Source organism: Parasteatoda tepidariorum, chromosome 2 (genome assembly GCF_043381705.1).
Source record: "Parasteatoda tepidariorum isolate YZ-2023 chromosome 2, CAS_Ptep_4.0, whole genome shotgun sequence".
In the NCBI taxonomy this organism is placed as follows: Eukaryota; Metazoa; Arthropoda; class Arachnida; order Araneae; family Theridiidae; genus Parasteatoda; species Parasteatoda tepidariorum.
The window spans coordinates 81,936,846-82,008,934 of record NC_092205.1 but is presented as its reverse complement, the minus strand read 5'-3'; the positions used below and the strand labels follow the sequence as shown (position 1 = coordinate 82,008,934).

Sequence of the window (72,089 nt, the reverse complement as noted above, 5' to 3'; positions counted from 1 at the left end):
GTGTTTACTGGTATTATTTCAAGTCTTTTTAAGAAGAAGAAGACGAAGAAAAAGAAAGGAGGCTTTTGTTTATATCAGTTATTCACAAAAATAATGATAATACGGATAAAGTGAAATCTGTTATGAAAAAATACAACTATTTGAATTGGTCGTTAGGGCAAAACAAAATTTTCCGAACAAACTAATACTTTAGAATTACGTTAGAAAAGTAAAATTCTTGGAAATATAAACTGACTGTTTGGCATGTAAATCATTAATGGAATTTAAAAGAAGCAAAAACTGAAAATAAAATACATTCAATTTATATATAATAATAAAAAATAATTTCTGTATGCTTTTAAGGCAATTTTAGAACAGTACCCGAAGGAGAATAGTGTATTTAATCAGTTTATTATCTTAAAATCGTTCATTTTTCAAGTTTCAAAGAACATAATGTTACCTGAATCCACCAACTACATGAATCAGGAGGGAGATTTCTAGTTGGATATCCAGGAGTTTGTATCACAGTTTCTTCAGTAATATTTCCACCGCATGGAGGACGTTCTACAATTTGGAAGAATTAAAAAATAAAAAAAAAGTTATAGTAACAGTAAATAATAAATGTTATTTATCAACTTTGGCTTAATTTTTATGACCAACATTGATTATAAAACCAATACAAATTAATATTTACTTCATGAAAATTTAATAAAGCTAAAAGAACTATGTATAGTTACAAAAGTAGAACTTTCTTAATTGAAAATAGTTTCAAGTAAGTTTTCTCATGTTTTCAAATTAATATATACCTTTTGTTAAAAATTCTGTTGTTTCAACAAAATCTTACCATAATATTCTAAAGGTTCATCGGCATTCTCGCAAAATTGTCCAGAGGAATTTGGTGGACAAACGCAGGTACAATTAGCTCCATCTCCTCTATAAGGAGAAAGAAAACCACCATTCTGACATGCACTCTCATTTCTGTTAGGGCAACCATCTAAAATAATTGCATTGAAAGTTAATGCCAAACAAGAATTGAGAATAAATATAAATCATGCAGCTGTTTAAGAGGACCGTAAAAATTCCTGTTAATCAATAAATAATGAGATTAATCCGTTTGAAAACAAAAATCGTAATTGTGGAATTTGGTAACTAAAACTTTGTGGATGGAACACCGATGCTTTATTTACAATTTTTTTCCCTGACGCTCTAATTACAAAAGAAATGTATATTTTTTACTAGTAAATGATAGTCTAAAAGTTAATAAAAAAATGCGTAAATTTATCGGAATTATATTTGTGTTAAAATATAAAATCCAAAATTGTAGTTTGAAAAAAAAATTTTTTCATTCATATTCAAGAGTTCATTGATAATAGAAAATTTATAATTAATTTAAATGAAAGAACTTTCAATGATGGATAACTGTTTCTCTTAGATCTAAAGAACTTCAAATAAGTGCAAATTTTCTTAAAATTGCTGTGCGGACAATTTTACCTTTAATGAAGAAAAAGACACTGTTTCATGATGTATTTCATAACCATAAATTATCAAAATATTTTTTCACTTATTTTGACCTAAGCATATGCATCAAAATGTAAAAAATTTAAAAAGTATGTTTAATAAAAATTCTGCGTCTAATGGCAGAGGAGATATGAGCTTAATAAGACGTTGTTGCACTCTAGTTTAAATAGTTTTTTGATTAGGTTTTAATTACGATTAGATTTGAATTTCAGTTAGATTTTACGGAAATTTAACTGATATTAAAAATCCACATTTTTGTTGTCTAGTGATTGTATAGTATTCTTAAAAGTTACTGTTTTAAGATTAGTTTTTTTTCTTCAAATATGTAAAATCTTTGTGCATTGTCTGCAAAATGTCCTACATTATACATAAGTTTTTTGTATTCAATTTTAAAATATGTAATTTTTATTTTTTAATATGTTGTAAAAAAGGAAAACATGATATTAATAAGATTAACTAAATAAGCCAATTAAAATAAATTTGTATTTTATAAACATTTGATTTACTGAATAAAGAAAATTTTTATTTTTTTTCAGTCTTCAACTCAGAAATATTTTTGCTTTTTTTAAAGAAGAATAAAAGAAAGTGAAGAAAAAATAATGCGTTTTTCTTTCTCCATAAATTCCTACCACAGACTTTACCTAAGAGCATTGATCATTGTATACAATACCTAGTTTAAGTTTATTATAATTCTCAAATTTTATATTAGCACTGCATACAATGTCTAAGCCAAGCATTGTATACAATGCCAGTTATGTATGTAGTTGCTTGTAGTTTGGTAGTTATGCTTTTAAGAGTGTTATTAATTTTTCAGATAGGTTCTTAAATATTTTTGAGGAATTCTTTTTCTTCCTTTATATTTCTCCACAACTATTGTAAAATCTTTCTCAATGATCGTACGAGTTCGCAGTTTTACATTAGTACGGAAATTAATTCGAAAATCTGATTCTATCATATTTATTTTTCTAAATGCTTAGAAATTAATTCGAACATTTTGCTGTATTTAAGTATTTCTCTTAATCATATTTAACTTACTAAAAATGTAACCTGATTATGATTGAAAAAACCTGTATTTAGTTTATAGTAAAATATGTATTTAACATATTTGGCTTCAGAGATTTTAATGAATGTATCCAGTTCAGCTCCTCTACTAATGGACTCAGATTAGTTCAATCATTGATTTTTAGTAACCTATTTGCTCTGTAATAAGTAGACATGAATTTATAATAATTCATGTTGTATTGTGGAATTTAAAACTAGGTAAATGCAACGCTTCATATTTGCAAATTGAAGACCCTTTATGATAATTGATAAAAATTGAGTATTTTAAGGTTTGAAAAAGCAAATGAAAAACAATTTTTTTGAAGTTTTGTAAATGTCAAATGTTAAAAAATGTGTTCTTAGGTAATTTAGTTTTTGTACAAAATGTGGTAAAACTTACCGAGTTCTTGACTTAAAGGGAGCACCAAAAACCGCGTAATTTTTACCAAAACTCTTTGTTAATGATTTTGTTAACGAATTTTGACGCATATTATAAGACAAAAAATTTGTTGTTTGATATAATGAGTTAAAATTCGATAAATGTATTAGAATTTGATAATTTCATCATGATACCTAAGAGCATGGCATGAAAATTATTTATTATTTTAAATTTACATAATAGTTTTGTATTTTAACTAAACGCGTGGTGAGAAATATAATTTTTAAAACTGGAATTAGCGGTTAACGGGTGCCATATTATAAGAAAAATTACCAAAGAAACAGTTTAAATACCGTATATTTTGGTTTCATTTACCAGAATTAAATTTTTTCTTACGAGAAATGTCTTAACGGGAATTTCTTTCCCTTGTGTATTGTGATACTTTTAAAATAATACTTACTACTGCATGAATACATTTTATTGATCAATTTGGCATCTCTGAAACTTATTTCCTCTCCAGATCCAATGAGTGTCTGAAAATGAGGATTCAAGGCCGCAATTGTGTTCTTTTGGAAATACTTTCCAGTAAAAGCCTAAAAGAAATTGTCAACAACAATGATCATCAAACTTATTTTTGCAAAAAAAATTTGAATATAATTACTGGGCGAACTTCATTGAATACAATTCTAGACTTTCCAATGTTTCCGAAATATAATACTTTGAAAAAGAGAAACTGCAAGGCGTCATTTGAGTTTTAAATGGTCAAAAAAGGCAGTTTTTTACGACAATTTAAGCCACTTATGAACCTGTGCAACTTTTCTTTTCAAAATGGCATTTTTTTACCTATTATCTATACTAGAAACTATTATACTGAAAAAATTTCCGAATCAAATTACGGTATAAAATATCGGCTCCTTGGTCCGTAGAATCCATTTTTACCGTCAAAAAAAATATGCCGTCATTTTTAAAGTAATATTTATTTAATTAGATTGAGCCAGAAATTATTTTAAAAATTTATTTTTGGTAACATTGTTTAAAACACATTATATTTTTATATTTCAATATTTTTTATCAAAGTAATTATCATTCAGTAAAAAAATTAAACACAGTTAAATTTTTTATTATTGATTTATAATTATTGATATCTATATGATTATGATACTGATATATGATTTTGATATTGATATTTATGATTATTTGCATTATTGATATAATGGGTATGTTTATAGACATTTTAGAAAGCGGAAAATAAGCAAGATCAGTATTTTATTCCACTGAACCATTATTTATAACTGTCACAAAAATAATATTTGTTAATATAAATTCTTAAATGAATTTCGAAGATTTAATATTATTTTCCACCTGTGTTTCGAAATATTTTTTCCTCTCAGTTTTGTCTAATAACAAATTATTTTTCCTTAAAATTATTTCTAGCGAAAATTTCTATTAAAACTATCCTGTCAGAAAAGCGGTTTAGAGTTGAAGCGTGACATAAGTATTTTGACCCTTAACCTTCAACCTTAATAAAGTGTTAAATTGAACTTTTTTTCCTTTTAAGTTGAACCTTAATATAATGTAATCAAGATTAATCAACATAATAATACGGTTCACCTTAACACTACAATAAAGGTTGCAGTAAATTTGGTCAATATTATGGTTCAACAGGTTCTGAAATGCCAAGTGTACACTAATAGTGATATTAATAAATCATCGTTTATTAATATTATTATTTTCTGACTTACCATCGGTCCGTAGTGCATTATTGATCTATAATCGTATTCAATGCCTCTTGGACTTTCGATTCCTCTATCGAACTGGGAATACCTTTGTACAGGCATGTTGTGCCAGTTTATGTGTATGTAGCCATCACGGTCATTTCTGGACTGCTCGTGGTAGAATCCGATGGCATGTCCAATTTCATGAATGATGATATTAGACTGAATAAAATAAATAGTATGCATTATTTAGTATGCATGAATCAAAACATATCGAAAGTTAAAAACTAATAATTTTTAAAAGAAATAATATAACAAATTAAGAAAGGTAACAGGCATATTTAAGGAAAAAAACTTACCTTGCTGTTTGGAGGAACAATTAAGTTCTTAATGCTTAGCAAACGTTATCAACGTAACATAAACAAATAAATAAATAGATAGTTGTTGATCAAAGATCGATGGAGATAGTTGTATACGTGGTAAAGCTTGATCGAGAGTAACAAGCTACGGAATAGAAACTAATTTTTAGAAAACTGCTAATTTTAATTACTTAAAATATTAATTAAAAAATAAATATATACTCAATCAATCAGATACTGGCATTTGGTAAAAAAAAACTGGAAATACAGCTGAATGTGGAGTTTTATTTTATTAAAGTTACACTGGAGTATACTGCACTTAACCTTTAACCTATATCTATAGGATATTATGAATTCAAAAAAATAAAAGTGAATATTGTTGAGTTAGGGAGGCCATAGTTGTACAAGGAAGATAAATCTTTTGAGATATAAAAATAGGATTGAGGAAACCCCTTTTTGAATTTCAAACCAAAAAGTTTGACTTGCGATTAATGATTAGATAGGCATTTCGAAACTAACCGATCAGTTGGGTCAATTTTTAATAAAATTTCTCAAAATTCAAAACTTAAATTAAATATCCCGGGACCAATTTTTGTGGAACATATCCAAGAATAATAGCATTGTTCTTGGCATTGTTCAAAAATTGATATATAAGTTTTGGATATAATAATTAGTATGCATGTAAAGTTGTTGACTTAAGCTTTTCCACATAGGCTACCTGAGGATTCATGGAGCTTAAGGTACAACAATATCGTGCCCAACTTCAAAACTGTGGTAACGTGGTCATCATTGGCTAAAAGCCTTCTTTACTTCCCAGACAGGCTGGTACCTATGGATCTGATGTCAGGTAGAATTTAAGCCGCCACTGAGGATCGAATTGCAACTATTTACAATGACTGCTCCCTGCTTTTAACAACTGATCAAAAGTGGCACGAAAATTTCCTTCTCATTTTCTAAGATTTCGAATATTTGAGTGAAGAACATGAACCTGCCTTTCTCCAACAATACTTTTAGTGGGAATATCAAAAACACTATAAACTATACACTGTGAAAAAAATTACGCATCAAATTGCAGTGTAAAGTACAGTTAGAGCCATTGAGCGATATGCTTTTAGAGATTTATTTTATTCAGTGATTTTTAAAAAGAATGACTCAAAATTTTTATTTAGTTAGAGAGATTTTTCATTATTTTTTTAGTGATTTAAGTGATTTTTTTAATTTAAGAGTCATTTAGTGATTTTTTTAAAAGTATCTGCACCCTGTGTGCCGGTACTTTTTACCATGATTTGATCTGGAAATTTTTAGAGCGATCAAATTGCAGTATAAAGTACCGATACTTTGGGTGCATCATCCATAAAATTCATTTCACCGCAAAACCTATTCCTATCATAAGATATTATACCGTATTTTTTGCATTAATATCTATTTAATTATAATCATTCAGTGATTTTTTAATAACTTTTAAAGTCATTTTATTATTATTTATTTTTTTTTTAGTTCATTTAGAGTCATATTGATTTCTTAGAGTGATTCAGTATTTTTTTTAGAATCATTGAGCGATATGTTTTAGTGATTTAATTTATTAAGTGATTTCTTAAAAAAATTATTCTTAAATTTTTATTTAGTTCGAGAGATTTTTCATTTCTTTTTAGTGATTTCCGTGATTTTTTTTTATTTAAGAGTCATTTAGTGATTTTTTAAAAGTATCTGCACCCTGTGTGCTGGTATTTTTTACCGTGATTTGATTAGGAAACTTTTACAGTGTAGAGTAAGCAACTATTGAATGCTTCATAAGAACAACATAAATCAACATTTACATTAAAGCAATAATCAAAACATTTCTAATAATGAACTTAGATTAAATTCTTTTAAAGGACATTTTCAAATTTTCAAATATTAGACAGCATATATTCTATCATTTGAGACTAAAACTCATATCTGTTATGAAAATGTCACTTCAACTTAAGATAAAAGTAATGAAAATAATAATTTTTGAAACTTAAGTAACCTTTGATCAGATATAAAGTGCGCTAAAATGAAAATTTCGACTTACTCGATTACAGCGTTCACCTATGGATACATCTTGTCCAGTAAAAAATCCGTTGACCCTGCCAATCATAGACCAACAACTACAAAAAAATTTTTTTTTGATAATTTCATATTGATTCAGTATTTTATTGTACTTCAGATTATTAATTTTTTAGTAAATTCATTTCATTAGTTTAGTCATTGATTCATTTTATTATCAATTATTCAATGACTCATTAAGATCATTGATTTCAATTTTAACACACTGAGTAAAAAATTCTGGCAAAAAAACAGTAATACGTATTTCCATGCTCTGTAAAAAATTCCGAATCAAATTTTGGCACAAGTACGGGTATCCGGGGGGCATCATATGAAAAATTACATTTTTCTGTAAAATCCATTTTTTTTTCATAAAATTTTATAGCGTCTATTTTACAGTAATGATCTACAGAGTTTCAGAAATTTTACAATAAATATTACTGTAAAAAGTACAGTAGTTCAGATTTTTTGTTGCGTAAAACTTTATTGTAAAATTAGATTTTACGGTGAAAAGTACCTGCTTCTAGATACCGGTTTTAACAGTAATTTGAATCGTAATTTTTCACAGTGTGGTAAAGATTTTTCTGACAGATAAATTCTGGTAATTAACATCTGAAATTTACGAAACTTAAGTAATTTATTTGGTAATTTTTCTATTCGTTATGTTAAGGGTTTTATTGAAAATTTCGATTTCCAAAATTATAGTTCGTATTGGCACAGATTAAGTAAAAATACAAAAATAAAAATTAGATTTAAGAGCAAAAATGATTTTCACGCCAGGCTCTGGAAAATCCTGATAGAATTAGCAAAATGTTCTACATAACTACCATTCATTTTACCATTTATTTGGTGATTTTAATATTTTGGCCTTTTACCAAGTAGAATGATAATAGACCTTATGATCTGTTTTCCTTTCTATGGTTTATTTGAAAAGACAGTGTATTTAAATGTTCGATAGGACTTAGCTGACGGTTAATTATTTGTTCTTCTAATATATTTCCAAATTTTAACTCAGGGAAGAGAAGTCTGAATGATACTTAAAAGTATTTTAAAATCTACTGCACCGGGATGGGTTGAATGATGGTGCCGGCTGGGATATTGACGACTGTTCTTCGTTACAGTTACCATTTCACTGCACTTTACACAGTGACTGTAGTGTGTTAGTTTGCTATTTGAGCTTCTTGCGCAGTTTAGCTTCATTCATTAAACAGCCATCGATTGCTTTATGAAGTTATTTTGTCAATCAATATATTTAAAGCTTCTGCTGATAAATATAGCGATTTTTTTGCAATCAAATCAGATTTATGCACGAAGAAAAAAAATTTTGAATAATTATTGTAGTGTAGGTTAATAACATTTCTGGTCAAAAAAATTATTCTGGTAATTAAAACATAAATAATTGATATTCAAACCATTCATTTAGGAATTTTACTGTTCATTCTGGCAACTGTTTACCGGAATTTCTGTTTTTTTTTATGTTATAGTTCTTATTACCATGCATTCAGCAAAGAACTACAAGAATGCAAGATAAATTTAACTTAAATCATTTTTATACATGCTCTAAGGTATCATGATTAGATTATAAAATTTTACCACATTTACCAAATTTTATCACTCATTATAAAACCCTATTTAATTATTAATTTTGCCATAATCAATACGAAAGCATTTCGAAGAAAATCACCGAACTTTTGGCGTTCCCATAGAGAACAAACACAAATTTTACCATGTTTCGGAAGATTTGACCATACTTTTTTTCTCAGTGTGAATCGATTCAAATTTGAATAAAGGAAAAGAACGTAAATAAAGCACAAGTAAATGTAAAAAGATGGATATTACTATAGTTTTGGTTCAGTAAACAAGAACCTTCCTCATTAAACACAAAAAAATATTTTATACAAAAAAAAAAAAAAAAACCATAAATTGTATGTGTTTAGATTCTTAAGAATGTTCTTGTTTATAGAACCGTAACTATAGTAATGCCCGTTTCTGTACCTTCATTTGTGTTTTATTCACGTTGTTTTGCTTATTGATATATAGCACAAAGTATACCTTATACTCATTTGCATATTCAAATATGAATTGTAAATTATTCATAAATTACTTATATTTATGGATATCCCGTTATTAACGAGACGTTAAGTGAGATTATAGTTAAGTAAAATCGAGGTCTTATCAATTTAATAAAGTTTTGTTGGAATTATTAGCTAATATACTACAAAAATCTACTCATAACTAGTAATTATGGCCCACAGGAAACTAAAAAAAATAATTACATTGTTTAGACGTACTTAAAGAGGATAAAAAAAAATGGAAAAAAGAAAAGAAAAGAATAAAAAAGAAACGGAAGTGGAAACGGATTGGGCTTGTTCCGGAAAAATTTAAAGTAAACAAGTTTTTGATTGAAACCCTCAAGTCAAAAGAAAAAGAGGAATATCTGAAAATACTTCACGCAAGAATATGAAAAAATAACATTACGTCGAGGTCTTATTAATGTAATAAAATTTTAGTGGAATAATTAGCTAATACACTTCCAATATTTAATTAAAATAACTATTTATCATTGCTCACAGAAAACTAAAGAATCACTTATAATAATTAGATACACTTAAAAAGAATGAAAAAGGGAAAAAAAATAAACTAAGAAAAGAATGAAAGGAAAATGAAAAAGAAAAAAAAATGAAAATGGATTAGTCATCTTCTAATTAAACCTGAGAAATTTAAAGTAAAGCAAGCTTTTTAAGTAAAACAAACAAGAAACCTCAAGGCAATAGAAAGAGAGGAAGACCCAAAAATATTTGGCTCCGGACAATTACACGTGAATTGAAAATAATAGGAAAAACATGGGGTGAGGCAAAATGTCTGGCCACAAATAGAGTGAGATGAAGAGTTATGATAGAAGCCATTTGCTTCAATTCGGAAAGAAGAGGATTATTTATGTATGTTAAAAAGATATGAAATTCAGATAAAAAGATTTAAATGAAAGAAAAGTTGTAAATAATTACCCTTCTTTGTCTGCTCTGAACCGTAAAAAGCTGAAATCCGTTGGCTTTTCTGTAAATTTCAAGCATGAATGTTTTTCCCATTCTTTCATTGCATCTACAATCATGGATTTTAAATTATCGTCCACTGCTACACATTAGAGAAAAAAAAATTTGATTATTTTAATTTAATATTTTTGAACACTGCAAATTCAAAATAAAAAGTATTTTTCAGTTAATTAGATTTTATTAAAACAATACTTTTTTATTGACACTGTCAGATATTTCTTGGAAAAAATGGTTAAATAACAATTTATTTAATTGTCATTTTACCATATTCAACTATAACAGTCAAATTACCATAAAAACGATGTTATTCTAACTATTAAATGTGAGAAAAATCGTTTATCGGCGGTTTTCACGCAATACGGTTAAACAACTAAAATTTTATCTTCGCCAATCAGGCCCACAATATGAAGTCCCTTTTCTCGTTGCGGCTGAATACGTACTGTTGCTAAAAGTAAGTACCCAGTTACAATATCCTCATGATTGATTGTGCGGGAGTTCGTATCCCGAAGATTACACCACTTCCTTCAGTAAAGTTTCCAGCGTTTTGCTCTCTCCAATTGGCGATTCTGGACTATTAGAAAAGTAAACTCTATCCTCTCATAGATGGTAGCACCATAGAGTTGCTCAACACAAAAAAGTATTTCTTAATTCTCATAATAGATAGCTCCATCAGAAAAAATAATTGAGCCACATTCCATGATTCATTTGGTAAAACACAACCCAAGCATAACTTAACTCTAATATTCATTACCTAACAAAAAGCATCGCATAACCTAACTCCTATGTCTAGTTAAATTTCATTCTAACTGTTTTTTAATCATACCAGTTGTTAAGGGTTTCAAAACCATAAAGGTAGGAAATGTTCATAACCCTAAACTTAACAGTAAGTTGAATAGACGGACTGCTGTCTATTATTTTACCTTCATTTTAGAATGAAAATTCTAACAGTGTAGGAAATTAATTATAACGGATAATTAATACTTCGATTTTTTAGACTCAAAAGTTTTAATTTTGTTTTCTAGTTTAACTTCATTTGATCTCGTATCCATTTGCTTTTATTTCCTCATAACTATGAAATGTATCCGAGTTTGCAAATTTCTTTCATTGCAAACTCATACACATTTAAAATAATAAATTGCACATTGGTAAGATGGAATTAATAAGATTTACATATTAGTTATTTTATTAACAGGATTTTTTTTTAAATGAAAACCATGATGAATTTAATGCATTGTTTTATATTGAATTTGGATTGAAATGGTATTTTTAAATGAACTTTAAACTCTATTAATTTTAACATTTTTAAAATGTTATTACAGTGGTTAAAATATTTTCTCCAAAATATATTAATAATGATAGTATAACATACAAATAATTCTTACAACTATGAAAGTTATAGGAGATTTTGCCATTTGTCCATAAAGTAAAAACGTTGACGATGCCTTTCATTTCTTGCGCATCTCTCAAAGATGTTCGTCCCCATGGCAATGCAATATCCCCCTGCACTATTTTTCTTCCATCGAATGTCTTTGTAGGGTTGAACTCCGTCAATAAATTCTAAATTAAAAAAGAACATATTAATAACAATGGGTATTTTTTTAAAATTTGTGTGAAAAAGAAAGCTAATACTAATTATATAAAGTGAATGGAAATTATCTGTCCAAGTTATAGGAGATTGCACTTACAAGGGAAACTAGGGAAGTGTGACTCGCAAATTTTGAAATAAATTAGTGGGATGTATGCCTTATGAGGAATAATTTTAGGGGGAAGCATTCGTTTCGGCCTATAGAAAGTCCTGTGAGAGATAAAAAATAATTCAATGTATAGAAAAATCGGTATTTTATTACTTCAATGCAGACTATTAGTTATTTTAATTGTCTCATACTCCAATTAATTTTGTAGTACTTTCACGTACTATATAATGCATTTTTATTGTCAAAATTGATTTCGAAAATTTTATATATCTGTAGTTTTTCAGAAAAACCTGTTATGTTAATTTTACAAAAAAAGTTTACATCAAATTTTTAAAATTTTTTTTTCCAAAAAACTTTTCAAATTAATTGGAGTATATAATTGCAAATCAATTAATTAATTAATAATTAATTTTCTGGTTAATTTATTAATTATCAAATTAATTAGTTATCCAATTAATTACAAATTAATTGGATTATGAGACAATTACAATAACTAATAGTCTGCATTGAAGTAATAAAATACCGATTTTTCTATATATTGAATTATTTTTTATCTCTCACAGGACCTTCGATGGGCCGAAACGAATGTTGCCCCCTAAAATTATTCCTCATAAGGCTTAAATCCCACTAATTTATTTCAAAATTAGTGAGTCACACTTCCCTAGTTCCCCTTGTAAGTTATAGAAATAAGGTGCCTAATTTTTTTTCTTCATATATTCGAGCAAAGCTTACAATTTGAATTCACACTGTGAAATATATACTATACGAATCAAATTACATATAAAGCACGGGAACTTTGAGTGCAGGACCCGTAAAATCTATGTTACCTTAGAATATTATTAAACCGTAATTTTTACAGTAGTATTTATTTAATTAGAGTAATTCAGTTATTACAAGGTAATTATTGCTGCAAAATTTATGGTGTATCAGATTTTTTGTACCGTGAAATGTTCCGGTGATAATGAATTTATGGTAGAGGTACTTTTACCGTAAGTACTTTACAGAAATTCAATTCAAAATTTTTTTACTGTGCATTATGTAGGAAAACAACTAAAGCAAGTAAGAATATCATAATAAACTTGTAAAAATCACTAAACAAGGCATGTAGTCTATTAAATGGTTAAATAAAAGCTTAAACGTTAGAAAATAAGTGGGCATTACATGATAAAACTTCGTATAAATTAAATTTTATGGATTGCTGTTACTTTTAAAAACCATGCAATTCATTTTATTTCTTTCAAGAATTATAGCGTGGCCAGATTCATTCATTTTATGCAACAGTCATACGTATTAAAATACTTTAAATTATTTTTTCATTTTTATATATTTATTTTTTTTATGAAATTATAAACAGAAAATGTAAATCGCAGTTCAAGTTATTTTTATAGTAGATATTAAATAAAGAAGTTTTTTTTTAACATCATTTTTCAGTTTTCTTTTCTTATAATTATTGTTTGTTGCATGATTATGCGCAGTGTAATAGTGATTTCACATTAATTCGCAGAACGCATTCGAATTTATTAAAAATATATTTATATACTTATGTATACATTAAAATTTATTAAAAATATATTTATGTAAAAATTATTGGAATTAATTAAAAATGTATTGAAGTAGTATTTAATTGAATGTATTAAAAAATATGTTTATGTATAATTCGCTAAAATTTATTAAAAATATATATTTATAATAAGATTTCATTAAATTCAATAAATTTATTAAATTTATTAAATTCATTAAATTTAGTTATATATCTAGAATTTTTGGTTATTCTGTAATGACAACCCTTAATATATGTTTACAGATTCCTTGTAAAAAATTAAATCAAAAAATACACACAACGCCGGTTGTAAAACAATATTTAAAAGAAGAAAAAACAAAATCTCCATCGAAATCAGTTGAATAATCAGTGAGGGATTTGAAATGAAAAACATCAAAACCTGTTATGTTGTCGGGGGAAACAGAAAGAACCTAAGGTGAGATTATTAGCAACACTTTCAAATTTTATCAGGCAATCAAACTGGTTTAGGAGTTTTTTTTCTTGCCTTTCACCAATACTGATTAGTTACCTTTTGAGTATACCTTTCCCTTTTCCTCCCCTGCATGATTTTGACTTCAGTTTTAAAGTTATTCTAAGAATGTATAATGTGGGATGCCATTATAGAACAGCCTGTATGAAACGGAATTTAAAAATGTCAATTTAAAGCTAAAACTAACGAAATGTTATTTGAAAGAGAAAGACATAGCTTATTGGTCATTATTTTTTTTTCAAGGAATGTGGTTCAAGTGTGCAGATAATTTAAAGAAACTAATACTTTTCTGTTTAAAAGAATAAAAATTAATTGGAATAATTAAAAACAAAGTAACATTAATTATAAAAACGTTCATTGCTATCTTGATTAAATTTTAAAATTCCACAAGAATGAAAAAACTTTTATTTAGGTGTGGTTTTTAATAAGCTTTGTTTTTTATAAGTAAAATGATCCGTTCTTAACATAATAGACGAAATTGAAGTTTAATATCCCAATATTTCATTAAAAAATATCAATATTTTACAATATAACGCTATATTTCTCTAATTTAACTAATTTACATTTTTTTTTCGTAACCCAACTTAAATTTGTAGGAATTCATGGTACTTGATATATTTGAAAATTATCGTTATCACTAATACACGTGATATCAATAATACTCGTGATGATATCTTATTCAATATCTATCATTGTCAATAATTATCTGTTGCAGCCCAGCTGTCAATAATGGTCTCTTACAGCATAGTTGTCGTTAAAGAAGGCCTTTGATATCATACATAGAAGAAAACAATTCTGGTAAAATTATCGTGCAAATTAATGAAGACATTTTTGTTTAAAAAGAATAAAAATAAAAATAATTTAAGGAAAAAACGTATTTTTTGTCAAAAAAAAAAAGAAAAAAAAAACGAAAGAAAAATACGACATTTAGTTTAAGAAGAGATATTCACTATACACTACGGAAATTAGTTTCAATCATCTTTATTGCGATGTTAAGAAAATATCGATATATCCTGATCGATGTTCCCTATATCAATATACCTAGCTGTAATAACGATTGAAAAAAAAATATTTAACTTACCAAGCCGTCGAAGCTCATCAATTCTTTTGCAATATCGTCACACAAAACAAAGTTGCTTAAGACAGTAGAAAAAATACAACACATAAAAATGAAAGTCATGTCTGTTAGGACAAATATCTTTAGTAAAAAAGAAGAGTATGCCAAAATTGTAAAACGTTTTTTGCTATTGACTTACTAATGTTGTTTGAGATGTTGTTAGTAATTCTCTTACTTATAAAAAACCGCCCCCATGATTTTGAACCCTCAGACATTGACCTTGTGTAGATATAAATAATTGTTTGAACGAGGAGGTAATAACTGCTGGCTCATATATTTTCTTTATCTCATTTGTATCATATTAACAATGCATTAATGGTTTGCTATTATTTATTATAGAACATAAAAACTGACACCTCTCAACTAATTTACAATCACTTATCAATTACTTATTAAATACTTCTTCAAAAAATTAAAAAAAATTATTTCCATTCTAAAAATTAATAAAATTTGGCACATAATTTTTTTTAGCAACCTATTGATATTTTAGTATAATTAAACGTTTTAAAATATGAATTTGCGTTCCAGTAAATACTTCGCTATTTTGAAAGTAAAACAATATCTAAGACAATTTTATTTCTGGAAAAAAGAAACCATTGTAATTTAAATAGAATTAAATTCTTATAAATGCAAATTTTTGTTTCAGTAAATACTTTTGCAATTTTAATTTTAAAACAATATCTCCGCGTAAATCAATTTCATTACGATAAAAAAGATGCTAATAATAATAGGATAAAATTCTATTAATAATTTAGATTGGATAAAATTCTTAAAAATTCGAATTTTCGTTTCAGTTAATACTTTTGCTATTTCAATAGTAAAACAATGTCTCAATCTAAAACAAATTTACTACTGCAAAATAGATACTATAATTATTTAAATCAAATTGAATTTTTATAAATACGAATTTTTATTCCATACTTTTGCCATTTTAATAGTAAAGCAATGTCTCAATGCATAATTTTACTACTGTAAAAAAGATAATATTATGATTTAAGTAGAATTAATTTTTATAAGGACGAATTTTCGTTTCAGTTACTTTTGCTATTTTAAGAGTAATTCAATGTCCCAATGTAAACAATCTTATTACTATAAAAAAGGTACTGTTATGGTTTAAATAGAATTAAATTCTTATAAATACGAATTTTCATTTAATACCTTTGCCATTTTAATAGCAAAGTCTCAATGCAAAATAATTCTTCGATTGTAAAATAGATACTATTATGATTTTAATAGAAATATATTGTTATAAATACGAATCTCCGTTTCAGTAAATACTTTTGCTACTTTAAGAGTAAAACAATGTCCCAATTTAAACAATTTTATTACTATAAAAAAGTTACGATCATAACTTAAATAGAATAAAATTCTTATAAATATAAACTTTCGTTTAATACTTTAGCTATTTTAATAGTAAAACAATATCTCAATGTAAAATAATTTTACGTCTGTAAAAAAATACTATTGTAATTTAAATAGAATAAAAATTTTATTCATAAGAATTTTTGTTTCAGTAAATACTTTAGCTATTTTAGGAGTAAAACAATGTCCCAGAGTAAGCAATTTTACTACAGGAAAATAAATACTGTTATGGTTTAAATAGAATTTAATTCTTGTAAATACGAATTTTCATATAAAACTTTCGCTATTTTAATAGTAAAACAATGTCTCAATGTAAAATAATTTTCTACTTTAAAAAAGATTCTGATTTAAATGGAATTAAATTTTTATTAATACGAATTTTCGTTTCAGTAAATACTTTTGTTATTTTAAGATTAAACATTGTCCCAATGTAAAATATTTTACTACTGTAAAAAAGGTACTATTATGATTTAAATAGAATTAAATTCTTGTAAATACGAGTTTTCGTTTAATACTTTTACTATTTTAATAGTAAAATAATGTCTCAATGTCAAATAATTTTCTACTGTAAAAAAGATACTATTCTGATTTAAAAAGAATGAAATTTTTTTAATTACGAATTTTCGTTTCAGTAAAAACGTTTGCTTTTTAAGAGCAAAAAAAATATTAAAAACAATGACAATATTGTAAAACAATATAATATTCACAAAAAATAATCATTTATAATTAATTTGATTATTTCTGATTTTTTTTTTCATTACATAATACTACAATTTAAAAAAAATCAAATTCTCTGAAATACGAAACTCAGTTACTCTAATCACTTTTTATGTTTTACAAGTAAAGCAGAATCGTTCCAGTCATATTTTATTATTAAATTACTATTTTACTAGATTCTTAATCCACACTTTATGAATTCTATACAAAAATGTTTGAAATTAATACTAATAATTCTGATAAAGTGAATGACTAAAAAGGGTATTTATTCTTTTTGCCGTCATTCATGGCTACATTAACCTCAAATTAATGAAAAACCCTCATGCACAACAAACTGCTGATAACACCAAAAATCCATTAAGAAAGCTTAATAAGATAATTGATACCCTTTATTTACTTGATGTTGAAGGTTGTTTTTCAGAATATAGCTTCAGTGTTTTGTACAAAGAAACCTTTAACATTTTTAGAGCAAAAAAATAAATAAATAAATAAAATTAAAAAAAAAATAAAGAAATCGTTCAGAATGTTTGACTCCTTCTACTTGTATTTACAATTGATAGAGATTTTTTTTTCTATGTTGGTTACGTGTTATTTAATTATTTTTTTTTATATTTGAATTAATATTGAATTATTACTATTAAATTATATTTTAATAATTATGAAATTATTTTTTTATGTTTAAATACATATATAATACACAACGAAGTGTTGATAACACCAAAAAACAATTAAAAATGCTTAATAAGATAATTGATACCCTTTATTTACTTGATATTGAAGGATGTTTCTCAGAATTTAGCTTCAGTGTTTTGTACAAAGAAACCTTTAACATTTAAGCATTTTTAAAGCAAAAAATAAAAAAATAAAAATAAAAATATTGTTTAGAACGTTTGAATCATTCTACTTGTACATACAATTGACAGAGATTTTATTTTTATAAAATGTTGGTTACGCGTAATTTATTTATTTCTTTTATATTTAAATTAATATTTAAATATTTTATTTACAATTCATCTAATATTATAAAATAAATATCAATATTACAAACTCATAAAATATAGATAAAGTTTATAGAATAGTATAATTTTAGCATTTAATGTGATTACTAAGGAATTTGAAGGATATTCATGAAATTAAAAGAGGCTTTTTTTTTCAAAAAAATAATGTTGTTTTAAAGAGAATTTAGGTTTTTATTTTAATTTTTCAGTAATAATTATAAGCATGTAAATTATTTTAACACGCTACTTCCTTTTTTGAAAAAGTTATATTTATTTCTAGGCTGGTCTACATGTTTTATATAATTTTAAAATAGTTGAAAAAATTATAGTTTAAGGTATTGAATTGAAAATTAAAATACCGTATTAGTGCTAAAACTAAAAGAGATGCTATTGTAATTCAATAAAAGAAGAGATATTCTTTAAAAGAAATTTACAAAACACATAATGTTTAAGAGTATGTATGTCATTTTTAATTTTTTTTAAAAATTTATATTGATTTCCGAGAAGCTCAATACATTTTGAACAATTTTTAAAGTAAATATGCTTCATGTATAAATAATGGATTTAAAATACAATATTAGAATTGAAATTAAACGAGACACAACTGATATTGATTCAAAAGAAAGATGTTCTTTTAATGAGTATTTATCAAAAATATGATGATTAAAGCATGTATATTATTTTTGCAAAATATTCTTCGCGTTTTTCTTAACAAAATTTATAACCATTAATAAAATAAATTGTAATTTTAAATAATGGAATGAAGTTTTGTTTACTATATCAGTACAAAAATTAAAAGTAGGACCTATTTGATTTTTTTGAAANTTCGTATTAAAAAAAAAAAAAAGGTAATTTTTTTTTTCATTTAAGATGATTTATTGTACGCATAATGAATAAAACATGCATAGTTATTTAAGATTATTCTACATACTTTAAAATATTAATAATTTTAAAATATTAATAATACAAATTTTAAAATATTAATAATATAAATTGTAATCTGAAGTAAAAGAATGAGATTTAAATAACTTGATATTAAAAAGGACACTACTTTAATTTCTTTTTAAAAAAAAAAAAGCTTTCGTTAAAAAATGATTAACCGATGTGCATATTGAATAAAACCCTTTTATAAATTTTTGTTTCTTTATTTTATATGTTTTGACAGAATTAGAGCTTTTTCACCAGATCAAATTATAATTTAAATTAATGTTAAAGCAACAGGAAACATAACGGTGCTATAAAATAAATTATTAATTTAAGGATTTCGAAATTATTTTCTTTTAAACTTTTTTTTATTTATTAACTAAAAACAAGGAAAAATGCATACAGCATACATTAAATTCTACAGCCATGTCGATACTAGATTTAAATACTCTCATTTTCATAATTTCATAAAGTAGTTTGATCAGTATCCAATAAATAATGCGATATATGTACAGGAAATATGGATGCAAATTAATCCAAATGGTATAGAATTTTCGGATTTAGTCGGTGAAAATTACAAGCTGCTTTAATGTTTGTGTGCAGTAATAGACATAATCAAATATTTTTATAATTCTCTCAACATGCGTTAAGTGTCAAATAAACCTGATAAAAACAGACATAAAAAATATAAATACAAGAAAAGTAGGAACATTTTTTTAACACTTTTTGTTTTTAAGTTATTTTAATAATATTCAATTAAGTAACTTATTGACTCATAAAATATAATATATATGTATATATGCGTGGTGTAACAACGATCATATTAATATTTTTCAATATAGATGGCAGCACCATTTCAAAGTCAAATAATACTTTCAATTTACTACTTTTTTATTTATGTAAAAATGTTAATGATGATAAAATAATTCAAATGAAATAGTTATGTTAGTTTATTGTTATTATTTTACCAAAAGGTTTTATTCAGATTGAAAAAAGACAGTGTATCTGGAACTTGAAACGTTAAATAATATGCTATTTTTTTTTCTTTTCTTTTCATTCCTTCAACTAGGAAAAAAAAAATAATAAAAGGATTGCTAAAAACAAAGACCATTTTTTCATGACTGTATACAAAATTAAATCAATAGATAATATATAAAATATTTTTATTATACACCGTTCTCCTAATTGAAAAAAATTGTACATGATTTTTAAAAATTTGAAATCCTTCAATAGAAAAAGAATAAGGAAATTTTAAAATTATTCATCGTTATATTGCAGATATTAATTTGTTTTATTTGATTTGGTTTAATGCCAGTTTTATATGTATATTGCTTTTATATTAATATTCGTTTGATTCTTTGAGTAAGAAGTTTTTATGTAATGAATAAATAAATACTTGGGCAATATTCCATCAGAAGCAATTTTTCTGAAAAATTTCTTTCAATTCTAAATAACATTTTCAAAGGCTTAGTTTCCCAACATAACTAAATAACACAGATAAATATAAATAAATTAGAAGAATAAAATAAAGAATAATTGATAATTCAACAAAAACCGGGCCGTGGTGGTTTAAGGGATAGAATAATCACCTCCCTAGTGAAGGTGACCCGGTTTTAAATCTCAGCGATGAAAGCATCTGGCTTGTATCGACCACAGTGCTAAAGTAAAATATTCTCAGCGGTAGACGGAGCATGGGTTCGAATCCCTTTGTCGTCAGGGTTTCAGTGGGTGGGTTCCATTGTTTCCATTTCAATGTAGCTTAAATGAGGGTTTTTGCAATCAAAAAGTCCTCCGCGAAGGCTAATTTGTCCCAATGCTTGACCCAGGAGTTCCCTTGTCCTCTGGATTGGTTTCACAATTTCAAGACTACGGAATTAGCATTGGTATTAGCATTGGTCTATTGTAGTAAACTTTAAATTGGATCGGTTGTTATAAAAAAACGTATAGAACTCGAAAAATTAATGAGAATAACGAAAGAACGAAATTGGTAATTCAGCAACTGTATTTACCTCCTAATATTTATGAGAGGAATAAAATGAAGAATAAATTGGTAATTCAACAATAATATTCATCTTAATAGGGTGATTAGAAAGAAAAAAATTATAAATTAATTTTATGTAACAAAAAATAGAGGTCAGTTTGCCGATATAAATACAAATTTGAGTTGACATTTTTAATGCTAACATTTAATATCTGTAGAACAAAATAAGTCCTAATGACCCAAAAAACTTATTACATTTCGTTACAAAATATATACTCTTAGAAATTTTGGAGTGAGTTGAACATTATATCTCTCAAACTTGTTTCAACCTTAATACAATGTTAAGTTGAGCGTTATTATCGTTCTTCTTTAGCATGATTATACTATCTTATTCAACTTAAATGGAAAGATGGTTGATTTAACGTCTTATTTAGATTGCAACAAACTTGCACAGTCGAAATACTGATGTCATTGTCCACCTTAGATGCACTTGAGTATTATTGTCTAACTTAAAACCTTTTGACTTTAATATTAGACATCAGTTTATTATCTAAAAAATGCTATTCGGGTAAAACAGAATTGTAAAAAAATTTTAAATTTATGGCATAAAATGATACTTCTTAAACTTCACTACACTATAGTATAATTCAACTGGATGGAAAAGATGGTTTATTTAACGTCTTATTAAGATTGTTGCAATTTTGCACCGCTTGCATCTTTAAGATACTGATATCATTCTTTTATGTAACTTAGATTCCCTTGAGTATAACTATTCAGCTTACAACCAGAATAGTTTTAGCTTAAATGTTAGACAGTAGTTATTTATCCAGGACATGTTATTATTTATAAAAAGCAGAATTGGAAAGAAATTAAAAAATTAAGGTTGAAAATGATACCTCTTAAACTTGATTACGGTATGATATGGAATGATACGGAAGTATGATTAAACTTGAAGGTAAAGATGGTTTATTTCGTATCATATTGCAGTAAATCAGCACCATTTGAACCTTTAAGATACCGATGTCATTGTTCAATTTGAATTCATTTGAGTGTAATTGTCTAACTTAGAACCAGTATATCCTTAACTTAAATGTTAGACAGCAATTATTTTTCTAAAACATGTTATTCGGGAAAAGCAGAATTGAAAAGAAATTTAAAAATTAAGGTTGAAAATGATACCTCTTAAACTTGATTACACTATAGTATGATTAAACTTGAAGGTAAATATGGTTTATTTCGTATCATATTGCAGTAAATCAGCACCATTTGAACCTTTAAGATGCCGATGTCATTGTTCAATTTGAATTCATTTGAGTGTAATTGTCTAACTTAGAACCAGTATATCCTTAACTTTAATGTTAGACAGCAATTATTTATCTAAAACATGTACAATCTAAAACATAACAGTTTATACAAAATACCGCAATCAATAATGGTTATGCGGAATAAAAAAATGACCTTCCTCCTTTTCCATATCCTTATTATTTCCCATAGTATTTTTGAATACCCCTCCCCAAACTATCTCTGACTTTTCCCATACGCTTCATGAAACGCGGCATTCCTTATCAGATCATACTAAAATGTAAACGATACTGATACATATCGCTAATGGAGGGGAGACGGCAAATCAAGTTACTGAGATTTAAAAGAGAAGGAAAAAAATTTATTGTCTGCTGTGTAGAGTTAATATGCATCACATTCCATTTCTGAATATTTGTGGGAAAAAGGGCAAGTAAAAGTGAAAGATAAAGGGGAGTTAATATGTGCAGTACTCGTCTGTACAGTGAGTGAAAATACGTTTTTATATATATCAATGATATTTATTACGAAGCATAAGAACTAAATCATACCTAAAATATTTAAATAAACACTTTGTCTGAAGGGTAAAAATAGTACTTTTCCTCATATCATGTACACTGTTAGAAAATTTTAGGAAAAAAATGGTTAACTAACAATTTATTTGTTATTTTCAGCCTTTATTAACCGTTTTTACCATAAAGCTGATACATGTTATAGTAGAGAGGGCTAATCTCTCAAAATCATGACGGCAGAACAGAGGTTCGAGTCAAAGCGTTGACACCACAATATTTCCTCCTTTCCCTCCAGCACATGAAAGATTTCCAGTTCTCAGAAAATTTGACGCACATATCTTTGCAAGAATCCAGTTTTAAAAGAATCGCTATGTTCAGAAATTTAAGAAAATTCACGAAGTCTCCGCTCTAATGCTTCTTTAATATGAATGAGGAAGTGTTTTGTCATTTAAAGAAATTCTTTAAGTACTTTGGACAGGTATGGACATTTTAGGAAAATTTGACACACGTATATTAACATGAAACAAAATTTAAAAGAATCGCTTTGATCAAAAAATTTTAAAAAATTCACAAAATCTCCACTTTGTTGCTCCTTTAATATAGACTGCGGAAATATCATGTTTTGGAGGGGGGGGGGAATCTCCTTTAAGGATATTCTTTGAGAATTTTTGGACAAATATGGGCATTTTTGAAAAATTTGACGCAATTACTGTATTATGAAACTAGTTTTGAAAGATTTGCTCTTTTCACAAAATTTAAAAAAATTCACAACTATTACTTCTTTAATATAGACTGTGGAAATATCATGTTTTGGTAAGAAAAAAACCCTCTCATTTAAGGACTATCTTTGAACACTTTTGGAAAAATATGGGCATTTTATGAAAATTTGACGCACAAATTTTAACATGAAACCTGTTTTAAGATAATCGCTTTGCTCAAAAAATTTTAAAAAAAATTCGCAAAATGTCCCCTCTATTACTTCTTTAATTTTTTAGACAATGTGATGCTCGCAATATTATTTAACCAGTTTCTTAAAATTACCGCTCTGCTGAAAGGTACGAAAAATTCGTCAAGTGACCATTCTATCTTCGCCATGCACTGTTAGAATTTTCATTCAAAAATTCTGGTAAAATAAACGACAGCAGTCTGTTTACACAATTAATCGTAATGCTATCGATTAACTACAGAACTTTCTTAATTCTTACGCTTTTTTTTATTACCTTTACGCTTTTACAACTAGTATAGTTAAAAAACCATGAATACAAAACTATACGAGTTTTTAGCCATTTACAACAAGCATGGTTTGAAAACCTTAAAGAAGCAACTTAACTGGGCATTGGAGCTAGGTTCTTCGTTAGGTCGAAGGCATTGGAGAGGGTTTGGACTCTTTAAACTCTTCATGTGTGGAAGGGAAGAATGGAGGAAATATCTTGGTGTCAACTCTGTGACTCGAACCCCATTCCGTCGGTCATGAGAGTGACAAATTAACCCTTACGACTATAATATAAACCCAGCTGCAAGGAACTAAGTTGCATCATTAGGTGGACTTAGTTGGTGCGATAAAATTCTAATTGCTTAACCATGTTAGGGGAAAGCCGTTAGTAAACGGCTTTTTTCACAGTTAGCAGTTTGAATACCATCTTATTTATGAATATTTGACTGTTTTATTCGAATATGGTAAAATAGCAATTAAATAGATTTTTATTAAAAAAAAAATTTCCGAGAAACTTCTAACAGTTTCTAAGTACTTTATTAACTTTTTTGGTCTAGATAACGCCCTTTTTTTTAAAAAAAAATTTATATAAATGCTTCTTCACAAATAGTTTTCAAATAAATTTACGTTCACTTTTTTATATGGAACCAGTTACAAATCTAGCAGCAATTATTATAGTATATTGCCAAATTCTTATATAGGATACCGTTTTTTTCATGCCATAGATGGATGTAACTAAAATTTTGTACAAAAAGTAATTTTTTAAATTAAAATTTAATCAAAATGAAACGGTAGATTCAAATTTATATCAGTCATAAAAGTTTTAAAAAAATCACAAACTTCGAAAAAAATACTAATTAAAAAATGTACGAAAAATAATTATTATTTGTTTCTTAACTTATTAATATATATTTTTATTTGTTTTAATTTATAATAAAGAAATTTTAATGACATTTTTTATACATTATAAATTTCTTTTTGCTATTTTTCATTTTCACTACTACGAATTCATGACTTAAAAATGAGTGTTGAAAATATCAATGTTTTGTTTTATATGATAGCTGTAAAGTTTAAATAGTTACTGGCAGATCTCACATAGATTAAGTTATAAGAGTTATAGCTTTCCAAGACTAAAATTATAAAAATAATCATGTTTGCGTCAATGTATGAGCTATTGGTCATATACGGAATACTTGACGTTAATGACGAAGTCTGAAATAAAAGAATTATTTCAAACTTTGCCTAGTCCTTTGCCTGAACCTTTTACCTAGTCTTTATGCAGATTAACTAATGCTCTTTAATCTAAGTAGGAAACATTATAATTATACATTTTGCATGTTAATTATTTAAGGCATGAAGGTTCTTTGCATTTTTCGTTTTATAATATGCCTGAAAGAAGTGAGAAATATTAATCTATGATTTGCTGGACTGTCATTAGCCACTCTCTGCCTAAAAATTGTATTAAATACAAATTACTATATAATTTGCCTGTCGATTTTAGGCCTTTTATGCTGAATTTTATGTATTGATAATAACATATTATCGGTGAGCATTGCTTTTTCCATGCTTGTTTAAGAAAAAGAGACAGAGCTTAAAAGCTTGTTTGAGAAAACAGACACGACTCAAAATGCTTGCATAAGAAAATAGACACAGCTTAAAAGTTTCTTTAAAAATAAAGATACGGCTTAAAATGAGTGTTTAAGAAAATAGACACAATTTAAAATGCGTGTTTAAGAAAATGGACACAACACAAAAAACGTAATTTATAAGAAAATACATTCACCTAAAAAAATACATTCACCACAACTTTTCAAAATTCGTATTTATGAAACGGACACAGCTCTAAAAGCATATTTAATAAAATGAACATAGTATTTGATTCCCTTTTTCCAACTTCACTTATGAGTATGATTTTTTTATTAAAGAATAAACTAATCATTTATTATTATTTTCTATCTCTTAAAAATATTTTTACTTCTTAGCATTGGAATTTTTTTCATACACAATTTCAATAATTTATTCAATTTAATTTTAATTCAATTTTTATTCAACTGTATTTAATTTTTCAAAACAAAAAATAATAAATCATACTTTTAATTACATTTTTTAAGAACGAAAAAGAAACAGTTTTTTTTTGATTTTCTATAAAATAAATAAACAATTTAACATAAATCAGCAAAAAAAAAATATTAATTAACCATAGATTCAACTTTTGTTTTCAGTTTTGAAATTCGATTAGATTCAATATGAGACATAAGAAACCTTATTGATAACTATTTAAAATTAAAAAAATAATAATAACATTCAAAAGCAGAATTTAATATACTGAATTTCAAGGAGGATACAGGTGTACCCTCTTTTTCCCTTGCAGACACATTTCGCTGAAAAATAATATACAAAAATAAATCGAAATTAAAATTTTTAACCCGGACGTTAAAGCATAATAAAAAATAAAGATTAAATACCCACTGAAGAGAACATGTGTATGCTTTAAAAAACTACCCGTTCAAATTTAACAAGTAGTTTTAAAACTCTTTATGCAGTGATACTATCACACTACCCCATTCTTCTCAATTCACTTTTTAAAAAATACAAATAAAAATTTGAATATGTTTTTGAAAATATTTGAATAGACGCCATAAATAGCACAATAAAATCTTCACACATTTCCCACCAATCCTCGGAATCCCATTAACGCTTCCCAGACACTCCAGACATAGACCCTTGAGTGTATCTAATAAAAACTTTTATTGTGCTAGGTGACAAGCCTCTCATATCCACTTTACTCTCGACCGCAGTCAATCAAATACAACCTTTCCACCGATTTCTGCCTGGTTAATTTTTTTTTCACTGCAGGGCACCAAACCCATGATTAACGTTTCGACCTCTTCTTCCTCCCTGCCACGTGACCAACAAAAGCCTGTTCACACGGTCGACCGACCATGAAGTGGCCTTTTTTGAGGGGAGTGATGTTGCAGGGATGCTCAGCAAAAGTGTGCCCAAGATGGAAACTGCCAAAAGATTGCCATCACCTGCTCCACCCCCAACCCGTGGGAGATCGACGGACTATTTTTTTTTCCAACCGGAGTACTCTTTGCGGTTATAACAATTAAATAATAAGATGGACACGATTAAGGGAGGTTATCGTTTGTCTGAAGTATCATATGCTTCCTGACGACACGGGTTCGGCAGTGATTTTGAAGTGTACATGGCACCCCCCTCGCATGGGAAAAAGAGAGAGGCATTAATATTGAGTTATTAAATTAGCTTTATTGCTGCATGGTTTTCGATTTTGAAAGTAGATAATTATTTTACCATCCTGGCATGGGAAAATTTTTGTGTGTTGTATTTTAGTGTCTGAACTTATTTAGTTGGATCATTCGCAATGGATTTCATCGCTCTGCTTTATAAAAACTTTTTTAGCAAATTGTTTTTTCTAATAAAGGCTATGTAAGTTTAGTAAATAAAAATAATGATTATGAATCCATCTTTTCTTTCCAAGTTATGTAATTTTTATATTTTCTCTCAAACGGTGATAGGATACACTTATTTAACGAGATTGCTAAATCAACTTTGTTAAATATAGTTGGCATATCGTTTATAATACGCTTATTTTCAATTATGTTAATAAATGTCTAATAACAAACAATTTTTATTTTATGTAAACTTCATAAAGATTATATGTAGTACTTAAACTTTTTTTTTTGAGAAACTTTAATGTAAATTTAGAAAGGTTTATTTCGTGTTTTTTTTATTTTAAATATCACAACATTTTTAAAAATAAATCTGAAGCGATTCTGTTTTACGAGTGTTGTTCACTTCTGCGTTTTTCGATGTTTTAAAAGTAATTTTATAATTGCTTTTAAATCTATAATATTTATCTTTTATTTATTTTTTTCTAGAATATTTATCTATAATATGTTCTATAAAATCTGTAATATTTATCTTTTATTTATCCTTTATTAAATCTATGATAATCATCTTTTATTTATTTCTTTTGTTGAGAAAAATGCAAGTTATTTCAAAAAATAATCAAAAAAGAAGGAACTCTGTTTTACGACCTATGTACACTTGAATTGAGTTTTACTAAGGATTTAAAAACAATTTTGTAATCATTTAAATCACACGTTAAACTTATCTGTTTTTAAAAAATAAAACGTTACAAAAATTTTCAATTTATGTTAATAATTGTCTGATAGCAAATATTTTATTACATCTAAATTATATTGACACATCATTTAGAATATCTATAATAATTAAATTATGTTCTATGAGAAATTTTTAATGTATATTTATAGCAATTTACTTATTTGTTTTTGAAAAATAAAAAAAGACAAATAAGTTTAAGAATGAATCTTAAAAAAAAGAAATAATGTTTTGCTATGGTTGCACACTTAAACTGTGTTTTTCGAAATTTTAAATAGGTTTCAAAAGTAATTTTATCCATAATATTTCAAATACAGTGTACTCCCGATTATCCGGGTTAATCACCGGGACAGGGAGCACGGAGAATCGAAAAACACGGATAATCGAAAACTCTTTTAATTAGAGAAAAAATCAATATCTGTACAAAAAATATAAAAATTACTGACATTTGCATGCTGTATAACATCAAACTAGGAATTTTCCTTTTAAAAAATTGTGAAATGCGTCTTCGTCATATGTTTTACACATGTTTTACGAACCGCAGTAATGTCACCGTAATCAAATCCTCCCATATAATGTAATAAAATTTCCACAGAGCAGCAGAAATAGAAATTGTATTTCCCTCATTTACTACATCTTCTGCATCAGTTACTATCATCACTATTTGATTTAACAACATAACGATGTCTTCATCTGTCAAATACTGGAAGTCAGGCTCACATGCATCACTTTGAAACCAATCTTCAAAATTTTCTTCGTCAAGAATTTCGAAACCTCAGATTTCTTTTGCTTGTTCGAGAATACTGTTATCATATTTTTCTTGAACATCTGAAGAAGATTGCTCATCAAGCGATATTATCTTTCTCCAAGATCGTGATAAAGTAGACGATTTTACCTTTGACCATGCTGCTGATATTCGATATACTTCAATCCACTAACGAATATTGCTTCCAAAAATTTGGTAGTGTTATAACTTCATGAATAAAATTTTTTTAATCTTGAAAATGTTTCTCTTTATATTTTTTGTGTGACTCCGGAATGAGCACGGATAATCCGCAAACCGGATAATCCGCGCACGGATAATCGAGAGTGTACTGTATTTATAAAATTATTAATATTTATCTATATCAATATTATCAAATATTAATATTTATCTGTAATATTTATTTATAATATATATACAGTCCAACCCCGCTATAGTGAACACGGTTTAAAGTGAATTCCCGGATATAGTAAACGAAATGTTCCTTCCCGTGCCTTGCTACCCACGTATAGTGTTATTCTTTGTGGATATAGTGAACCAAAGGAAAGGAGGTAGTTAGATATTATGAACCTTTTTCTGTCTTCGACTGATTTATTTTCTTCATTTATAATACATATTCGTAATAATTTTAAAACTTCTACTTCAAAATATATACATATACCGATTTTTTAAACCATCAATAGCATGGAATGTAGTAATAAGCATTTTTCCTTGTTTGCTTCATTACTGAATAGCATTATTGAATTGGTTCAGTATTCTAAGAAGCTGCAATCTTTCAGTATCTGGACATATGCTTCAAGTCAAAGCTGATGAATTTGCTAAATGATTTGTTGAGATTACTTTTATGTGCTCGAATGGCTGGGTTTAGAAAGCGGAATAACATAAATTCAGGAAAAATTATCGGAAAATCGGGAAATGTCTCCATATCTGATGTTATTTTAATTATGTTTTACGATGGTTTAAAAATAAATGCACAATTATTTGCCTCTTGCATTTGAGAAATAAGAAATACAAAGTGGTTTGGAAATACATTGGAAAGAAGTTGTATATTAGCAAGGTTTTACACTTAACTAACATTTTGAGAGCATTTTAAAGTAATTTGAGAAAAAAGTTTACATGTTTTTTTTGAGGATTGCATATTTAAAATTTGATTTACATAAATTTATAATGATATAATGCAATTTAAATACATTCAAAATGATTTAACTCATTTATAAAGTTTAGAAGTAAAACTTCGACTAAAGATGAAAATATGTTTAAAAAAAAATCAACAATAAGTTTTTTTTTTTTTTTTTTTTTTTTTTTTTTTTTTTAAATCTTGTATATTCCACCCCGTCCTTACTCCACTCACCTACTTCCGAAATTGATTCGAATACATCATGTTGTTTATTTATTTCTTTTTTTTCTTATTTAATTTAATTTTTTAAATCCTTGAAAGTCAATACTTTCCCCGAAAGCGGAGAAACAAGCAAGTCATATCATTTAACAAAATATACATTTATCGTAGTTTTATGTAAGAACATATTTCCAATATGTTAATCTCAAAGCAATGAACGATTACCTGGTAATATTGTGAGAAATTCAATTAGATTTTTATATCTGTCAAAACTTTTGGGATAGCTTGATTCGAATTATTTTCGAAACAAAACAAATTCACATATTTAAATTATTGCTGGATTATATTAGGAACTGGACACAAGATAAAAGGAAATATTTATTTCCTGAAACTGAAAAAAAAAATTTAATTCAGGAGAAAAATAAGATCTGTGTAGTTTAAATTTTTGTTACAATTGCTTTTTTTTTTTAAATTTTTTTTTTGACCCAGAAATAGAAACGATACTGAATGTCTACCCTTATGACTGGAACAGCCGCAGATTTATATATGGATATATATTTACCAATAACCAGTAGAACAAGCAAATTGACACATAATGAGTAAATGGGGAAAATTTTATTTAAAATAGAAGCACGTTCTGTCATTAATTTCCGTTTAACCATTGAAAAGCAGATTGATTTCTCTCATCGTTTTAATTTTTAGTTTACATTTTTAAATATTTTTTTTTGTTGTACTTATCAGCTCTTGATGCTAAAGCCTTATTCAACAGCCTTATATTAAAAAAAGAATAAAAATAAAAAGGTTTTTACATTAGATTAGGAGAAATGGCGCTTCATAATTTCTAGAACTTCAATAGATTTTTATTTTTTTAATTTTTAAATGTAAAGTAAAAAAAATAAGTAGTTTAAAACTATAAATATTTCTTGATTAAAAACTTTATTTACTTCAAAAATGTAAAAATTAGAAACAACAGTCGACATGTTTTCAGCGCTCAAAAAGCGCTTTTTTTCTATTTCTATTTTGAGAGCTTGAAACATGTCGACTGTTGTTTCTAAATTGTGTATTTTTGAAGCGTATGAAGTTTTCAATCAAGAAATATCTTACCGCTTCAGTTTCTTGGGATTATCTATTTAATATAAATATTTCTGCTTTTTTTCTAAATTTAATTTTATTAATTTTTAAATTAATGAAAATCAAATTGATCTAAATGGCACAAAAACAGCGATATTTAGTCAAAATTTAAATGCAGATAAATGTATAATCTTAATCAACTTTCAAAAAAGGTTAGCATTAAAATTGTATTGATATAATTGAAAAAAAAATGAATAGGGAACCGAAAATACCATACGTCTTAAATCTTAAATTGTTATTGAATGATGGCCTTGTCTTATGCATGTTTCACAAGATACTGCCAAATAGATTAAGTTTCATCAGTAGTTTATTTGTGAAAATTAAATAAAAAGAATAAAAAGCATAATTCGAATTTTCCCTCTGCGTTTTCTATACTTCTTCTCCCTGTACAAAAGTTTGGTGCATAGTTGCCACCACTTTGTAGACGTAAACTAAATACATTTTATAATACAGAAGTGTAGTTGTACAAAAATTATAGTAAATTGAAAAAAAAAATTGTTTCTAAGAATTAGCGCAAATATATTACTAAAAATGTGCTTGTTTTTAAAGCGAAAAATTTCTGTAATGAAGCCATGAATTGCAAAAGTATATGAATTATTCATAAAATATTCATCCTTATTTTAGCAATGTGCATAATAGGAGCTTAACTTCTTATTTTTATTATATTTTATAACCGACGTTACACATCCGACACAATTCTGAGTTAATAACTATCAATGTTCAGCTCCGTAGCTTTGAAATTTTGAATCGTACTCAGAAGACAAAGGAACTCCTGAATCAAGCATTGGGACAAACTAGTCTTCGCGGAGGACCTTTTGATGGAACTACCCCACATTTGTGTTACATGGAAAGGAAAACAGCAAAAACCTCCAACGGTTAGCCCGATGGCAAGGGGATACTAAATTAGGATCCATCTATCACTGAATATATTTTACGTCAGCAATGGGGTTAGTGCGAACCTGGAGCAGAATTCGCATCAAACAGCCACCACTGAGTTTCGAACCGAGGACACCTCATTGAAAGATAAACGCTCTATGCTCTGGGATAAAACAATGTTTTTTAAATTTTCTGTCATTATTTGTAAACTATTTTCTATCATTTCTTATATTATTAATTATAACTCCTTAAAAAAATTATTAAAGTAATCGCATTTTTTTTCTTTTTGCAAAAAATTTTGAACTGCTGTGCTTTGGACAAAACAAGACCCCTTTTAAAATTTTCTATAATTATTTCTTGATATATAGATACTGTAGTTGTTCAATAAATGTCCATTACAAAAAATTATAAGAAATTTGCAAAATGCCCAAACTTATGTTATCGATATACAAATTTTGATATTTTATTTTTATTTTATATTATAGCCGGTGCTGAATAATCATCCCTATTCACGACTATCAATGTTCAACTTCGTAGCCCTGTAATTTCAAACCCAGCCCAGAAGACGAGGGGCGTCCTAGATCCAATTGATAAAGTGATTCTAATGTGCCTGAAAATATCAGTCAACAAACAATAAGTAAATAAATAAAAATATAACAGTGAAAAAGTAAATAAAAAGTTAGTTTACATGCACTGCAAAAATATTAATTTACCTGAACACCAAAAACGGTGTCAACTATGCATCGAAATTTTTACAGTGTACGTACGGGAGTAAAAATAATATTCAGAAAAAGCAGAGAGCAAATAAAATAATATTTCAACTCATTTTAAACTATCGCATTGAATTAACTTATATTTCTCAGTAACTAACTGTTATTTTTCAGTCTCCCCAAATAAATAAAAGGTGCCATTTTCAAAGATGAATTGCTTACTTTTTCATCATAGACCACCAGTCCTACCTAACTATAATTCGCGGCACACGCCAAAGTTAACCCCTAATTTTCCGACTACCACATGTTGCGTGTGGAAAGCAGGCGAACAAAACGGTACACAAAAGTTAGATTTTCGTAATAACAGGGTATTAGGTCAGATATTACCTTTCATGGAGTCGTGAACACGACGCCATTCCTAAACGATTCTTCCCTATAACTGGAGAAAAGTAGCGGGTAGCATGTGGTATATGACCAGCCATGGAACATGTTGCGCGTTGCATGATCGGTTTAGCAAGCGTAACTGAGGCAGTCTTTTACCGGTGACACCTGTTGAACACGTCACGTCGTTTTGTTAATAGACTGCTCGATATATATATATTTTTACTTTATTTTTTAATCATATGGGGAACTTTGATTGATTTTTTAAGGATGATTGAGTCTGTTAATTGAGACAAAAGCTGGAGTACCTGATGCAAATGCTCTCTTAAATAATAAAAGATGTATTAAGAAAATAATTGATTGGTTGTTGTTTTTTTTTAATTTGTGTACATTTAATAAAAAATGTATCAAATTCATGATTTAAATTTAGCACGATGCCTTCAAATTTTGTTATAAATACGGCAAAAATTTATTAGTAAACTCACAACTTTTTTATTATTATTGTTCATTATTTATCGAAAGGTTATGTACTCTTGTGAATCATCTTAGCACATCAATTTTAGTTTTAGTTTTAATATATAATACTTTGGTACTTTTCCATTTCGCCGGCGCAAGCGATAAAGTTACCGATGAAAAATCACCAGGTTTATGTTAATCTTATAACTGTCGTTGAACAACAGACCCAATTTTTTGGGTTTATGACTGTTAATGCTTAACTCCCTAGCCTAGTAATTTTGAACCCAATCCAGAAGACGCGAGAACTCCTGGATCAAGTATTGGGAGAAATTTGCCTTCGTATAGAATTTGCTTGTAGGAACTAATCCGCAATTGCGTTGCATGGTGAAGAAAGTCACGATAACCTCCCACGGTTAGCCTGACGGGAAGGGGACTCTGGCCCCATGATTCGTCTACCCCAGAGAATATTTTACGTCAGCGCTTTAGTCGGTGCGAGTCAGGCCCGGAATTCGTATCGACCAGCCATCTCTGGGATTTGAAGCGTTGCATTTTATTGGAAGGAGAACGCTCTATCCCCTGAACCATCCCGGCTCGATTTATGCTAATTCAATTTTTTTTTTCAGTACAGTCTATTTTAAAAAAAAACCTAAAAAAATAATAAAAAAATTACGGAATTTACTTGCACCGGCGAAATGGAAAAGCACCACTAATTTTAATGTATAATTATTTTTATGAAAGATTCAAATTTAATTTTTTTCCCAATGCTAACCTGGATATTGACATTTGTCTTTCGGATATCAAAACGGCATGATTAGTTAAACACTCATTCAGGGGCACCATATTGGTGGGCCAACGTTGCTCCCACAGTAAGAAGGACATACAGTACGGAGAATAAAGGGGAAAAACATCCATGCCTTGTCCGGCATTTAAACCCAGGCCCTTTTTAGACATGCAGTTCATTGATCACCATACAACTGGTTGACAAGTTTAAAAATCCCAGTTTTATAAGTATTTTTTTCTACATCGGTAATTGTTTTTATATCTAATTTACATATAATTAAAAATTTTATATAAATATGTAATTGTATTAATATTGTTATTCTTTTATATTTATCCTTTTTTCACAAAAGAAAAAAATCTGCATCAAATTAAAAATATAAATCATGTATAATGCCTTTAAATTTTATGTTAAACTTACAACAAAAACTTATAACCAAACTCACAATTTCTAAATATAATTATGTAAAATGTTCATTAAAATTTCAGGTAATCCTGTGAATCATAACAAATATAGCAAGTCTAGTTTTTATGTTTAACAATTAATACTGTATTAAAGAGACTTATGAAAATTTAGTACAAAATAAAGCTTGTTTTACGGGATACCTTTTTGAAATAAATTTTTTCTAAATCTTAAACACAAATCTTAATCCAATTTAAAATTCATATCTTCTAGCCTAATTCAAATTTTTAAAACTATGAACTTAAAGAAAACAAGTTGAGTGTTTGGAAGAATCCAAAATTTATTTACAGGAGTTCTGAAACCTTGTTGAACCATAATATTGATCAATTGCGCTCATTCATATTTGAACCACATTATCGGATTTGCATAATATCATTTTTTAATTGGAAGGAAATCGAGATTGAATATAAATGATTCAGCTGTTTTGAGTGATAGTGAGCTTGAAGCTTAATATAAATCAACGTTGAACCATTTTTTATTTATTTATTTATTTTTTGAAAGTGAGAAATAGTGAGAACAGAAGTATATGTACGAGTCATCAATAGATCTAATTTTGCCATTTTTGCAAAGCAACTAATGAACTTAAATTTCTTAACTATTTCCAGTTTTTTCCTTTCCATTTTTTTTTTTGGGGGGGGGTAAAATAGATTTTTTTAAGAAAAAACGAAATACCTTGAATAATTTTTGATCTAATAATCGCAATTTCACAATCCCTACTAGGACTTAAACTTAATGGTTCATGAAGGTGACCTCAAATATACTAATTAATTTGTGTGGACGATATTTTAAGTTACGAAACCAGACACAAAAGCGTACCATCTCTAATTATAAAAAAACCTTTGTTTCGACGGATTTATATTTCATATCCTCAAAATATGGCTTGTAGCCGCAGTCTGGGAAATTTGGCTCTGATAGTTTGGTCAGGACAGCGATCGAAAGCTTATACTCCATAATGTTAATTATGACTTGATTAATTAATAATGTAACCATACTGTTAATTATGGTTAATTATTTAGCCACTTGAAATTTTTTTCACACAATTATAAAGTTTATCCAAACGTTTATCCGATGATAAATTAACGCAATAAATGATTTTAATAATTATTTATTTATTTTTAGTGTTTTGCTTAATTAAAAAACATTTTGAAAAAAAAATTAACAAAAATTTTTTGAAATGTATGGCACGTTATTTTTTTTACCTCATTTTAAAGAAAATATTTTTACAAGGCAAAAAACAGAATTTGAAAGAAATCGGTTGTATGGTTCCTGAGAAATCAATTTTAAGAAAGTCGCATATTTAAAATTTGTGTTTCACAGGAACTATCAAGCAGACTTTTGCTCAAATTTTGTATTTTGCTTTGTAAAATTATTAAAATTGTTTGACTTACAATTCAACACAGACTTGCTTATTTTCACAGACAACAGGGAGGAAGGGTGCTCTAGTTATGCCTACATTAAACTCTGAAATTCCGTTATCTTCAATTTAAAAAAATAATAATAATTAAAAATGGCAGCAGCAATTTTGAACACCATCTGATTAGATGTTTCTCTATTTATTATGAGTAGTATTATGTTCTGCATTCAAACTATTTGATACTTAAATGATGTATTTAAACTATATGAAACGGAAAGATTTCGGAAAATCTTATAGACTTATAAAATTAAAGCTTAAATTCAGTTTTATGCGAAGTTACTCCTTTTATTTTAATTTAATCCTAAAATTCTTCCTAAAATCCTAAATTTCTATAGTAAACGTAGAAGTTAAAGCAAGTATGAAAAGGGGTGTTACTTAATTTTGCTAGCAAGAGGAGAAAGAGGGCTCAAATATGAGAGGGGAAAAAAATGCTTACATAATATTTTAATGGTCCCCAAACAAATTAAAAAAATTTTTTTGTCATCTTTCAGCCAATCTACTTAGCAACGAAGTTCTCAAAATTAAATTCAAATTAAAAATAAATAAATAAAAATAAATTAATAAATAAAAAATTGAAATAAATTATTCAAACTAGACAACAAACTGTATGTTTAACTTACATATGTCTTTCAGACGATGTAGATTATGCAAAATTACACTAACGAAGTTGTGGCAATTTTTAATTTTGACGTTTTAAGTTGTAAATATATCTTAATAATTTTCGCATGAATGTTCTACTTAAAAAAAAAATAATAAAAATAAATTGATAAATAAAAAATTGAAATACATTATACAAACTAGGCAACAAACTGCTTGTTTAACTTACGTATATCTTTCAAACGATGTAGATTACGTAAAATCAAACTTGCGAAGAAATTATGATAATTTTAAATTTCGACTTATTTTTTAAATTTATAGATAAATCACTACCTAATACGCAATTTTTTCCGAGCGAGGCCATATTAGTTTTAGCTGTTTTTTCTTAAAAGCATTTTAGATACTCGTTTGCGGTAAGAAAAAAAAAATCGAAAAGCCGTCAGAGCCGTTAAAAAACATTCTCTATCTAAATGTCCGAGAAAGAAGTCGAATATATTGGCAAAGACCCAATGAGACTAACTACTTGTCAAAAAACAGAGAAGGAAAAAAAAAGTAACTTTTACAGATCATCTCCTACGCATCAATTCAAGCTAAAGATCAACAGCATCATATATCCCCTTCTGAAAAGAAATAAAAAAAAGAAAAAGTAGAGAATAGAGGTGAAAAAAAATATTCCCATTAGAAATATATTATCCAATAGTAGCGGTCTACCTCTGCACAAATCCCTGTGTCCCACTCCTGGCATCACCCTGCTTCCCATTGGCTTGGATCTCTGTTGGTAGGCGTTCCCACCAGCTTTCAGCTCACTATATCTAATTCAGTTGGCACCGGCAATCTACACAAAATACTCTCTCAACTTAAATTGCGACTATCTTTTAACAAAAATTGCCCATATCGGTTATAAAACTTTTACAAGTCCGGTAAAAATCAATCAAGAATCCTGATCGGGAATTACGACTTCAAAAAAAGCAGATCACTTTGCGTGTGCACCAGGAAGTAAGTACCACTGATTGTTTCGTTGAAGATCTTGTATTTGTTCTAATTCGGGTTTTATTGGTCTTTATTAGACGGGTTGAAATTATTTAATTTAGCCAATCGAGCCTGCTTAGGTTTAATCATAGGACGCAGTAGCAAAGGAGATCAATGAATGAATATTGGATGTGATGTGTGTCTACTCAGGATATTTAATTAAGGTTCTGTTGAGGACATTTGAAAAGTTTTATGTGCTTGAGTCATGCTGTTAGTTGTTTTCTTAAGAACTGTAATAATAATTTCTTATGGTTTTTTTTTCTTCTCTCCTCTTTTGACAACGAGTCATCTTAGCTGATTAAAGCTGTGACATTTCAAATCAGCATTCATTAATAAAAATTTATTAAAGAAGGAGTATTTAAAGAAGTAAACGGATTCGTTTTACTTATTCAGAAAATTTTCAACACACTTAGAGGTATAACACTTCTCGTCGTGAGAAATTGGATATAAACAATATAAACGATCTTTTTACCTTGGATTGAATGTAGTGTAATACTGCTTTATTTAGGGGAAGATTATCATTTTATCACTTTGCTACTCAAATGCTCAATGCTATTTTGTATTAGGTTTTTGAATCTCCGTGTGAATTGAATTGAAAAGGAAAAATTATCACTTTACTTCTTAAATACTATCTTATACTATTTTTGAATGAGGATTTTTTTTAATCTCTACATGACTTGAACTGAATCTAGTCTAGCATTTAGGGAGAGATTATCACTTTATTACTTTACTATTTAAATGCACTCTAATACTATTTTCATGAAAATAAATCTCTACGTGATTTGAATTGAATAATATGTCACTTAAGGAAAAATTATCATTTTTTTTAATTTTACTTTATGAAATCACTAAAAAACTATTCTATATGAAGTTTCTTTAAGCTGTGAATGACCTGAATTGAATTCAGTTTATTATTACTGACAAACGGTTTTCAATTTTACTGTTTTACTGCTTAGATGCACTCAATAATATTACTTTGTATGAGGATATGAGTCCTTAAATTTCATCATGAATGGAATAAAATAGTCTTACTACTACTTTTAATATTTACTTATATTACTTTGTATGAATAAGAGGTTTTAAATTTCTACATGGTTAGAATAGAGTCCATACTAGTATTTTATACACTTTCATTACTTTTTTATAATTAAAGGAGTTTATACATCTCTAAGTGACTTGAATAGAATCCAGTCTTGTTAATACTTCATTTAATGAAATATTATCACCTTATCACTTACTTTATTAATTAATTAAAAATTCTCTCATGTTGTTTTTATGAGGTTTTGAAATCTAGAATTGAATCTAGTCTACATGACTAGAATTGAATCTAGTCTATACTGAGAAAAAAAATATCACCAAAACTACTAGAAAATGGTAAATTTTACAGTGATTCTGTCTCTATGGGAACACCGAAAAGCTCGGTAATTTTTACCGGAATGCTTTGGTAATATGGTTAATAAAATATGGTTTTAAAATGAGTGATAAAATTTGGTAAATGGAGTAAAATTTGGAATGAGAATTATAATTTTGTGAACCAGAATTCCCGGTAAGCCGTGATCAAGAATAAGTGCCGAAAGAATATTTTAAAAACAATATATTTTAGTTCTTATTAACAAAATTATGTTTTTTTTTTTGTTTTTTTGGTGGGAAAAAAAGTATAAGTGTTATTAATACAGTATGTTAGTTTTACCAGCATTTTTCTTTCTCCTTGTACTATTATCTTACTTAAGAAAAGATTATCACTTTATATTAAATAAATACACTCTAATATTATATTTTATTATATTAACAGTATGAGTTGGACGGAAATATTAATTCGACTTTCAAACTAGACCAAATTTTCAATATTATATTTAATGAAAAATAGTATTATTTATTATTTATTGTTTCACTTTTAACAATTTCGTAAATTAAAAATTTAATAAATATTAAATAATTACTCACAGTTTTAAAATAAATAGTTAGTACTAATTCAAAAAAACAAACATTTAATTAAATGCCTTAAAATACATTCGTATTTTTGTGAATTTTAAAATTGTGTATGATGTATTAAGCGATCTTGCCATGATTTGAATGTTGGTTAGCTCTTTTACAAATATGACGGTATAACTCTAAAATATATTTTTCTTACAATTACATTATTTGTTCTTTCGAGTGATATTATATTTAATAACAATTTTACTGCAATAATTAAACATGCAAATGAAATTACTGCAATTTAGACAGAAGTGTTTTATACTTTGATCGCCATCTTATAACTTTTTTTTAAAGCAATTTCAAATGGCAAATTAAAAAAATTCTTAATTTAAAAAGGTCCAGAGAAAATTAATATTCAAAAGAATTTCAAAACATAATCAAAAAAAATTTCATTTGATTTCAAATGATCGTTAACAATGCTTTACAATATTTATAAAATAAAGTCTCTGAATTTATTTATAAATGCATTTCATTCAAATCGTAAGACAGATTTTTTGTTGTTGATGTTTTTTTCTCTTGTGATTTAATTAATTGTATTAAATTAAGTTTAAAGATATTTATTATAAAAATTTTTTCATCAAATGAACCATTATTTTTTTACAAATACTTACATTTAAAAGTATTTTATCTTACTTCATAATGTGAACAATGATGTAAACAACGCATTATTAATACAATGTGTACAGCATTTTCTTATTCCCAGGAAAGGCGATTTAATTTGCACATTATTTAATTTGCACATTATTTCATTAAATAAAACTGATATATTAAAATATTTTTTCCTTAATATTTTCTTATCTAATATTCTTATAAGTGAATGCAATCAAATTTTAAAATATTTCATTAAAAATATATAAAATTCAGGCATGTCATGCACACTTGCATGTTAATAACAATTTAATTTATGCACACTTTCTATAATTTAACAAATATATTTTTCTTCGTACAAACGTATAATTTTCAAATCAATATTTCTTACTCATACCCTACTTATTCATTTGTTCTTAGTATCTTCAAGTTATCTGAAAAAGTAAACTAATTGATTGCTCATAATACAAACAAAATATAATTATCTATAATAGTAATTTACAACAAAAGCCTACATTTTCATAAATCTATTAAGTTTAGTAAAAGAAAACGTTAAAAATTATATCTATAAATCCATTGCTTCTACTTTTTTGAAACAAAAATATTACATGATCATTTAATTGTATTTCTTATTTAAGTCATTTTTAATCATCCTATCAAATAATCCATTAATCAAAGAGACCATTTGGAGAGCGCTCTATAAATAAAGACAATTTGTAAGAAACATTTTTTAAAATAATTTTTAAAAAATATCTTTCTCAAAAGATGACTATTTGCCATAACAAAATTTAAATGTACTTACTGATGTTTTAGCTCTGTAAATGTGTACCTCTTACTGACATTACTATTACTAATGTACTAACACTAGAATTACTAGCATACTTACATTAAAATTACTAGTGCACTTACATTACAATTTTCAGCGTTGCAAGTACTTGAATAGCTGTTGATTTTAAATTAAAGAGCATCATTTTGAATTAAAACTATTTTTTAGGGTATATTTTTATCTAATTAACACATTGTTTGATCAAACTCAATGAAATTAATTAGCATAATAACTTGTTTTGCAATTTAGAATTTGTAAAACAATTCTGAAAAATATGAATATTATATTTCTAACCTTCTTTCAAGTAATTTTCTTAGTTTTTTTTCTTTTTAAGTAGATTAAATTATGTTGGGGGATTTTAATTCCATTGCAAAATAAGTGATGTAAATTACTATTAAAACAAGTTTTGCTCTTCGATTGTTTTTAACAAAGTTCATCAAAATGTAAATTTAAAATTATTTCAAATATTTAGTTTTAATATTAACACAAATAATAACATTTATTCATTGAATAACGTTCTTAATTGATTGAAATATATTTTCTTAAGCTCTTCAACGAGTGCAATTCATTTAAATGTTTGCAGTAAACAAATCAAATATAAAGCCGAAGAAAATTGCAACGTTTTAAATAAATAAACTAATATGATGTAAAATAAAATGCGACTACACATAATAATTAATAGAGATATGACACCTAGTACTATACTTATACTTTATTTAATGAGTTTAAGTACTATACTTATACTTATACTTTATTTAATCGTCATAAAGTGCAATTTAGTTAAAAATTTAAGAAAATTCTAAAATAAATAAATACAAGAAAATGCAATTCTTAAATATATAATAATCTGAGAAAATGTAAACAGCACAATATTGCAGATTATAAAATACAACTAATATGTGAGTATGTTTTTGAATGGTGTTCTAACTAATATGTTATTAAAACCATTATTTGTTTAAATTATATACTCACAATTACAATCAGCAAAAAGTACAATTGGCTTTAAGATTTGGTAGAATTCTAAGAAATAAAAATGATATAAATGATAATAAAAAATAAGCTAAGAAGTTGTAGAACTATATATTTTAAAAATATATTACTGCGTATGACATATTACTATTATAAAAATATATAGTATTTAACTCTTTATAACAAAGAGAACATAATATTAATTAAATGGTAATATTTAATTTATTTACAAAACTTTTACATTGAGATACTCAAAATTTTCTTAAATTAACCAATGATGTTCGAAAAATCTTAAATTATATTTAAAAATTTATTTGTTGTAACATTTTCTTTCGTGAAATATGATTAATTAATTTTTGCTTGTTCGGACTTTAGTACCAATTATGTAACTACTTAATTATCTTCAGTTCCAATTACTTAATTATTTACCCCTAATACCCCTTTTCCTTGGCGAGGATGGGAGAAACAATACATTAATTATCTTAAGCATGGTTGTGGTAGTATAAAGTGAAGAAGAAAAAAAAATTGGTACTATTCCGTTTCGAAAGGCTATAGAAAATTCTCTGAACTATTATTGATGCCAATTATTATTAATTAATGTTGGTAATAAATACAACTAATATCATGGTAATATTAAGCAGAGTCTTAAGACCGTGATGGCTCAAGTAATAGAGTGCTCGCCTCCCAATGAGGTGACCCGGGTTCAATTACCAGCGATGCTGGTCGATACGAATTCCCCACGCGGCTTGTACTGATTGCAGCGCTGACGTAAAATACCTTCAGAGGTAGATGAATCATAGGATAGAATCTTCTTGCTGACAGGCAAACGGGGGTCCTCCCCGAAAAGTCCTCCATGAAGGCAAGTTTCTCCCAATACTTGATCCAGAAGTTCCCTTGCCTTCTGGATTGAGTTCAAAATGAAAAGGCTGCGTAGTTGAACCTTGGTAGCTGTGACTATAAAAACTCAAATTACATAAAATACGCAACAACAATAGTGTTTTATTTATTTGAACCTACCCTTATTTTTCAGGTTAGTATGCAATCAGGATCAAAACAATCTGAAAACAGAGGAAACTTCCACAGTATACAAGTTATGCTCGGACTTCAACAAGAACTGGGTTGTCAGCAACATGATGCCATTGCTGCAGTATCAGCTGCTTTGGGCTATAGTCCCCCACCAGGTCATCCTCAACAATCTCTCTCGTTTGGAGTTAGCAGTCCTAGTACTATGAGTAGCAACATGCTCGGTGGTATGACGCAGCAGCAATATACAACTGCCAGACTCAGAGATGGCTTTGCGGAACTCGCAGCTACCAAAGATTCAAATGGTAAAATAAATCATTTAAAATTATTTATTCACTTTTTAAAAAGACATTTGCAAGTTTTAAAAGTTAAATTGCTTGAGATTTTTCTTTCCATTAAAAGCATTAAAAAAATTACTTACGACTGGTTTTTAATATTTGTTAAATATTTTAACAGTAGGTCATCCTATTCATCAAATTCTCAACTGTTACCAGTTTTGCTAAGTTGAGATGTTACTTATCGCATTAGATCTTGGAATTTAAAATTTTATCACTTAACTATATTTTTGAAAAATTCTTTTTCTCCCACATTTTTCTTTAGCTATAAAAAAATAGAATAATGATAATAATAATTTGTAGTCTATGTGCTGCCTGATTAGATAATATGATTTATTTAAGTTAAGCTGTCTAGTGTTTAGCAAATGAATTTATCAATTTATAAATTTGATCAAATATGTCTATATTTTTAATTCCGTGTGTATCTTGTAATATCAATTAAAGAATACCTATAAACAGAAATTGCTTACAGATATTTTTTTTTGAAAAAAATTTTTTTCTTCCTTTTCTCTTTTGTTTTTTGAAATATTGTCCAATGTTAAAACTGCTTGTTTTTGATAAAGTTGTTTTGTTTTATGTGTTATTTTATGTGTTAGCTATTATTTTATGAGTAAAAACAGCTTGTCTTATAGTAATTTTGTGTTCACGGTGATGTATGAGAAAAATGTACTCATATAATATGATTATAAGTTTTTAGCTATTTTAATTAAAAATAGGTAAATTTGAATACAAAAAGAGAGTTAATTAATATTTGAGTATAATATGTGAGATATATATCAGCTTAAGACCATAAATTTTTGTTGAATCTGCCATGAAAAATAATATAGTTCACACTCATAATGATTTTTGAGCATAGATATGCATGAGTTTGAATAAACGTGAGTTTAAATCTAAAAAATGAAAAGAGTGCTGATAAATTATTCAAGACAATTAGTTGAAGGTTTGTATTTTTATTATTTTTTCAGATAATGTAAAGCAAGTCAACTCTGCTTCTGACAAAAATTCAGGAACGGCCAGCAGTACAACAGAAAAAGCTGTAAAAAAGAAAAAGACAAGGTTAGTTGGTATTCAATAAGTGAGAGTTTATAATCCATTAATAAATTAAAATTATAAATGGGTGCAACTAATTAATGTCTAATGGGATTATAACTCATTAGATAAATCTGAATTTGAAATTAAAAAATGTAATTTTAGTGCAGTTTGGATACATTGCAAACATACAATATTTAAGGAAACTAGTCCCCTAACATATCAGTATCCTTGCTTGCAAGTGAAATATTTATTTATTTATCTACTCACTTAAAGCTTATGTTATTACTATTACAGTAAAGTAAGAAAATGACTTTTTCTCAGTGAGAAAGATAATTTACTTTAGTTTAATAATTTATTCTCAATTTTTATAATTTTTAATTGAAAGTTTTTGAAAATTATTATGAAATTTTGCTTTTATAAAGCGCATTTAAATTTTTAAAATACTTTTATTTGATTGTTTAAAAGATGAATATAAATTCTTTAGTGTAAAAAATATTTTCGTTTTAAAGTAGAAAAGTAATGAATTTTCTTTTAAATACCGAGATACATTTTAACGTTTAAAATTCAAGAGCTAGTAAGTTAAAATTAAATATTTGTAATACCAAAGCTACAAATGATCAATTCAATTATAATATTAATGGAAGTATAATTTTTAAAGAATTCAGAAAATATTTTATGTCTCATTTTTCTATTAATATTTTATGTGATCTTTCAGGAATGACATTTAAAATGCATTATATTATATAGAAATCATTATTTTTCGACATAAATTTAAGTACTTAATTTGATGATATTTCTTTCTTACCATTATTTAAATCTCAATATTTATCAAACGTTTGACTATAAAATATCAATTTTTTTTTTATTTTTAAGACAGACTTAAAAATAATTTCTTGCGATATCAACCGAAAAAATACAAGTTTGCTTATTTATTTGTTAACAAATTTACTAGCATTCAATAAAATTTACTATCATTTATGAAATACAATTTGAATAATAATTTTTTTCAGATTTCAGCAAAACTTTATATTTAAATAACTTCTTTTTTGCAATTTTCCTTGCGTCTTAAATGTAAGGTTTGTTCCAGCTTTTTTTTTTTGTACGTAAAACAAAAAACGGACCCTTAAAGTAGGATTCGTTCAGCTTTTTAAAATTTAAGAAATTAAAATAATTATAGTATACACACTTTTTTTTGAAAAATGTTACAAGCAGGTAAAATTTATGATTAGTGGGTGTGCAGATAATATATATATATTTTTTTGATTGTAGAACAACGTTCACGGCCTATCAGTTGGAAGAATTAGAAAGAGCATTTCAGAGAGCACCATATCCAGATGTTTTTGCTAGAGAAGAATTGGCAATGAGGTTACAACTAAGTGAATCTAGAGTTCAGGTACGATGCATTTTATTTTTATTTTAAATCATTTTAAGAAAATAGACTTTGTGAAATTGGTTTACATCATATATCCATCGACATCGCATGTCCCTATTTTAAATAGTCTTATTTTAAAATAGAATCTACTTTGATAAGGCAACTTATTTAGAATTGTCTTATATATATTTATTTACAAGACTGATTGTCTACTTTAGTAATACAGTTTACATAGAATGCAGATGCAAAACTAGATTTACTCTTAATATAAGAGCAGAATATTGAAATGGGGGGCTGTTCAAAGATTTTAAGGGGGGGGGAGTTTGTGAGATTTTTTTTTGTTGCTAAAAATAAGAAAGGAAGTGTATGGGCAATGCTTACTTTAGATATAAAATTACCCCTTCCCATTTTAAATTTTTTTAAATGCAAACAAATAAAAAAAAGATGAAGAAAAAAAACATTTCTGAAAATATCAAATTTGACAGTTGAAAAAAAATTCGTCTAAATATTTCCAAAATTCTAGAAAATAGATTAAAACATTAACTTTTTTCGTAAAGTTTCATAATTTAATTTTGCATTTTTTAAAATTACAATATTGTTGTTTGTGCGTTAGTTAAATCAAAAAAAGGGAGTTGATGTACTTTCTTAAATTTCTAAAAAAAATTCTACATTTTACTGACAAGGAGAGAAGGGAAGTCTAATAGTGCCAAAAACATGCTCATTTGATTGGTTCAAAATTCGAATAGAGGATTGGAATTCGTTTGAACATAAATTGAAAAAAAATAGAAGATTTTTTAAGGGCAATTTAACTCGTTAAAATTATATGCAAAGTTATTTTATTTCTGAAAATATTTGCAATTCAAAATACACATAACATACAAGAAATAATAAACTTAATAACCTTAGCATACATATTTTTTTTAATGAAATTTTTTTTCCAGTTTATTTGTTACAGATTGGCAATGCCATGTTCATCAAAGTTTATGCTAACAACTTATGCTATGCTTAAAAGTTTAGGACTAAGATGCTAAAACTAAATCTTTAGGTTTTAAAATGAATTAAAAACAATTTATCCTATTTTATTTTATAAACAATTTATATTATAGGATATATTACGTAAAATTATATCGATAATAAGGTTTGTGAAAGTACTCTATTATGAAAGACACATTTGAAAATGATGCAAAATAAAGATTCAAGGTTTATGAATTCGATGAATACTGAAAAAAGATGTTAGTGCAAAAAAAGAAAAGAAAAATGGGTGCAGAATTTAAAAATTCGTTGTATTAAACATTAAGTGTTAAAAAGCATTTCCATAAATCTGCCAGGAATTTTAAAAACACTTTTTATCATTGAATTCACAACAAAATGTAACATTTAAGCATTTAATCCTTTAAAATTTTATCCCCATAATCTTTTGATTGAACTCAAATAATCATTTACTGCTCATAAATTGAATTTCCTTTACTTTGTAATGATATTTACAAGTATGTTTTCTAAAATTCTGGGTTTTTAAAAATATAGTAAGTGTTTAGTAAATTGCTAATTACATTACTAAAATGAATGAAAACTTATTATTAATTGAATGTTATTCACATGTTTAACATGAAGTAATTTTTTTTAGGTATGGTTTCAAAACAGACGTGCAAAATGGAGGAAACGTGAACCACCGAGAAAAAACAATTATTTACAAACAGGTATTTAATTTGCATATTATTTTTGAAAAATGCATTAAATATTTTTTTTAATGTTAAATAATTATTTAAGAAAGCGCATTAACATACCATATTTTATTAGATAAGATGTTATTACTGATAGATTAATATTTGTTTCTATTAAAGGCATAAAAAAATATTTCTTTCAATTTTCGTTTTATTGCTTAAATTATCATTTAAGAACTGTTAAGGAATAACAAGCATATTCTTAAATGCATGAAAAGTGTGGCATACTGCTAAATTTTGAATTTTCATGGTTGCAGCTAAATGAAAATATTGAGAGCGAGAGAATTATTTAAAAATTACTTCAATAAATTTTGTCTTTTTTTAAGCAAAAGAATTAACAGGAGTATTAGTAAAATTTGAAATACGTAATATTATTAAACAATTATTTAATTTTTTAAAAATATTTGTGGCAGCAAATGGATTATGAATGTATAAGTAATGTATATTAAGAGCTTTGATATATAATAATGAAAAATTCATTAAATTATTAATCCATTATTCCTTCTAATTTCGTAAAAAAATTACTAATAGTGATAAATAATTGCAAAAATTTGATTTATATTCAATTCTTTTTCTTAATATTTCATTGGTTTCGTTAAAGAATGTCCTTTTAATATTTTATATGCATTTTCAAAATTAAAAGCTTTATTTTGTTGAAATTTTTATTTAACACATTTCTGTTAACATTTTGTATGCATTTTTTCAACAAATATACTTTCTAAATTTAGTTTCTACTAAAAAAAACTAACTATCTAAATAGTGGAAGAAAATATTTAATATGCTCCACGCACAAAGTATTTTAAATAAATTCGTAATCATTGCTTATCTTAAAACAATATTGAGGAGCAATTTAATTCAAAAACATCAGCTTTGTAAATGGTGGCTAAAAGGTGTTTATAACTCAAACATTAATAGATTAATTATTTATAATATTTATCTTATTATGTTTGTTTTCATTTTCTATGGAGAATTTAAATAATTTTTTCTTACAGCCACATCAACTTCAATGACAAAAACCTTCGCCAACACCGCCCCTTTACCATCCTTGTCTGCAAACATAGACAGCGGATGGGCTAGTTTCACCTCGAATCCGTACGAATTTGGCTTTCAAAACGCTCTTGCAACATCCCCTTACACCGGATTCTCGACAAATCCTCATAGCAATTTATCCACGTCCTCCGCCACTACCGGATTCTATGGTGGAATGATTTCGCAGGGAGATCCTCTTTTGCCGTCTCTAACCTCCACTCGATCTGATTTGCATCACAATTCCGTTCTTAATAGGTCGCCAAGTCCACCTATGGAAAATATCTCATCACGTTCATATGGTGGAAGCCCAAACAATTCTGGCGACAAAAAACTCAGTGGACTTGTCGGACTTGATGCAGCTGATGTTGATCCTCATCGCTTGACTTCCCTTCCACCTCTTATGCTCAAAAGTAAGGACAATTCCGTGTCACCATTACCGTCACTAGATTTCTTTACTTAGGCTTGCAGAATTTTTTTCATGTTCTTGAACTGAGTAAAATTAACCTACGTAAAGAAGGCATGAAACTGTTTGAAATTACATTTGAAAATGTATGGTGTGAAAAAAGTGTTGTAATGTATGGGGTAAAAATAGTAATGGTGACACAATTCCTTGTCACCATTACCGTCACTAGATTTCTTTACTTAGGTTTGCAGAATTCTTTGCGTATTCTTGTACTGCGTACAATTAACCTACGTAAAGAAGGCATGAAACTGTTTGAAATTACATTTGAAAATGTATAGTGTGAAAAAAGTGTTGTAATGTATGGTGTGAAAATAGTAATGGTGACACAATTCCTTGTCACCATTGCCGTCACTAGATTTTCTTACTTAGGCTAGCAAATTTCTTTGCATGTTCTTGAACTGCGTAAAATTAATCTACATAAAGAAAGCATGAAACTGTTTAGAGATTTCATTTGAAAATGTATGATGTAAAAAAAGGGTTGTAATGTATGATTTATAAAAAGTAATGGCGACACAATTCCTTGTCACCATTACCATCACTAGATTTCTTTACTTAGGCTTGCAGATTTCTTTGCATGTTCTTGAACTGCGTACAATTAATCTACATAAAGAAGGCATGAAACTGTTTAGAGATTACATTTGAAAATGTATGATGTAAAAAAAGGGTTGTAATGTATGATTTATAAAAAGTAATGGTGACACAATTCCTTGACACCATTACCATCACTAGATTTCTTTACTTAGGCTTGCAGATTTCTTTGCATGTTCTTGAACAATGTAAAATTCAACTACGCAAAGAAGATATGATACTGTTAAGAGATTACATTTGAAATTTTTGGTGCAAATAAGAAAGTGTTATTTTTAAGCCGTATGTATTAAAATGAAGTGTAACTAAGAACGGGGAAATGTGTAGGCTAAAAATGCATGAAACATTTTTACATTATGTACAGTATTTTTACACCGTGTAAAATATTTTGCAATTGTATACCATGCGTGTTACAAAGGGAGGTATCAGAAATGTCATTGATAAGTCATATTATCTTTCATCTCAAATCATTTAGGTTTAAAAATACCTAAATATTTTCTTGCTAATGATGATAATTTTTTTTTTGTTTATTTAGCTTTTTTCCTTGATCGTGAAGATAATTTCCATCTTCTTTTAAAGTTTCCATTCCTTCCTTTTATATTGAATAAAAAAATGTCCAAATTTCAGGATTTTGGCGATAAAAGAAAAGTTAATAGTTTTAAATTTACTTTGAAAATAATATAAGAATATTGCTTCGGAAAAAAGAACTATATTCGTATTGGATATGGCGGCATATTATAAAATTTGAAGAGAATTTGAGCAAATTAATTATGATGTAATTTTTTATTCTCTGAAATTTCAAAAATAAATATTTTCTTAATGAAAGAAAATAGGTTTAATCATTTTTTACAAATTTTTTACTATTTTTATAATAGGTTTGATTATTTTTCTTAAAAATTTAGATTATAAAAAGTTATTTAAAAGTGTCACCTTCAGTTTCTTCTTTATAAGTAAATTAGTTGATAGAATAAATAATTGACTTGTATTGAAATTATTTTTAAAAAAATTTATAAAGTTTACTTTTTGAACTTGAATTAGATTATTTAAAAGAAGATAAGGTAGTTCTAGGAAGGCAAAAAAGAAGATAATGGTATCTCATTTCTCGAAATAGTAAACTAAAACTCATTTTAACAAAAATCATTTTTTATCGAAGCATAAAATTTTATATAAGCATTTTCATTGTTCAAGAAAATCAACTAAGTGTGTTAACTGATTGTACATAGTTTGAACATTTAGCGTAAGTATATCTTTCAAATTGAAATTTCGAAAAATATTGTTTGTTTAGTTTTTCTCTTTTGTGCTATCAATAAAAATGTTTATAGTCATACAAAATAAAATATTAAGACATTTGTACAGATGTAATATCATATGTATTATGTACGCTTACTGCACATCGCAATTGGCAACACCATAGTGCCTTAAACATGGTTTTACACTACAATTTTACGTATTTTTTTCGCTCAATTGTGTTGTAAATACAAATTTTGTCTTTTAAAAAGTTGAATGTTAATTTTTATTGTACCTTGAATTGTTCCAATATTTATGTAAACTTTGTATAAAGCTTAAATTTTAACAAAATTCTCGATTATTACTTCATGTTTGTACTCTTTATATAATAAAACTATGAGTTTTTATTGGTTTTGTAGTTTTTCTCTGGTTTAATATTATGTTTTTTAGAGCTTGCACTAAGGATTTCAATTTATTATTCAGTAAATTAGCAATTATCAAAAGTATTTACTAATTTTCGAAAGTTTTCTCCAAATACAAATCTTAATAATTTTTTATGATTAATTTTCCACCATAGAAATCTATATTATGGTAGTTTGTTGCCGGCATATATTATTTGGATTTAATTCTAATTGGTTATGAGGCGTATCTACCGAAAATTTCATGTAATCGAATAAAAAAATACTGATTTGTTTGGAAAAATTCCTTTTGACGATATTTTAAGGATCGAGGATATATATTTTTAAGGATATATATTTTTTTAAGGATATATATTTTTCTTTCCAGTGGAAAAAAAATCATTCTCTAATACTTTCGCCAAAGTACGATTTCATTCGCCAAATATACGATTTTATCGCATTTGGCGAGGTGGTGAATGCTTAGCGTGGGCTCTAGATTTTTATTATTGCAAGTAAGAAAACAATAAGAAAAAAAACTTTTTATAAAAGTTGGTTCTGTAAAATTTGATCAAAACTTTACCGAAACAAAACTTTACGAAAACAGATCACTAAACACAACATCCTATTAATGATACAGTATAGAATTTAGATATATAGATATAGATAGTGTTTTCCATTAATTTAAATGCTAAGAAAAAAAGCAACGATTAAATTTCCTTAAGAATGCATGCTTCTTCATATATGCTCTTCTTCAAGGTTTACACTTCCTCAGTTGTTTCCAGAATATTCTAATTAATCTAATGAAACATTAAACAAGGGGGTAAACTTAATATTATTCTATACAATTCAAAACAACTTATGACAAAAATGAACGAATAATAATAATTAGGGGTGTGCAGCTAACTACACTGTAAAAATTCCCTGATCAAATTACGGTATAAAGTACCAGTACTATAGGTGCTTCATCTGTGAAATCCATTTTTACCATGAAATATTATACTATAATTTCACAATATCTATTAAATTAAAGTGATTGATTAGACGATAATTATTATTATAAATTTTCGGTATATTTGGTTTTCTGCTCCAGTAAAATGGATTTTATGGTAAAAAGCACCGGTTCCTTGAGTGTCGGTACTTTTTATCGTAAAATGATCCGGAATTTCTTACAGTGCATTTGGGCTGGAATCACTTGAATCACTACAGAAGTAGTAGCTTAAGCAGTAGTCATCAAAATTTAAAAATTTTACCAGAATAATAATTATCCCCAAGGAAATAGTTTTTTTATTTTATTATCATGCGTAATTTCCCAATAATAAATGTCAAAGGCACAAGTAACTCTGAGGATTTTTCTTATGTGATTTCACAGTTGTATAAGTGCCTAATTTTAAACTGACATCGTAAAATTTAAATGTTACAGTTTTATTTAGTTAACAGCATAGACTATCAAACATTTATATATATATATATATATACAAANTTTTTTTCTAAACCAATATAAATAAAACAGCAAATAATAATCGTACATTTTAAAGCAGTAAATGTTTTTCTTCTTCTTCTTTTTATTTTTTTTAATTTTTATTTTGATATATGAGCAACTGCCATTAGATAAAATACTGGTCATTAACCATTCTATGCAAATATTTAAATGTTTTACATTTATGATATATATTTTTCAATCCAATTTAATTTAACCGTATCCAGTTAAATATTTTAAATTAATCACAAAGGAATTATTTAAATCAACATGTTATAGATTGTATATGTATAGAATGTCATAGATTTTCATAACATGAAAAGTGATAAATTATCCATAAACGCAAGACTTAAATCGTCTTTTTATAGTTTTGTGCTACTTTTTTAAATCATATTTATTTTTTTTCTTCGAAAAATAGACGTAAAATATTTGAATACATTCATGCACTCAAAGGAAAATGTTATACTGCCAAATTATTGCTTATTTTGGATGAAGGTACACAGTAAAAAAATCAGGATCAAATTACTCTAGAAAGTACCGACATTTAGAGTGCCGATATTTTTTTCCCCCGTAATATCCCTTTTTACTGGAATATGTAGCGGATAATAAAATCTGATAAACAGTAATGACATTTTTACAGTAATAATTACCGTAAAATCACTTAATCACTGTAATATAAATAAATATTACTGCAAAAATTACGGTATAGTGATTTAAGGAAAAAAAAGGATTTTACGGATGATGCACCCAAAATGTCGGTACTTTATACCCTAATTTGGTCCGGATGTTTTATAGTGTATGTTTTCAATATTACGTAAGATGAATACAATACTGTGATTGCAAGCTATAATATTACAATAATGATTTGATTCGGATATACAAGAATAATGTAAAAATAGAATAATAAAACTTAGTAAGACAATTTTAAATAATTGAAACAATATTTACAATTGTGATTATAAAATAATTCAAATATATTCCCATTTCAAAATTAATAAGTTTTAAAATTTCACTATAAATTTTAAAGTATTTTTAGTTTAATCATTTGATTGTAACAAATGTCTAAATTTGATGAAAATTAAGATCCTTTTTGATTACTTTTGCTAAAAATTATCAAAATATTGCTTTTACTCTAATAGAAATTCGAAATTTAAATTTTATTATATGAGATGTTTTGTTTTTAAATATAATGCGATTTTAAAAGGATTTTCCTCTTATAGAAATTTTTAATTGCAATTTGTAAGCTTTACTAATCAAAATAAGAACAAATCTGTTGGGTTTTTTTCCGACTATATTAAAATTAATAAAAAAAATTATGACTGATTTTGCATTTTTATTCTTTTTAAATCTTGCAGAAAATATCCGTCATAGAAGAAAATGTAACTGTAATTTTAGTCTCTATTAACCAATAATATATTTATAATGAATTTTACCAGATAGATTGAGAATATTATAGAATTGATCAAACAGGAAAAAATCTCGAGTTAAATAGTGCAGTTTAACTGTTAAATCAAATGACTTAAAAGTAATTGAAACCTTAAACCAATAAAAATTTAAAATTAATGTAACTTTCAGCTTAGGTAGAAATACTTAAATTAGCTAAAGTAGAAATCAGCTAAAGTAGAAATACTTAAGTAGAAAACACCTTTTTTCATGGAAAACTAGAAATAGGCATATTTATAACTAATAGGTAATGTATTCTTCTGTCTGTTAATGTTAATAGTTTTTTAAATATTAAGTAAGAAAAAGTTATTGCGAAAAAGAAAAACAAAAAGATTTCCTCTTTGAATATTGCAATTTAATATTTTTTTTAGATAAAAAAGTAAGAATAATCTCTGTTTGTTTATGAAGCATATTTAGTTAATTTTACTTATTTCTCAGATATATAGAACTCTTGTGGCAACATAGTTTTACCAGCTCTATCTATTTATTAATAAACCCCTTTTAAGAAATACCTTAACATGATAACTCCGGCTGTTTCTAACTGTTAATAAACTCTCTTTGTTTAAGAAATACCTTTACATAATTTTATTAATTTCACTCATTTATTTAACTTTTTTAACAACATAATAACTCCGACTATATCTAAAAGAAATAGCATTCTGCATACAGAATACTAATAAATAAGGCCATATTGCAGTAATGTTTTCTAAATTTAAGTTAGCTTTAAATAATAAAAGTACTGTTATTTTTAATTACAATTTAATTCTATTCAAATCTTTAAGAATCTCTAACGATTTATGAGAAAGATAACCATCATAACTAGAATATCGAGCGTTTTCATTAGGAACTAAATTGCCAAATGAAGAACTCGAATTAAGGCAATATTGAGAGCAATGCTCTAATCATTCGAGAATGTTCGACAACTGTAAATTTCGCTATAACATTTTGTTCGCATTCAATGTTTAAACATCTATATCGAATAATATAACTACATAAACATCAATTCCAAATTTGATCATTTTTTCGTTTGTAACAAAAAAATTATCAAGTATTAAAAAAATTCTTGAGATGATATATAATTAGCTCAAAATTAACCAATGAGCGTGTGTTTATTGAAGGAAAGGTTTGAATTTCTAAATCATTCGATATTCTTCGACAACCTTAAATTTTGTTATAACATTTCATTCGCATTCGATGTTTAAACATTTATATGGAAGAATATAATTATTTAAGCATGGATTCCTAATTTGATCAGTTTTTTTTGTGTATATCAAAAAAAATTATCAAGTACGAAAAATAATTCCTGAGATGATATATAATTAGTTCAAAATCAATCAATACACGTGTATGCTTAGAAGGATAGGTTCTTATTCCTAAATCATTCGATATTGTTCGACGACCATAAATTTCCTTATAATATTTTGTTCTAAGTTCATGTTTAAGCAGCTATTTCGGAGAATATAACTGTCTAAACATCAATTCCTGATCTGTACATTTTTCTCAAAGAATAAAAAAAACAGATGATATATAATTAGCTCAAGATCACTCAATACATGTGTATACATGGAAGAAGGATAAGTTCGAATTCCTAAATCACTCGATATTGTTCGACAACCATAAATTTCATTATCATTTTTTCATATGTGCAGCTGCAGAGAGAAAGAAAGAAGGTTCGAAGGAAAGATATCATGTGATTGGTGCGTCATTTGGATTCCTCTGCTTTGTTCTTTTACGCCATTTTTATTTTTATAGGCTACGAGAAGATGATTGGTGGCGACTCATTGCCTCCACTAATCAAATATAATTGAGGAAGTCGCTGCTACACTAATTCTCCGTTAGCTCTCTCATCAACTCTTGAAACAGAATAGACAAATGGGTTGCCGCAACGGAAAAAAAATATTCAAGTCTGCATTCATGAAATTATCGCCAAAGTCAGAATGTCTTTCACCATGGCATATAGCTGAAAATAATAATATGTAATTATGTTCAAATACCAATGTATATATAAGATACTTTTAGATCAAAAAATTATTTAAAAAAATTCTTTTTATAGTTAAAGTTAAGAGAATCTATGTACAAGTCAACAAAACTATTAAAAAATTTCAAAAGCTATTCGTTTTATGAATCACTATCAAATCACGATTAAAAGCGATTAAAAACGATTAAAAAAATCTTTTATTGGAATGGTCAAGTTAGGAGAATCTACCTACAATTCAAAACTGCAAAACACTCTCCAAATATATTCGCTTTATGAATCTTGATCAAATCATGAATTATCAAAAGTTATTTAAAAAAAATCTTTTAATCGTTATGTTAAAGTTAGGAGAAACTGCGTAAAAGTCAACAAAACTATCAAATTTTTTAAAAAACTATTCATTTCATGGATTACGATCAAATCATGAATGATCAAAAAGCGATTAGAAAAATATTTTTATAGTTATGTTAAAGTAAGGACAATCTACAGATATAGGACAAAATAATAGGAACATCTGTGCATAGAGGTAGTATGTGCAGGTGTTCCTATTATTTTGTCCTATACCTAGATATAGTTCAAATCACTGCTTTATAACATTAGTTTGCAAAAATTTAAATAAACGTTCTCGAAACATTTCTTAAAAATAGGCCGTTACAAATTCTATAAAATTTCATATTATTACTATCAATTAGGCCATGAATTATCCATTGCAGATACAAATAGTTCCCATTCAGACAAGTATTTCCAAGTAGTCCCTGCAAAAAACAATCGCTTTTGATCCTCTTTTGCCCCTGCCGGTCTTGAATAAAAAAGCATAAAACTTTTTGCAACACTTTTTATTAATAATGCTGACTACATTCGTTTTTGATGCATTTTCAATGCTATTTTATTATCCTGCTATAATTCAATACAATAATAATTAACTATTTAATGGAATTTTCATTAAAGCTTTATAAATTATTAAATTGTTAATAATCTTTTAAACTTCCATTAGTCAACTTTTGTCAGCGATATTTTCTGTGATGTAAATTTACTAATATTTTTTATTTCTTTAACGCTGAAGAAGGAGAGAAAATAGTCATTTTACGATGATTAGTTTCGACGAATCTTTTACAAAAGTAATCTTTCAGAAACGCATCTTTTACAAAATATCTAAATCTATAAAAAAAATCTATGATTTTATTCCATCTGTAGAACTATGTATCTCTAAACATACAAAACTTACCTTACAGCAAATTACATCTATTCATACAATTTATCATACACTAGCAAAATACACACGCGCATCTCTCGCAATAAGTGTAAAAAAAATACTAAACATCATTCAATATTTGTAGTTTTTATAAAAGTTTAAAAAAAAAGGCTTTTAGTTTTAGAAAATTTTTTTTAACTTACAACTTTGATTTCAAACTCTTTTCGCTTTATATACATTTCCACCAGTTTTGTTTTGGAAGTGGCAACAAGGCTGGCACGAAAAAATATATTGTGTTTATATTTTTTTCGTTGAAAATGCTAAATTTAGCTCTCAAAAATTTTGAATTGCTTATTAAAGAATATTTTGTCGACTCAAACTGTTTCGATTTGCATAATTTCATTCTAAATCGTTAATTTAAAATTGTTCTTTTGAAACTGATTTTAAAAATATGTCTCTTAAAGAATCGTTTGCTGTGAAATACCAGTTTGTTCTCTCATAAAGTGCTACATAAAATAAATATGGGTGACATATCAAAATACTTTATGAGTACTGAAATACTTCGTGAGTTGTGTTATTTTGCATAGAAAACTGCAAAATAATATGTTACATGATAGAGTTTTGATTCGTATTATTTTTTTCTACAGAAGAAGTCAAAAATTGAGATTAGAAAACGATTTCGAAAATGCTTCATTTGTGAATTCGTTTGCTGAGAATTTTTTTTTTTTTTTTCGTTTTCTCTTTATTACTATTTAAAGAAGAAATATGTGGCGTATCAAAACACATCATTAGTAATAAACTATTATACAGCAATATTTTGTAAATTCTGCGATTTCTGTATTGAAGTAAGCGGTATAATATATTATACGATAGAGTTTTGACTTGTATTATTTTATCCTACAACACAAGTTAAAAAGCGAAAATTAGAAAGTGATTTTGAAACTGCGTCATTTTGAGAATGAGAAATCTCAGTTGGTTAAATTGTCATTTTCTAAAAGTTTATAGACACATTAAATTTATATTCAAGACACTTTATGAATAACGAAGTATTTTACAGAAATATTCTGTATAATGTGCAAAAGATACTGAAGAAGAATTTTTTTTATTTGATATTACTTTTTCTAGCATTATTTTATCCTGTACCTCAGGCTTAAAATTGAAAATTAAAGAGGAAGAAAAAAAACGATTGCAAAAATGTATAATTTATAGAACTGTTTTGTGTTGTGTTCATTTTATCTTTTAAACATGTGTTCATTTTATGTTTATAATTAATATTTCTTTAAAAATAGTAATTTGTTGTAATAAAGAGACTTAATGATGAGCAGCATGGATTCTACAACGAAAATCCTGAAGCTAGTTTTAACAGACGATGCACAGAAAATATAAATTCATTATTCTTTTCTGTAGATAAGTATTAGATAATAAAATCTCGAATATAAATTGGTAGAATTTATTAAGATTACTTGCTTTATTAAGTCCAAACGAAGGGGTAAAAAACAAACCATTTATCTGACATTATTTCCAAATAATATGTCTTCATTTTATATTTCCAAATTAATATTTCTTTGAAAATATGTAGTATATAAAAAGGCTTAATAAGCAGCAAACTATTCTACAGCAAAATTCCTAAGCTAATTTTAACACAGTTCCTTATTTTTTCATTAGCTAAGCACTAAATGATAAAATCTCGAATATAAATTGATCGAATTTATTAAATTACTTGCTTTATTAAATCGAAACGAGCTGGATAAAAAACAAACCAATCTACCACATCATTAAAATCAATTTTAACTGAATTACGTATCTTTTATTAATGTTGATCTATCTGCATGGCTCTGATATTTTTTAAGTGCGATTAAATGAAAGCAAATTGACTTAAATGAGGGGAGTATTTGACAAAGCTATTCAGATGTCTGATGAAAGTGTCACTTTTAATTCGGAATGAAAGAGTCCTATAAAAATCTTAACAAATCAGGCACTTAATTAAATTCAGAGACAATTATTTCACATCTAAGTTGTCGCCAAACGAGCAATGTATGCCGCATTCCGGTAACACCCAATTTCTTGAATCAAAAATAAATTAAATAATCGGTTTCGTCTCTACACTTACGGATCATCATTCTCTTACAGCCCCGCATTTTTCTATCTGCCAATAAGAGCCCGCCAAACTTCCGTTCTGTGGGATGACGTCACGGAACAAAATGTTGCAAAGAAAAAAATAATATTTTTATGTTCTGAAGAATAAAAGGTCAGAGAGAGTTTCAGAATAGCTCCAAGGAAAAAGAAAGAAAAATAAACATGAATGTTTGGAATATAAGTTGCTTTCTGTTAGTTAAAGTTGGCTCTAAATTTTATTAAAAAAATGACAGTTAACAATTTATTAACTTTGAAATCTCGCAAAATAATTAAATTACAATTAGTACTTCAATATGTAATTGAAATAATATTTTCAAATCCTATAATAATTTGAAATACATATAGTTTTGCAGTTTTTTTAAAAAATTAAATTAATCTTGTTATTTCCTATTTTGTTCAACTAATGAAGTTGTTCAAACAACGACTTTTTTCTATTAATTTGGTTCAAAGTGATTCTTTCAAAATAATTATCTTTTTTTATTGTCAATTTTATGTTCTGGAGAATAAAATTTCAGAGAAAGTTTTAGAATGGCTTCAAGAAAAAAAGAATGTTTGGAATATAAGTTGTTTTCAGTTAGTTAAAATTGATTCGAAGTTTTATTAAAAAAATGACAGTTAACAGTTTATTAATTTTGAAGCCTCACAAAATAATTAAATTACAATTAGTACTTCAATATGTGATTCAAATAATATTTTCAAATCCTATAATAATTTGAAATACATATAGTTGTGCAGTTTTTTTTTAATTAATTAATCTTGTTATTTCCCATTTTGTTCAACTAACGAAGTTGTTCAAACTACGACTTTTTTCTGTGAAATTTGTTCAAAGTGATTCTTTCAAAATAATTATCTTTTTTTAATATCAGTTTTATGTTCTGGAGAATAAAATTTCAGAGAGAGTTTTAGAATAGTTCCAAGAAAAAAGAAAAAAAAAGGAAAGTTTGGAATATAAGTTGTTTTCAGTTAGTTAAAATTGATTCTAAATTTTATTAAAAAATGACAGTTAATAGTTTATTAATTTTGAAACCTTACAAAATAATTAAATTACAATTAGTGCTCCAATATGTAATTCAAATAATATTTTCGAATCCTATAATAATTTGAAATACATATATTTTAGCAGTATTTTAAAATTTAATTAATTTTGTTATTTCTTATTTCGTTCAGCTTACAAAGTTGTTCAAACAACGACTTTTTTTCAATCAACTTTGTTCAAAATGATTCCTTCAAAATAATTATCGTTTTTTTTTTAATATCAGTTTTATGTTCTGAAGAATAAGAGGGCAGAAAGAGTTTTAGAATAGCTCCAAGGAAAAAGAAGAAAAAAAAATGAAAGAAACGAAAAATGAGGAATGTTTGGGAAATAAGTTGTTTTCAGTTGGTTAAAGTTGGTTCTAAATTTTATTAAAAAAATGACTATCATTAATTTTGAAACCTTACAAAATAATTAAATTACATTTAGTACTTCAATATGTTATTCATAATTTTTAAATCCTATAAGAATTTAAAATACAAATATTTTGGCAGTTTTTTAAAATGAAATTAATCTTGTTACTTCTTATTTAGTTCGATCAACGAAGTTGTTCGAAGAACTTTTTTCAATCTACTTGGTTCAAAGTGATTCTTTTAAAATAATAATAATAATTATTTTTCAAATGCTTGTATTTTATTTCTATTCTGTTCTTGACAATTGAAACTATTGAGCAAAAACCAAATAATTGTTTTTGTGAAACTCATAATAGTTCGAGTCATAATAGTTAGAAAACTCATAATAGTTAGAGAATTTCATTCTGATTTATTATTATTATTATTATTATTTTAATATGAATTAAGAGTAATCGATTTTAATATGAGTAATTGGTTCGTCGGTTCATCTTAAATTGAGAAACTTTTCATCAGAAAAAGTAAAAATGCAGAAATATATTTATCATCTCCATAGTGCACTGCAAAAATTTCGAATTAAATTATAGTAAAAAGTACCGGCACTCAGACTGCAGGGACTCTTTTCTGTAAAATCCATTTTTACCGGAACACATAACTGAATAAAAAATGATATATGATATTTTTTCATTAATAATTGCAGTAAAATCACTGAATCACACTAATTAAATAAATATTACAGTAAAATTTACGGTATAATGTCCTACGGTATAATGCACCTAAAGTGCTTCATTCGTAAAACATTATACGTACTTTAAACCATAATTTGATCTGGAATTTTTTAGAGTGTATTTGTCTCTTTTCTCAATAAATTTGATAAAAATTTTAAGTTAGAGTTTTAATAATTTTAATAGCTCTGTGCTTCTATGCACATTCGAATTCGGCGCCAATATTCATGAATCACCAGGCATTTGACGAATTGACAACGGTTTTGTCGCTGCTTTACCTATAAAATCTCTTCGGATTGATGAATTTTTTTTTTTACGATTTTCAATTTTGGATGATTCATATTTTAAAGATATTTTTAAAAACTTATTTATCTAGGGAATAACGGTAGATTTTATTTTAGAAATTATTTAATTGATAAAAATTTTAATTTCGGTAGCAATATTTTAAGAGCCTTAATTACAGAAGCTAGTTTAAGTGAGTCTTGTTAAATAACCATAAAAATTCATCCCTATATTAAAATTTAAAAATGTGTTGCAGACATTTTGATACAAAATCATGAAAGAAAGAAGTTTTTGTAAATTAAAAATCAAAATATGTTTGAGTTAGTTTAGAATAGAAATAGTTCATTAATTTGAATAAATATTAATGCATAAAAGCAGCATAAGAGTTTGCATTTTCCCGTTTAAAAAACTGTTTAGAAACATTCGGTAGTTTGAAACCATTTATATAAAATAGTTTTTAATGAACAGTTCATTCTTTTTTTTTTGGGGGGGGGAGGGGACGACGACTTTAAATCATTATATGAAAAGATTTTCAGTAATAACTAGCAATTTAATTAAAATTGAATTATTGAATTATAGGTTGAATTAAAATTTGTGTCTCTCTGCTTTAAAAAATCTTCAGGGTTCCACCGATGTTCTGGGTACTCAACTTAACATTACATTTCATTGAGAAAAAAAAAAATTATAACACTTAGGAACGTGTAATTAAAAAGTTATGTAGAATAGAATTGTGTATCAATTATAATTAGAAGTTGTGTATTATTGGATAGAAATTGCGTGCGATGGAATAAAAAAAATTGAGATTTGATAATTAATTCGAGAAGTATTCATTGTTAAACTTATTAAAAATATATCATGCGGGCTGTTGTACAGGCTGCAGGATTGCCACTACGTAATTGAAATTTGACATTCAGAAAGGGCCATATTTGGTTTGGAACTTAACACAGAGATTTTTTCGAAGTTCAAATTTGTTTGAAAGTTATTACAATTTTAAGTCTTTTTTTTTTTTTTTTTTTTTTTTTTGCAAATTTTTTCTCACTCTTTTTCATTTTTTTTTTTTTGCTTTACGTTGCATTTTGCTTTTCTTTTCAAACCCTGTAAGACATAGAAGCTTGAAAATATGAAGCTGTGTAGAAAAATGTACAAAGAGTTCGATGAAATAAAAAAAAATTACTTAATTAAAATTAAAAATTTGTACTAAAATTATTGCTGTTAAACTTGTATTAAAAAGAAACCTTGTTAGTCCTTCAACTGCCTGATGAAATACCATGACATAGTTTAAATTTGACGTGCAGATCGGACCATTTTGAATTATAAACTCAACAAGAGTTTTTTTTCTTTCGAAATCTTTATTTGAACAAAGATTATTGTGATTTTAAGTGCTTTTTTTCTTAAATAGAAAATATTTATCCATTGTTGTTGAAAAATTTATGTATCTCTCGTAATGATAATTAAAAAAAAATTATTAAAAATAATAGAAAAATTAGATGTTACCCAGATTTATATTTTATCATTTCTATAGAAATTTTTAAAAACATAAAGACTGAAGTGAGGTAAAATGGAAGTGAGGAAGTGAGGTGTCCTTGGTGGACTGTTATATAATATATGGTCATCATTATATATCATTAACAAATAAAATTACTATTCATATATAACTCCTCATTGTGTTGCACATTATGTATTCCTATGCTTAATTTTTTTTCTCCACTTCAGTTGGTTATTTTACGAATCCAGCTATATTTTTTTCGTTACGATTAACATATTAATGAAATGCGCTTACAGAAAACTATAACAATTATGTATTTTATAAACAAAATAAACTTTTTTGTATCAACTTTTAAGATAGATTATGGGGGAGGGGGAGGGACTGTTTTTTCTTTCTAATAGTCCACTTCTACTACGTAATAACTCTCTGCGGTAGCCGCTTTTATATGTTATTGATTTGTTGAAGCATAGTAATCCTCAAAATGCAACATTCAAATCTTAAATTTTATGAAAAAAGAACAAATACCATTCTTCCTTCTTGATTTTCAATGTCTAGAGAAAAAAATTCTTGCGAATGTAGTGAAATCACCGTACTTTATAGTAAAAACAATGTTGATAAAAAACAATATAATTTTGGGAATGCAATCAAAATATGGTGTATTTAAATCTTTCATGTGGTAACGGTTTCCGTTCATATGGCTTAACAAAAATTGTGACTTTCACAACAATATAGTTCTTATTACCACGCATTTAATAAAAATAAAAAACTGATAAATAATTTAACCGAAAGAATAGCTTTTATGCCAGGTGGTTCAAAGGAATCATGATAAAATTACCAAATTTTACCCCATTTACCAAATTTTAACACACATTATAAAACTATATTTTATTATAAATTTTAACAAATCATTACCAAAGCGCTTTGGTAAAAATTTCTGTGTTTTCTGGTGTTCTTAGAGAGATTATAAACGTGGTAAATAAATATAACCGTAAAAATCGCATTATAAAATTTAACGGTAAAAATGAATTTTACTGATGATGCAGTGCCGGTACTTAATACCGTAATTTTATGCAGAATTTTTCACTGATTTCTATAGTGGATTTCTATATGTAAGTTCGCATAATATAAAGTATCACATAATGGTATAATAACGTATGTATGCTTCAAAACGTTCTATTTTGTAACATCTCTATATTGTTTTATTTTAATTGCAATATAAGGTGGAAAAAAATTTTGTTTGCTCTTTCTAGATGTTTTTGTTATCATTGTGTCGACAATTATTACTCATAGTTGGATACCGTTAAAGATTATAACATTTTTAGATTAAATTAATCCTGGTGTTGTTGCTCCTCGGGCTGTTGGAATACTCTTTATTATTTTTTTAAAATCGATTTTAAAAACATTATGGATACTTAATTAAAATAGAAAATTAAATAACATGCTCTTCGCATTTATTTTTTTCTCCCTTTATGCGTAATACTTAATTTTTAGTAAAAATTCAGAAAAAAAACTGTTCATCAATGCAATTTAAAATAAACTCTTGAAAAACTTTCTAGTTTTGGAGTAGTAAGCAACTAAAAAGAACTATAGAACGATGCCATCGATATAAAGTGAAATCTGTTCTTAAATGTAAAACTCTTGCATTTATTACAATACGATTTTTTGTATAACTGTTTCAGACATAAGTGGAAAGAACTGAAAAGTCGGAAACGGAAGACAGCACTTGGGTAATGAGTAGACATCATTTCAAATAGATATTTGATGTGGGGGTAGTTTAGATGGAAGGATGAGTTGCTGACGATTTCAGAGGTCGCGTGTAGAGCATCTGTTTCGGGATCAAAGATCGAAGTGGGGGAGGAGGTGAATTAGAATATAATATTGTCCCCAAATTTGAAGTTCTCTTTTAGATCAGTACAATATGTATCTTTGAAAAAGAAAGTATTAAGTGCCTTGGATAGCAATGAGCTTAAAATTTATATTATGTTCAGTATAATGGCTATACACGGAAAAGGATTCCGGATCTAATTATGGTATACCTCTTTGGGTGCATCCTCCACGCCCCCCCCCCAAAAAAAAATCCAATGTACACTAAAATATTATACCTTATTTTTTACAGTTAATATTTATTAAATTAGAGTGATTCAGTGATTTTATTGTTATTATTATTGTGAAAATTACAGTATTTCAGATTTTTTGTTCCATAACATGTTCCGGTAAAAATGGATGTCACAGTAAAGAGCACCGGCACCTTAAGTGCCGTTACTTTTCACCGTAAGTTTTTTTTTACAGTGCATTATAAAAGTGATACAGAAAAGTCAAAATATTCTGAAAGAGTAATTGAGCTGATGGATTTACATTTATTAAAGAATGTCTCTTTATAGTAAATTCCAAAGGCTAATAAGAAAACGACTTTAGCAGCCCTTAGTCAATAACTGGTTAATTTATTTTAATGTTAAAAGATACGGGAAAAACAATTACAAAATTGTTAATATCTATTATTTTGCTGAAAATTAATAACAGTTTTATTCTATGCTTCACTTTATAGCTTAGGTTAACATACATTTAGCTTAGATTAACATACATTTAGGTTAACATACACTTAGCTTAGGTTAACATACGTTTAGGTTAACGTTTATGCTAACAGCGAAGTGGGAAACATCGTCAATGAATACAATGTCTCCAGGCATTGTATACATTATCTGTTTTTTTTTAGTCGCAGTAAGAAAAATGTGATACGGTAAGGAATACTGGCACTCAAGGTACCGGTGTTTCTTACCGTAATTTGATCTGGAATTTTTCAGGAAATTGCTATTTGAAATTGGGTATTTGGAATGAGATATTTTTATTTTTATTCTTTTTATAAATAACATATTATTTTACTCAGTTTGAAAATATGTAGATATCAAATCAATATTTTTGCAATTTATCATAAATAGTGGATAAATCATCTAAGTTATGTAATCACAGGCAAATTTAGTAACACAATCGCATACACGTTTGATTTCTGACTGCAATGACATTACCTGTGGATGCAGTAGTAGAAATAGATACAGGAAATTAATGATTAATTTTATTGTTTAGCATCAAAATGAGGTTTGAATTGATTGAAAAAATATTAAAAATTTATCATAAGCTGTTACTTTTAGTTTAACAAGTCATTTGTTGTTTAATAATTTACAACTGAACAGTAAGTGTGATGACGGAACTACATATGAAAGAGCAAAACAGTTTTTTGAATCATCTAAAAAATCCTCCAAGCATGTATTTCGTTGCAATTGTAACACAACAGAACAGAAATGAAAAATACCATGTCCAATTTCGAGGTAGCCATACCCTCTGCAGAGGATCAAAATTGTGATGATATCCTCAGAGAGGTTTCCCAGACCATCTCCAATATCCCATTTAGCAGCTCTAGTGTGACGTAAATTAAGTAACTACCAACATACATAAATTTTCTGTAACAAATAAAATAACTGAAAATTTAGTTGGAAATATAATCGATTTGCAACATTTATTGTATTTGTATACCATCAATGTATCCCGATTAATAATCTTAATATGCTGAAAATAATTTTTCTTTTTTTTTAAAAAAAGTGAAAAGAATTCTTTTTTCCAAATCTAGACTAATCTCAACTTTTATTTATACAAATATATTTTTTCACTCCTTTTTTTAAAAAAATTTAGCAGTTATTTTTAAGATTTATTTTCATTTATATTATTGAATGACATTTTTTAATAGTCCCTTACGCATCGTGGTTTTTAGACTGAAATTACTAATCTCTGGCTGATGCCCACTTAACTGCTGAAGCATTACTCGGAGCTTTTAATCAGAGGCATCGACACGTGTAGTCTCCATAGCAAGCTCTCCGCCACACTCTCCATTGAATTATATAGGGAGAGGGGGTCCTATTTAATCCCCCTTCCCCTAGTGTTCCTCCTCCTTTCCTAGTTTTTTATTCTATTTTTATGGAGTAGCATAAATTACCTAAAATTAGACTGTCGTATGGTGGAACACTCTCATCGGAAATTTGAGTTTTATTCTAACTAGTAACATATAAATTATAAATGAGCTACTGATTATAATTAAGCGCAAAATTCCCATAAGAATATCAAAATTTTTCTTTGCAAAAAACAAGAAAAAAGTCATATTATTACGTTATATTGCTACGTAAGTATGATTTTTAAGAGAATGAAGCGATTTTTAGAAGTAAGAAGAGGCCAAAACATATGGTTACGCGCATGCATCTATTAATAAATAAATGACAGAATTTTGATTTTTTATTTTAATTTTATTTTATTTTTATATATTTATTTATTTTAAAGAACGTGTTTGCATTTTTCTTCAAGATAAGCTATCTTTTTAAAGAATCTCTGTCTGAAATGATGGAATTTTTTTAAAGCCTAACGAACATAATGCACAATTCGTTAAAAAATAAATAAAACATTACTCACAAAATAACTATTGATCTCATTAAATAAATAATCCCAAGAAACTGAAGCTGTAAGATATTACCTAATTACAAACTTCATTACCTTCAAAAATATATAAATAAGAAATAGGAATAAACAGTCGACTTACTTGAAACGCTCGAAAACAGGTTCCCATTTTCAAAAAAATTCTTGAAATTGAATGCCAGTTTTTGAGCGTTTGAAACATGTCAATTGTTTTTTCCTATTTATATATTGTTGAAGAGAATAGCGAAGCTTTCTTAATCAGGTTATATTGATCTCATTATCAATTTTTTATGGGCCAACACCATCTTAGATATGTTAGTTAATAATTTTAGACAATAATAACAATTAAGTCACACGATAAAACACAAACTCATATATTTTATTCTATGACCGTCGTTGAACTGCCGACCTAATTTTTTGGGCTTACGACTACATGTTTACTCCGTAGCTTTGCAATTTTTAATTCAATCCAGAAGACAAGGGAACTTACGGCTAAAGTATTGGGAGAAATTTACCTTTGTGGAGGACTTTTTGATGGAACTAACTCACATTTCCGTTACACTGTGAGGAAAACCACGAAAAACTTCCACGGTCAGGCTGACGTCAATGGGACTCTAACCTATGATCTGTCTTCCACTGAGGATATTTTACGTCAGCACTGTGGTCGGTGCGAGCCGACGAAATTCGAATTGCGGAATTCGAATCGATCAGCCATCTCTGGGATTCGAACCTAGCTCACTTCATTGGAGGGCAAACGCTCTATCCCCTGAGTCACCACGATATTTTGATTTTAAAATCCCATTACAGTGGGTCTCCACATTATAAAAGATATGGTATCGATACTTCAGTCTAGAGGACAGCCGAAAATTCAGGAATCTAAATGCTTTTTCTATTTCTTCTTACTTCCATTATAAAGCTAATTGCGAGATACAAACTTATAAAAAATAATTAAATAAATAAAACCTTAGCTCCAATTTTGCACCATATTTTGCAAAAGAGTTTTTGATAAATATTTGTAATTATTTATTATTTTGTTTCAAAATTATAGGTAAAAAAAAGTACTTCAGAGGTAGAAAAAGTTATTTATCTTATATTGCAGTTATATAAGCTGTAAAACTATAGACATTTTATGTTACTGCAACGTAATATCTGTAGTATTATGAGAGATAAAAGTATAATATATAGAGATTATAATTTAATATTCCACAACTATATCTTGCATTGTATTAGATGCAAACGTAGTCATTTAAATTAAACTTAAATTATAAGTAATTTCAAATTGTATAATTTTGCTTTACTTTTATTTGTCACACATTAATTCACAGAAACCCTGATTCTCTATTTCTTAAGAACTATTCAACCGATTTACTTCAAATTCTAACTGCCGATTCTTCTACCGATTTAATTCCTATGCCTAAAAGATACAGTCTCGTCTATTCGGATTGTATCATTAAATGAAAATTTGAAGAGAAAATGTTAACTGTCAGTGAATTGAATTTATTGCATTCTGTAGTTCAAATAAAGTTTTCTAAAAAATTAATTTTAAGGTTCGATAGATCACTACTGGAGAAAGAGAATTTTAATTTAATCTAAGAAATTTAAACCTCTTGAGAATCGGAAAAAAATTTGCCTCTAAGTACCGTGAACTTAATGAATATCTTGACACCGAGAAAAGATCCGTGAACTTGTAATGTCTGTTTAATAAAGATTTATATCAATATAAATATGTCCCAAGAGATTTATGCATTACTATTCTATTTGGATTCCGTTATTAATTCTTTAAATAAAACAATAGATATAACAGCAGTCTGAGAAATGGAAACTGATGGACATAGCTTTTTTTAAAAAGGGCATTTTTTAAAAGCTATGTTTCCATTTTCCGGCAGTGTTTATCAGATTATGTCCATTTGTTTTATCCTGACTTTAGAACTTTAACCATATTGCCCATATTTTAAAATAGGCATTTCAACACAGTAAAAAAAACATTCATGTGGCAGTTTTTACATATGATTCATATGATAACGGTTTACCGGAATTTCTAGTTTTTTAAATTATAGTTCTTATAACCACACATTTAGTAAAAAAATTACAAACTGTAATGTAAATTTAACCGAATAAATGAGTTTTTATGGCATGCTTTAAGGTATCATGTTAAAATTACTAAATTTTACCGCATGTTATCAAAACAATATTTTATTGCTAGTTTTACCTAAATCATTACCAAAGCGCCTTGATAAAAAATTACTGAGCTTATTGGTATACCCATAGAGCTAGAAACACAGTACACAGAAACACAGTAAATTTTACCTTATTCTGGTAGTTTTGATTATACATTTTTCACAGTGAAATTATACCTTCATTTCAAAATGCACAATTTGAGCTGCATCCCTTTTTTAAAATACGTATTTTGTACCGTATCCGTGTTTTGAAATTCAAATTATGTCAATTTATTTAATTACGCATTTTGAGTTGTGTCCTAAACAAAAAGCTTCCAGATGATATTTTTTCTGTAATATTGTATGTTTCACACTGAGAAAAAAATATATATATGTTCAAATCAGCAAAAATATTCCAAATCTACCGTATTTCCCTCTATATGGGAACACAAAATGAAACGTTTATTTTTACAGAAGGTATTGATGTTGGTAAAATTAGCAATAAAATATTATTTTATTACATGGGTTAAAATATGGTAAACGTGATAAAATTTTCGTAATTTCATCATGTACTTATCGTACTTATTTTGACTTAGAGCATGACGTAAGTTTGTATTGTCACGCTCTAAGGTATTATTAAGGTTATTGCATTTCAGTTTTGTATTTTTAATAAAGGCATGCCAATAAGAACTGCAATTTCGAAAATCAAAATTTGCGGTAAATCGTTACCATATGAACGGAAAAATTATCAAATGAATAGTTTAAATGCCGGATATTTTGGTTTTATTACCAAAATAATGCTGTTTTTTGCTATTATTATTAGAAATGTCTTTATTATAAAGTGCAGTAATTTTGCAGTATTTTCTGTATAACCTTTCAAAAGTGGCAGAGCTATTCCAAATGAGTTTTTATTTTTGAGATGAGCTTAATTTGATTTCTGTAAGCCATGAAAACCAACAGTTCTATCTCTTATTTTAAATTTTTTTTTAAATACAGTCTTTGTTTTCTAAGTTGGTTTCTCGCTTTGAAAAATTGTTGGTTGGTTCCTGAAATGATAGACTTATTACGAAATTTTCTAATATATGAATATTTTTACAAGATAAACGTTTTGCTGCATCAAAAATCAAAGTGAAATAAAAATCAATAAAGTGTAAGCATTTATAATGTATTTCGGCAATGGCAATTATGGAAACGTCAAGAAAATAACTGACGTTTCTATAATTTAAAATAATGATGTCAAGAAAATGATTGACAAAATGACAATTTTGTCAATTATTTTCTTCGTTTGAATTATCTCACAAACTTTAGGAGATAATTTAATAACAATTTCATCGCAGAGTAAAATAGTAGTAAATCGTAGAAATACTACAATTTGGCCAGGCCCTGCTGATTATTTTGACTTCTATTTGCTGATTATTTTGACTTCCATTTGCTGATTACTTCCTGACTAACATTTTGAACCCTGCAAATGAGTTATGTCCCACCTAACCTCGAATGGCTACGCCTCTCCTTGATATTGAAACTCAATGAAACAAGTCATCTTCTGTTAGAAACTTCTTGTGTCTGAAAGCAACCCACATCGTTTTGGAATTTCAATCTATATTCATTAGTAATCGTACCCAAGCACACCCTATAATTACACAAAACATTTACACAAAAATCTTTTTTTTCCTTGTAAACTTCAGGTTAAACATAAATCATTTATTTGGGAAGTATGGGGCAAAAAGAAACTATTTAAATTAGTTTTAAATCCTTTATCTAATAGGGTTTCCTTTTTTTTTATAATTCATGTTTATTATT

General features: G+C 27.0%; 2 protein-coding genes across 2 annotated transcripts in view; one reads left to right on the top strand and one right to left on the bottom strand.

The window, feature by feature from the left end:
- Window positions 1-15,113, bottom strand: part of LOC107438087 (zinc metalloproteinase nas-36) — a 16,437-nt gene extending 1,324 nt beyond the window's left edge. The window contains exons 1-8 of the mRNA XM_043041368.2: window positions 14,914-15,113; window positions 11,491-11,665; window positions 10,064-10,190; window positions 7,045-7,120; window positions 4,660-4,854; window positions 3,378-3,510; window positions 824-973; window positions 440-543 (exon numbers count right to left, since the gene is read on the bottom strand). Of these exons, the coding sequence (XP_042897302.2) occupies window positions 440-543; window positions 824-973; window positions 3,378-3,510; window positions 4,660-4,854; window positions 7,045-7,120; window positions 10,064-10,190; window positions 11,491-11,665; window positions 14,914-15,012 (1,059 nt within the window). The 5' untranslated portion in view covers window positions 15,013-15,113. The remainder of the gene's footprint in view (window positions 1-439; window positions 544-823; window positions 974-3,377; window positions 3,511-4,659; window positions 4,855-7,044; window positions 7,121-10,063; window positions 10,191-11,490; window positions 11,666-14,913) is intronic.
- A 22,724-nt stretch (window positions 15,114-37,837) lies between these two features.
- Window positions 37,838-51,588, top strand: LOC107438094 (retinal homeobox protein Rax). Its single transcript, XM_016050272.4, has 6 exons — window positions 37,838-38,001; window positions 43,425-43,722; window positions 44,718-44,808; window positions 46,054-46,177; window positions 47,781-47,853; window positions 48,870-51,588. The coding sequence occupies exons 2-6, from the start codon at window positions 43,431-43,433 to the stop codon at window positions 49,364-49,366; spliced, it is 1,077 nt and encodes a 358-aa protein (XP_015905758.1). The 5' UTR covers window positions 37,838-38,001; window positions 43,425-43,430; the 3' UTR covers window positions 49,367-51,588.
- Window positions 51,589-72,089: the final 20,501 nt, after the last annotated feature.

Bases quoted from the DNA above. Each gene is read 5' to 3' on its own strand.
- LOC107438094 (XM_016050272.4), top strand. From the start codon at position 43,431: ATGCAATCAGGATCAAAACAATCTGAAAACAGAGGAAACTTCCACAGT. The intron at 44,809-46,053 runs GTTAGTTGGTAT...TTTTGATTGTAG, and splicing joins GTAAAAAAGAAAAAGACAAG to AACAACGTTCACGGCCTATC. The intron at 46,178-47,780 runs GTACGATGCATT...AATTTTTTTTAG, and splicing joins TAAGTGAATCTAGAGTTCAG to GTATGGTTTCAAAACAGACG.